Source organism: Canis lupus, chromosome 6 (genome assembly GCF_011100685.1).
Source record: "Canis lupus familiaris isolate Mischka breed German Shepherd chromosome 6, alternate assembly UU_Cfam_GSD_1.0, whole genome shotgun sequence".
Taxonomy (NCBI): Eukaryota; Metazoa; Chordata; class Mammalia; order Carnivora; family Canidae; genus Canis; species Canis lupus.
In genome coordinates this window covers 4,387,808-4,459,896 of record NC_049227.1, presented here as the reverse complement: position 1 = coordinate 4,459,896, position 72,089 = coordinate 4,387,808, and the positions used below count along the sequence as shown (strand labels likewise).

At 45.4% G+C, this 72,089-nt stretch overlaps 1 long non-coding RNA gene across 3 annotated transcripts; it reads left to right on the top strand.

Moving 5' to 3' along the window:
* The first annotated feature begins 20,862 nt into the window (after positions 1-20,862).
* On the top strand, positions 20,863-45,593 carry LOC102155199. 3 transcript variants are annotated; one of them, XR_005360310.1, is made up of 6 exons: positions 20,863-21,184; positions 37,824-37,995; positions 39,592-39,749; positions 41,016-41,340; positions 42,107-42,347; positions 45,326-45,593. It is a non-coding gene; the product is annotated as an uncharacterized LOC102155199 (long non-coding RNA). The 3 variants fall into 3 exon arrangements; XR_005360309.1 differs by lacking the exon at positions 39,592-39,749; XR_005360311.1 differs by lacking the exons at positions 39,592-39,749; positions 41,016-41,340; positions 42,107-42,347; positions 45,326-45,593 and adding an exon at positions 38,896-39,464.
* The last annotated feature ends 26,496 nt before the right edge of the window (positions 45,594-72,089 follow it).

The window sequence follows — 72,089 nt, the reverse complement described above, 5'->3', positions numbered from 1 at the left end:
AAAGAAGGCACACTGCTATCCAAGCCATACACATTATTTTTCTTCTTAGAACAACATAAAATTGCTATTTCCATGACAGTGTCGGTAATTATTTAATGCATGTAGAATGCATCACTCTCACAGAGAAGCCAGCAGTGAGCAGTCCCTGGCCACAACAGACAACACAAGCCTCACAGGTGCAGAAGCGCAGCTGATTGCACTGCGGATACAGACCACACACCACTCACCAGAGGCAGGCAAGTAGGATAAAGTGGAATTTAATGGCAGTCACTGGCACTGTGCATCTGCAAATACAGCTTTGATGGGGATCAATTAAAAGGAGGAAAACTCAAAAAGAGGAGGGGGCGGGTGCTGTCGAGAGGAAGAAAAGATGGAAGCATTTATGGAGAAGTCATTTGCTTTTTATCTCATAAAAAACAGAAATTCTCTTTGGCAGATGGATATATCTTACAGGAGTAAAAATGAGAAAATAAATTACTTAATAAATTACATAAATGCGCTGCACTTAGTAGATAACATTTTTCAAGACATGATTTCCACAGCAGAAAATCACAGAACAGCATTCTTGATGGCATATAGAAAAGGGAGCACTGGTACAGATCTCTGTGCTCACATTTAATACCAGGACAATGAATCTGAAAACTCATTTTTTCAAAGAAAAAGTTTCCCATATCCTTATCTTGCTCCTTTAGGGTTCCATTCTTCCTGTTCATCCCTAACTTATTTCCAAGTGACCAATATGGCCAGGTTATGTCCAATGGTCACAGGGACCTCTCGCAGTATGCCCCCACCTGATTGTTGCCCCTTTTGCAGAGATTTTTCTCTTCATTACTTACCATTCTAGAGTGTCAGATCCTTAGAGTCCTGTGCTCTGCCAGTTATTCTCATAAATGAAATGAAGATATCTGGAGAATTCAATAAGATCCAACCAATCTCTCAGATCAGATGTCCCTCCTAAACTATTCTTATTCAAGCTATGCCAAGGGCCATGGAAAACCCCCAAAAAAAAGAAATGAAGAGATCATCTCATGAGGAAGGCACAGGATAAATGTTCAGGATGTAAGTACTATTATTAACCCTGAGAACAGGCTATGTTCCGGGATGATGATGGGTGCCTTTTCATCTAACCTCTCCTGTGATACTGTGAAAGATGCTCATTTAGCTGGGGATGAAACTGAGACTCTTTAAGATTAAGCAGATTTGGACAAGATTAGACAGAAGAAATTGGGAGGATTAAGATTCAGTTTCAGTTTGCTACTTTCAAATCATGTGTTCTTGCACTACACTTTCTCACATCTGAGTCACCTTTCTTTCAATGGGTGAATATTAGTTGCAGGAAACTATAATAACTAAATGGTGGCTTGTTTAGGACCTGGAGAGGCAGGGGCATGAATTCAAATCATAGATGGAAGTCATGATCTTTCCTGACAGGTATTTTCTTCAAAATATGTTTGTTTACATTTGGATCCAAGAGCATGATTATCACCATTTTAACATCTAACCCTTCCTAATTAATAATAGTGGCAGCAACAGTGCCTTACAAGGGCACATTTTTGTAATATTTTCAAAATTTACATATGACATCATTTTTAACACCTACAATTCTTTTAAGGCAACAAGGGAAAATATTATTATGCCTGTGTTGCTGATAAATCAACTAGTGCCCCAGGCACAAATGAATTCAAGAGACAGAATTTAAAGCAGGTTTTCCATCTGGTGGTATAATACTTTGAAAAAAAAAAAAAAGCTGAACCACGTGCACCTTGAGGAAAGGAAATGTTTAATGAAAACTTAATGTTAAATGGAAGACAGATGCTGTTAGAAGTGGAGCAGGACATAGTGGTGTCATTTATTCCATCTCTAACTTTCACACAGTCCCTCTCTATCTTTAAATAATTTACATTAAACATTAAACAAAAAAAATCTCCAACTTGGGTAAAAATAAAATTTATGCAAGTTATAAGAGATGTTTCTCCTAAAAAGTGATTAAAATAAGAAATTTAAAAACATATTTTATTCATTCACTTATTTAACAAATTTTCAGTAACTAGATCAAAGGTTGCACACTGTGGGGGAAATAGATCTCACTGAAATAGTCCAGTCTTGTCACAAAAGCAAATAAACACACAAAGAACAAAAGTAACCAACTATGAAGAGGAGGTGGGGATATTTGTATCTAGAGTTGCCATAACATATTATCAACAAACTATGAGACTTGCAAAGAAAAAGTAAAGTGTGACCCATACACTGGGGGTGGGGAAAGCAGATAAAGAATTAGTCTTTGAGAAGTCCCAGATGTTGGGTTAGCAAAGACTTAAAGCAGCTGTTGTAAACATGGTCAAAGAACTAAAGGAAACCATGCTTAAGTGAGTAAAGGAAGGCATGATGACAATGGCTCATTGAATAGAAATATCAATGAGGAAATAGAAAAAAAGATTTACAGAAGTAATGGATGAAACTCCCAACACCAAAGGAAGCCATTATTCCACACATTTAAAAAGCTCAATGAACTCCAAGTAGGATAATGCCAAAATTATCTACACTCAGATATACCATAGTAAAAATGTTGAAAGACAAACACAAAGAGAAAATCTTGACTTTGCACTATAACAGTACAAAAACAGAAGAGCAGTTAGAGCTATATGTGACTAACATTTCTACATAGCACTGAAATTGTTAGTATGAATATGAAATACATTATGGTCAGTTAAAATGTATACTGGTGGACTTAGAGCAGCCACAAAAAATGTCATTTAAAAATTACTGAAGGAGGGGCACCTGGATGGCTCAGTGGTTGAGCATCTCCTTTGGCTCAGGTCATGATCCCAGGGTCCTGGGATCAAGTCCCAAATCAGGCATGATTAGATATCAAGATACATCTATCAGAATAGCTAAAATAAAATAAAAAATAGTGACAATACCAAATGCTGGTGAGGATGCAGACAAATGAGATCACTCACACATTGTTATGGAAATGTAAAATAGTACAGCTACTCTTGACTGTGTGTGGATACACGGACCTGCACATGTCTCAAATTGCACAGAACTAAGCACACACACACACACACACACACACACACACACAGCTACAAGCAAAACTTAAAACATCTGAATAAAGGCAATAGATTGTATCTATGTAGATATGTTTGTTGTGGTATTATACTATAGTTCAGCATGACTTTACCATTGGGGAAAACTGGGTAAAGGGTACACAGAGTCTATTATGTGAATCAGCAATTACTTTGAAGTTAAAAGGGTAAAAAAAAAAATCTACCATGTGTCAACAATGGGTCAGGCTCTGGAGATACACCAGAAAAAAAAAAAATAAGGAAAGGTCCCTACTCTTTTGAAACTTACACTCTTATAGAGGAGATAGGCATCATTCAATCAACCAATAAACAAACAATTTCATAATAATAAATTCCATAGGGACAATTAAATGGAGTAAAACAATGGTCAATGGACTAAAATTAAGATAAGACAGGTTTGTCAGAGAAGAAGCCAGCCCTGTGAGGATCCAGACTCCGAATTTATTTTGAAGGAAAAGCCAAAAAAAAAAAAAAAAAAAAAAAGATGGTTTGGGAGTTATGCATGCGAGCGTATTTGTTTTGTTTTAGTTGAGTAACTGAGTGGCACCATTTCATAAATTAAGGAACACTAAAGCAGAGGCACATCCAGGGATGGGGCAAATCTAGAGTACAGATTGGGTGTGCTGGGTTGTAGTGGCCTTTGATATCTCTTTTTAAAGATTTTTATTTATTTATTCATGAGAGACACACAGAGAGAGGCAGAAACATAGGCAGAGGGAAAGCAGACTCCCTGAGGGAAGCCCGGCACGGAACTTGATCCTGGGATCATGACCTGAGCCAAAGGCAGATGCCCAACTGCCCAACCACTGAGCCACCTAGGTACCTCCTTATTTGATATCTCAATGAATATGTGAGACAGTTGGACAACTGAAGTTCGTTGCAGAACTCGAGAGTGAACAAATTAATATGGGATACTGTCATGCACCAGGAGATAATATGTATATCTATGGAATTGGATGAGATGATAAGAGAAATAAGTATAGATTAACAGGTCATGGGGCAAAACCTTGGGCAATTGAAGATTTAGGAGAGTGAGAATAATGGCCCAAGAAATAGGAGAAATACCAATAGAATTATGCCAGCCAAGAAAGAAGATATATCAAGGAGGATGAAAGGCCTCAGCAGCAAAGGCTTCTGAGGAATTAAGTGTATGAGGCCAAGAAAAGTAGCCACTGGACCTGGCAATACAGTGTCAGTGGAAACATTGACAATGGTGGTTTGGGTGGAGTGAATGAGGATAGTTAAGGAGATGATATACAACACAGATAATATTTTATTAAGTTTCACTGTATAGGAGAGCAAAAATAATAGTCTGAGAGCTGGAGAGTGATTCCCCCCACCCCCGCCTCAGGGCTCAGGAGCAAAGAGAAGGACGTAGATCATTGGGCTTCACCAAGTATGGAGTTCAATGAGTTAAGTTCAACCAAGAGAGAAAGCCAGGTGAGAAGTGTAAGGGTACTTGCCAGATTATAGAATGTAGGGTTGGTTGGTAGAGAAGTGAAGATTCCAGGGAGCAAGAGAGTTAGGGTAAAGAAGGAGTTTTAGAATTCATGAATTGGCATTCTCAATGCAATAGTTACTGGAATGAGTAAAGCAAATAAAGTGGAAGATAGGAAGTGGTGATCAGAGGGAAGGATGCTTGAAATTGAGATTTTGGAGGTGGTGTGTTGTTACTGAAAAAGAAGTAAACATGACAGGAGAGGCAGCCCCAGCATGGTGAGGAAAGAGTCATTGTAGGTGAGAAAACCAGATCCCAAGATTCCAAGTAGTTAGGCCACCTTTCATCCAGAGGCATATGGTGGCCCCAATTATGAGGACAATGATGGGGACGAGAGGAACATCGTGAATCAGATCCTCAGGAATCACTGAGCAAGAGGGATTGGGGGTGGAGGCAGTGAATAGAGCTCGACTGGAAGGAGTCTGATTAGATTTCAGGGTCATCCCAGCAGAAACGGAGGAGAGGTGGCAATTCAAGGAAAGAGAGACACAGTCTCCCCTCCAAGAGAGAGGACAGCATAGCCTCTGCTTGAATGTGGTTCCAGAGAATTCTTCACAAAGGTTTGGGAAACCTGAGGAAATGAGTGAAATTGAGTAGCACAAGGTAACTGGGAAATAAAATAAGAGCCAAGAGCTGACGGATGTCAGGGAAACTTGGATTTCCAGAGACTGCATGGATGAGAGTGGTCCCCAGGGCTCCTTAAAGCTGGAAGGAACCAGTACAGACCAGAGTCCAGAGTTTTGAGGGCCATCTTCTGTGAAGAGTCAAGCTTGCTACCATGCTGCTATAAGAAACGATCTCGTTTTCCCACAAGTGACCATGGTAATAACCTTTCAGAGGGAAAAATGGAGCCAATGGGGCAGTTGGACCCTGGGCAGAGCCAAGAACACCCTCTATGAGGAAAGGTTTCTAGTAAATGGTTGACAAAGACAAATGAAGTCCCTCAATAGAGCACCAGTGTCTAGAAAAGAGTCTGGCACATATTATAGGCTCAGGAATGAACAGATTAACTAATGAAAAAGATTGCAGGGGCCCTGGAAGGTGCAAGGACTTTGCTTTGAGAGAGGTTGGAGCAGTAAAACTCTTGTCACAGAGTCACCCAGCAGGAAAGAGCCACCAAGTGTACCGTGCAGCTACCATGGATGCTTTTCCAGCCTGAGGGGCTAGCGTGGTTCTCTAGCAGTGAAAGTGTTGGAATTACTGTTGATTCATTGTGTGTTATTTTGAGTCTTCGACCCTTTCAAAAACAAAACCCAAAGCACTTCCAGCATTCCAAAGTGTGGCCCAAAGACAGAAAGCTTGAGATTTCAATACATCATGCGGCTTGCAATTAGAATAATCCTCCATTGATAATTCATCTATTCAGCATAAGGTCCACAAAGGGCCATCCGCTTTCCACATGCCAAGTATTTCTTTTCTAGGAAAAATAGAATTTGCAAGCCTAAATTGATCCCACTCCCAGTTATCTCCTATCAGTTTAGTTACATGGCCTTGAGCTCTCCAAACAAACTTAATTTTCATCACATCGAATAAAAAAGTGCCAGCCATGCTTGATCTATTAGGAAGAAGGTAGGGTGCACAAAATCAAACGGCAATATATTGCTGCTGCTCTAAAAAAGAATTGCTACTCTAGAGAATACTCCTTTCCTAAATGGCTATAAAGACCCCACGCTCCAGAAAAGTCAGAAGAAAAATTACCTCCCAGCTTGTGCATTTATTTTTATGGTTGCAGTTGATTGTTCCCTCCCACTCCAGCCTACAACATACCCCAGTGCCTATCAATTCCCAGACCTAATCCTACACCAGTTTCCAGAGTCCCAACTGGGCCAGTTTGCTGAAATGACATGATACGGTCGGCTTTTGCCAGGCATCCAAGTCAAGAATTATAAAGTGAATGAGTCTATCTGTCTTTATAAGTGCATTGTGAACTTTATAGTTTAATATTAAACTTGCATCATAAAAAATGGCTCATAAATGGCTAATAAAAGCCTAGTTTACAGCTTATAAAGTGCATCAGTACTTTACACGGGTTTGCTTAGGAAGATTTATGTGCCAGCTCTTTGTCTCCCGGTTAAAGATTATTTCCCCCCAAAAAAACCATTAAAAATAACTATTGAAAAATGGCCCTTGGGTTGAACTCCGTGGGGCACCCAATTTGAGGCATTCAAGAGGAGCAAGGCCAGTGTTGCTGGTGCTTCTAAATGTCACAGGAAATGCCTGGGGTTCCAGGCAGGCCCCAGGGCAGGTGGCACCACCAGGTCTACCTGCCTGGGAGGTGCAGCGAGCCCAGCAGACTCATTAGCAGGACTCTTGACATCGAGTGTCTACATAACCCTCATTATGGAATCGGGTGTTAGTGGTTCTGGGTCTGAGGGCAGGACGAGCTATGTGAGAACAGCAGGAAGGCCCCCATACCAAGCCTCGAACCAGAGTTTGGTTGTTTCCCACCAAGGGCACTTGGAAGTTCCTTTCATGAATTCTGCAAGACGGTCCCGCTTATTCCTCACTGTCTCCTCCACTCAACGCACCAGTGACAGATGTGGCTGCAATCAACTCACCCCCTCCGTCCGATTTCACTTTTTATTACCCATTGCACTGCTTTACCCAGGTTTATGTATTTCATTATGTTCTCTGCTGTCACTTCTCCTATTTCATTTTTGAGTCTTATTCTAATTCAGCGGCTGGCAGCTGTGTTGCCATCTTCCCGCCTCCCAGCTCCTGCAGTCCCTCTGTGCTACTGGAGCCAGGGGGTCTTTTACTGACTTCCAATTCTCAAGACGTTGGCAAGGAGGTGGTGCTCTGTGATGCAATGCCATCATTGGGGGTGGGGGGGAGCAGGAATCTGGTTCCTGCACTGATTTTGCCAGTCAGTACCTGTGACATTTGGGAGCATTCAGTTAGCTTTTGAGCTAATTTTGAGTCAAATGAAAAAATGGAAGTGATGGAACCAATGATCTCCAAGGTGACAAACAATCCTGATACCACCTTATCTACAGAATGTGGACACAAGCTCCTCCACTTCCTACCTCAGGCGGTTCTAGGACCAAATGAGATTATGGCTTTCAAAGATCTCCAAGCACTATGATGTTCTTTCCAAACCCAAAGGTCATATTAGATATTGAAGGGTGGTTTCAGCACCTCCTCATCGGCATACTATTTTTTTTTTATAGCTCAAGATGAAGTAATCAAGAATTATGCCCCCCTCCATCTTCCATGTTTTTCTCAAGACAGGCACTCAGTCATCCTTGCATTTACAAAACTAGATGCCAGACAGAGGAGACCAAAGAAGTAAAGAAACACATTCTACCCTTCACTCATCTTGCTAAGAAGACAAAGATGCCAGGCTATTACATAAGAAATAGCATGCATGGAGGCAGGGAGGGGGCATACAGGAGAGTTGCTCTGGGACCTGGTTAAAAAAGAAAAGACCACAGCTATACTCTGGAGGCAAAATTCTTCATAATTCTATAGCATCATGGACTGGGTTTTAATTTCAGTGATTTGGAAAGTGAAGAGCTTCCCTTCAATGAATTGCTTCATCACTGCCAAAGACTGACATCTAGAGCTGTTTGGGGCCCACCAGGGAGCCATAAGGACTCAAGACCTTCTGCATCTTCATTTCCAAACATTGAGAGGAAAGACAAATCTTTTAACCAATTGTGGCAAATGCAAGATCAGGGTGCTATATAGGGTGCATTCTTTGTCCATTTGGATTTAAGGAACTTCTTCCTCCAACGAAATGCAGTGCTCAGATAAAAGTTCCATGGCCCCAGTCCCCTGGTGATGGCCAAACAGAGTAGTCCAAGGTAATTTGGATTCATGTACCTGAGTTTGAGAAGAACCAGTGCTTTAATCTAAGTGATAATAAAGCTGGGAGATTTAGCCAGGTGAACTGTGCTTCTAGCACATGTGATCGGAGGTATCCTCATTCATATGCCCTGGTGGCATGATTCTTCAGAAACTGGCCTCGATCTAGTCTTCCCAACTCATTTCAGACCAGAGCTCACCTGCCACCTAGACTCTCATCATGGAGAAGCACTGTGGGTCTACCAACCCCACTTAGCCTATTCACAACTCCACATGTTTGTACATTCTTTTTTCCTCTGTCTGGAATGTTCTCCCCTGATGTACCCATTTGGAAGCCTCCAACTGTTCCCTCGAGGCTTTGCCCAAACTCTGTGATCACACTGAAACCCCCCTTTATGCTATCAACCATAGATTTACTTGCACTCAGGACACAATTGTCCAAGAGTCCAGTGAACACTGCCAAAGTGATGGACACTGAGTTTCATCCAGAGGGGAATGCAAAAATCCACAGGACTAGCAGACATCAAGGAGTTAATCGTTGAGTTGAGGAGTAAGATTAATTCCATGAAACAATATGAGAGAATGTACAATCAAGCCCCAATTTGGGCAGTACAGATTTTAAATGCCAAAGGAGTTGAGAGAAGGAGAAAATCCAGCACAGCTGAATCTGCAAACACTCCAACTCATGGCTCACATGTACTTAGCAGCTGAAAATAGTACGCTCTCACCAATTGTACTGTCACCAGCAAATTATTGAAATTTTCTCCCCAGCAAGGGTAAGGGAGAAGAAAAGCAGGGAGGCAGAAGAAAGTACTGGATTATAAACATGCTCACCTAGGAGGGGAAACAGAGTCGAAATGCAAACGACATTGTCAAAATTGGCTTCCCCTCTTTCACCAAGCAATTCCACTTGTGGGTGTTTGTCCTGGAGAAATATTCTGAATGCATAAAGAGGCGGCGTTGTTATAATGGAGAAAAATTGAAAACAAGTCCATCAGTAGGAAACTGGTTGAGCACGTTTTGTTGTAGCCGTCCTCCTATCGCAGCCATTAAGAGAGAATGGTGTGTTTTTTCTTTATGTACTGTCATGGAAAGACCAACACGGTCTATTATTAAATGGAAAACAATAGCCAAGTGTAGAAACATCGCTATAATATGAATGAGTTCACATAAAATATGGAGGCAGAAAATATCATTTCCCTCTATATTCATTCATTCATTCATTCATTCATTCATTCAACAATGATCTTTTGGGCTTCTATTATGTGCCAGGCAATGTTCTGACAGTTAAAGAATCCATGATGAAAAAAACAGCAAAATTCCTCGTGTTTTTGGAAGTTTCCATTATGGTGGGACAAGACAGACATGAAGCAAGTAAGCAAGTATACTATGGCATGTATCAGATGACAGTGAGTGGCAGGGAGGAAAATAAGGCAGCGTAAGACAAGGAAGGCCTAAGGAGGGGGCATTGCTATCTGGGTATAGGTAACAGGGAGAGCAAAGATCTGAAGGAAGTAAGTGTGGCGTGAACATCTGGGGACAGAGCATTCCAGGCAAAGGGATTAGCCAGTGTGAGAGTCCTGTACCCAGGATGGAGCAGAATGAATAAAGGAAGAGGGGTGGGGTGACAAAAGAAGGGATTACCAGACAGAGAAGTAGTGAGGGATACTTTATAGAGAGCTCCAAGCCCATCCTAAAGGCTCCAGCTTTAACCCTGAATGAGACAACAGGTCACTGGTGTCTTGGGCAGAGACCTGACATGATCTAAGTGCTATTTCACCTGGGTCACCCTGGCTGCTGTGTTGCTGGGGGCCAGAAGTGGAGGCAGGGAGGACATTTAGGAGGCTAATAAGAGGAGGAAACACTAGTGACTAGGACCAGGATGACAATGGGGAACTGGTAAAGTGAGTTCCCATTGCATTCTGAAGGTGGAGCTAACAGGATTTATTAAGCAATGGAGTGAACATGCAACATGACAAAAGAAGTTGTTTTCTTTTTTCCAAAGCAAATGAAATAATGAAGAGGCCATTAACAGAGATGGGGAGAACTATGGGAGGAAAAGGCTTAGGGGAGAATACAGGTATATACAATGAGAACATAAGTGTGTGGATAATTCAGATGCATTTCCCCTATATGCCCTCATCTCTTCCCTTCACATCCCAAACTGGTAGCTATACTCTGGTTTCTCTTCAGATCACATAAATCTTTCACCTTTTACCAAACTGGTAGCTAAACTCTGTTGTTCCCAGAGCCAGGGATTTGAGTAGGGCAGAAGCAGAAGCAACCTGCAAGCCCAAGAATTCTTACAGTATAAAAGACTCATCAAACCTCACTGAGGGAATGAGGTGGGATCTTTGAGCAGGGGCACAAGAAAAGTCACTTGAGGATAAAGAGCTGGAGAAAGGACACCTTCCCCCTGAGCAGGAAGGGAGCATTCTGAAGTCTCCAGATTGGAATCAGGTGCCACTCTTGTCCTGCTGGGAAGCAGCAGAAACTTAGAGAAGCAGCAGGGGACAGGTCTGCAGACTGTGGGGGAAACTTCCTGCCCTGAGCAGAGCTCGGGGAAGCAGAGAGCCTTAATTTAGGAAGACCATAAGGATGGGGACAAGGGACATCTGATGAATAACCTCGAGGACCAATGATCAAAACCCCACGGGAACCTGCCATGCTTTAGCCCTGCTAAAGACCCGCCACTGGGCCCAATGCAATGGCGGATCTCCAAAATGTCTGCAATTAAGTTTTCTGCCAGCTTGACAGCGTGAGGGGTTGCAATCAGATAGCATACTGAGTTGTGGAAAATGAAAAACATGAGGTTTCTTGAACATCTGAATTTGTGTGGCTAGATTTATGCTCAAAAGACAGGAAAATGCATATCAATGCTCTAAGAAAATAGAGTCCAGACTGCTTCACTATGCGAGTTCTGTGTATTTTGACTATTTTTCACAGAAATCTATCTGTGGCATACTTGTATGAGTACTATTTTTTAAAGATTTTATTTATTTATTTTGAGAGAGAGAGAGAATGCATGAGTGTGGGGGGAGAGGGACAAGCAGACTCCACACTGAGCACAGAGCCCTATGTGAGGCTTGATCCCAGGAAATCATGAGCTGAGCCAAAACCAAGAGTCAAGTGCTCAGTCAACTGATCCACCCAGGTGCCCCTATTATTTTTTATCCTTACCTCATTTTGAAGCCCAGTTGTTAAGAAACATTGGTAAAAACTGCTTTTGTCATTGCATTTTGCTGTACACAGCTTTTATCCCATGCAGTAACAAAAGCTTTCTCAAGGAAGGGAACATAAATTCATCTTTCTTGCAAATGAAACTACATTTTAAATATGCCAGGTAAAATAACTCAATAAAGAAATTTCACAGAAGCCACATGTCAAGTGAATGTCATCCTGCATGCACACACCCCCAACAAATCTGATTTGAGAGATCCATCTGCTTGGCATAGCTGATTGCACTTAAGTACACCATGCTTTCAGACATGTAGATGTATCTCTACAATACCTCTCTTGTATCATCATCTTGTTCCAGAGCCTAAGAATCCTGAACTGGAGGAAAAGATGGATAGTTTGACTGCAGACAGTTACTGCAGGAGTGAGATCAATGATGTACAAATCACTTTGAAGAAGGAACTGCTTCCCAGTAGCTGTCTTGTTGAGTAAGGCAGGAGCCCGTGGTCTCCTTAGACCATTCCAATAGGGAGTACTCAATGAAGTCAGGCTCTCGGAATCCTCAGAGATGACTTGCTGGTCCTTGATGGGCCCAAAGGGCTCAGGCAGTCCTCCCAAGCTCACAGAGACCCATGTGCAATGGTAATGTAGAGTATGAAGGGACACAGCGTGCTGAGACTCCTAGGGCCCCATGAGCATCAGTGAGTCTACCTCCTATTCAAATGGCCAAGTTCCCTTGGCTTCTATGATAAGCGTTAGCTCTGCAACCTGTCCACTCAACAAACTGTGCACCCTAACTCAAGAAGCTCTCTGTGGCTGAACTGACCTCACTCAAGTCTTCCCAAGGGAGATCTTTCAGGCTGCTCCAAAGAACACAGGATTGGGTGTTGTGAAGACCTGACTGTCCTGGTGGTCGAGGAATCTGCCTCCTTCCCTGTTTTCCACAAGCCTTTCCAAAAGGAATTCTGATCTCATGAGTCTCTGCTCTACGTTAGTGCTCCAGACTATGGCTACCAAGGGGCACTCTCTCCGATGGGTTCCAAAGCATCCTTGCTCTCAATGCTGGGCACCTGTGTCAACAATCCCTCCCCCATGCGTAGGTCATTCAGCCAGGGAGTGATCAGTAAATTCAGCTTCATCACACCTTCCCTCAGGATCGGCCTTGTGCATGATGAAAATGTAGGACCCCTTGTTTGAAAGCTATTAAGAATTTAATACAAGTTAAAAATTGTTATGAATTTCAAGACCACATCAGCAGGGCATTAAACCAAGGAGGAGCCCTTTCTAGGCTCTGTGAAATTGCATGTGTTACACATTCCGCCAACCCCTTCTACCCAAGTTTCATGGCCAAATTCATTCAGTAACGGGACAGCAATGTTTTCTGTGGCCCTCTCCCAAAAGACAGTGTGTCCTGGACCAGACCAGAGGAGAACCACCCACGCATATCTAGCAAAGGGCTGGACACATTTCAAATCCAGAAATAGCTGTCTCCACGATCACTAACCACTCTGCTCTCCTACTTTCTTAACCATGAAGCAAACATTTCCAGCACCAGATAAAGACTTGAAAGAAGGTACGTGGAGATGCAGAGGAGCCTTCTTTAACACCATGCCTCTAAAAGGTATGCCAAGTTCTTCTGCTTACAACACAAGAGTTACTAAATATAGTCCTGCACACATACAGAGCTTCTTTTTTTTAAGATTTTATTTATTTATTCATGAGACACACACAGAGAGAGAAAGAGAGAGAGAGAGGCAGAGACACAGGCAGAGGGAGAAGCAGGCTCCATGCAGGGAGCCTGGTGTGGGACTTGATCCTGGGTCTCCAGGATGCACCCTGGGCTGAAAGCAGGTGCTAAACTGCTGAGCCACCAGGGCTGCCCATGTACAGAGCTTCTAATCGGTATTCCCAGTGAGAGTTTGAATTGCTTTTAAAACAGACATTATTAAAATGTAGAGATGGGAAGGGTTAAACTTTGTTAAGAGAGCAGCTTTGTGCACAATAGCCAAACTATGGGAAGGGCGCAGATATCCATTAACAGATGAATGGATAAAGAAGATGTGGTATATATAGGCAATGGAATATTACTCAGGCCATAAAAAAGAATGAAATCTTGCTATTTACAACGACCTGGATGGAACTAGAGGGTATCATGCTAAACGAAATAAGCCAATCTGAGAAAGACAATTATCACATTTCACTTGTATTTTAAGAAAAAAAATTAAGAATTCTTTAAGAATTTAAGAAACAAAACAGAGAATCAGAGAGGAAGGGAGGAAAAAATAAAATAAGATGAAATCAGAGAAGGAGACAAGCCATAGGAGACTCTTGACCATAGATAACAAACTGAGGGTTACTGGAGGGGAGGTGGGTAGGGGAATGAGGTAACGGGGTGATGGGCATTGAGGAGGGCACCTGCTGTGATGAGCACTGGGCATTATATGCAACTGATGAATCACTAAGTTCTACCCTGAAACTAATAATATATGTTACTTAATTGAATTTAAATACGATAAAATTTTTTAAAAACACAACACTTTGTTAAGAGAGACGACAATAAAGAAATCCACATTAGGTAGGAGAGTTGGTCTTGGGTCCAGGAAGTATCACCGATTGGCTTGTGTCACTGGGTCTCTGGGGCTTGTTATGCGCATGGGTTGAAATGAGCTTAATTGGAGGAAGTAATTTCTGAAGGCCTAATTAAGCTCTACAATCCTTAGAATTTCTATTACTTACAGAAGTCTCACAAAACTTGCAATATTACTTGTTCCTTTCTCTGTGGGTTTGTTTGTTCATTTCCTTGGTTGGTTGGATCCAAAGGCTTCTGGGCTTACCTTCCTGGGACATTTCTATGATCAACTTCTAAGAGCAATTGTAAACATCAACCAAATGAAATACTGGAGAACAGCAATGTCTAATGTATTCCATGACTGCTCCTAAACTCGAAGGGCCTGCAGATCCCGTTTCTATCATAAATGCCATATAATGGTGATGCCACCCCATCTAGTAAAAAGCATTTAAAACAGGCAGCCCCATCAATAGGGCCAGGACTCACACTCTCCCATAAGTCTACCCAACATCTGCCTCCAGACAGCAACATTCTTCCCTTGCTCCTTGTAATCCTTCTCCTTCCTGGACTGTTTCTGTCGACTGGAACATCCTGGCTCAGTAATCCCCCACCAGGTCCTTCCTTGCCATTGATCCTGAGCATATGTTACGTTCTATAGTTCTACTTTTTCCTCTTGGTTTCATTTGCTTCCGGCCACTCCATGGAGCCACCCACTTACCCCCCAAGATGCCAAGTGGCATCTGACCTGGCCCGTTAGAAGACATGTGTGGAATTACTTGACATCAAGAGGCTTTGTCTCATTTGGTAACTTTGCTTCCATCCCTTCATTAAAAAAAGCAGAGGTTACAATACACCATGTTTGTTTGGTTTCATGATTAAATCTCTAAGATTTACAACTTAGGACTCAAATGCCAGTAATTCAGAGTGATGAAGAAGAGGAAGCAAGGTGAGGATTCCAGAATTAGCACGTCCAGAAAGTTACTCTTTGCCATGGGTACCAAATGAGGTAGCTAAGATCGGCTATATTCACTAAAATCCAAGATCAGTCATTTTTACAGAAAATGATTTTGATGAAGTGAATTCAATCTGCAATTCTGGGTTTGAAGTGGCAATAATGATCCCCTTGGCTAAAATCTTGAGCCTTTCAAAGGGGAGGGGAACTTTATCATTACCAAATGGGGTATCCCCTAAGAGCTCTGACTCAGATCTGTAGCTGAGCCAAGACATCTGGAGATTTCAAAAATTGAACTTGATCTTTAACAAATATAGACACAAATGTGAAGCACATAAAAATCACTCTTCAGAATGAGTCTTAATGGGCTGCATTGCCTTTCAGGAACATTTCTAATGATCCTTCGGACATGAAGTGATTCCAATTTGTGATGCATTTGAGGCAAAACCAAGGAGAGAAATTACATTTACTTTTCCCCACTGGGTTGTTAAGGGCCCCAGATAGACAAGCCTCAAACACTCAATTGTGGGCAATGCCCTTTGTGTTCAATTCTTTCATTTGCTGGGGCTGGCACTAGGAAGGCCCAGGCACAGTGGGGTCCTTCAGAACTGCTACAGACCAGCAATGCACAGACGGCCCGGGTGGCAAAGAGCGAAAGAGGCCTGTGCCTATCTGTGCCAGGCAGCATGCTAACCACTGGCTGGAGAAAGAAGAGGAGAAAAGGACACAGAAATAGAAGAGGGGCACCCGGGTGGCTCAGTTGGTTGAGCATCCAACTCTAAGTTTCAGCTCAGGTCATGATCTCTGGGTCCTGGGATCGAGCCCTGTGTTGGGCTCTGGACTCAGCAGGGAGTCTGCTTGGGATTCTCTCTCCTCTGCCCCCTCTCCCTTCTCATTCTCTCTCTCTGAAAGAAAGAAAGAAAGAAAGAAAGAAAGAAAGAAAGAAAGAAAGAAAGAAAGAAAGAAAGAAAGAAAGAAATGAAAGCGATCCAGAACTCACAGGCCAGGAGTGGGTAGTACCCCTAGCCTTCTAAAACCTGGGTTTCCATTCTCCCAAGTTCTTTGGAGGCTTGACCTTTGACAAGCAGGACTCTGACCTTGGAAGCCTTGTTCTCCTTCCTATACCCCCGCAGATGCCCTGACTAGCAGTAGGTACCCTAAGTATTTCCAGAGCTTCTCAGGGACACCTGTTCCTTGACGTGTGACAGCCCATACATGTGATTCATATTTTGCTGATGTCCAAAGTTGGTGCTAGTGTCTTCATGGTTACCTCCTTCCACATCTTGGCATCAACTGAACCTGGGCATAGTAGACTCTAAGCTTGCTATGTGGGCTTTTCTGCAGGTCATCGAAATTTAGAGAGGCTCAACATATGCTAGAGAGATTTTAAAATTCCAGGCAAAGTTAAAGTCTCTTTTCCTTTACTTCTCCCATTATTTCAACAACTGTAGTTAGGAGTCCCAGACCAGCCACTTAAGCCACCAATAGAGGTGGGCTGAGCCAAAGAGCTGAGATCAACGAAAGAGAATTCCTAGGTCTTGGACATCTTAGTAGGTTCCAGGGGAACACCTTCACTCTGTTGGTACATCTGGGCTGAGGGCTAGCCTGGAAAATTCCACTATATAAATTGGATCATTGCCTCTTGGGGCACACAGAGCTCCAAAGGTCCACAGTTTGGGCACCTCTGGTTCTTTGGACTTCCTTAGAATAGACCCACAAGAACACATCTTGGAAAGCAGAGCCTGGACTGACTCCAGCCTCACTCACCCCTCAGTTAAATGTCTTTGTATGGGTCACAACCTCTTCAGCTATAAACTGTGGTCCTGTTTCAGGGAATGGCTACCCTTCTTGGCTCCTTCCTAAAAATCCTTTCTTCGGGCTTTCCCCTGCGAAGTCCACTGACTAGATGCCTATGGCCTCCAAAATGACCTGGGCCTCTACTGATTGCCCATTGCCTTCCCTGTGGTATGCCTATCTGGACTTCCCTGAGAACATCATTACCCAGGAGCAAGCCTACCACACTGCCTTGCTTCCAGTCTCCTGAGCCAATATTCAGGCTCCTGAAAAGAATGTTAATAGTTGTTCAGAACCAAAACAGTGCAGTGGTCAAGAACCTTGCTCTGCAACCAGGCTGTCTACATTGCAATACAAGCCCCTTCCTTTCTTAGTTGCATAAACTTGGGTCAGTTCCTTTTTTTTTTTTTTTTTTTCTTTTTTCTTATTTTAGTTTCGGAGGTAGAGTTTCGTGATTCATCAATTGAATATAACATCCAGTGCTCATTACATCCTATGCCCTCCTTAATGCCCATCACCCAGCTACTCCGTTCCCCACCCATCTCCCCTCCAGCAGCCCTGTTTGTTTGCTGGAGTTAAGAGTCTCTACAGGTTGTCTCCCTCTCTGATTTCATCTTATTTTATTTTTCCCCTCCCTTCCCTAGTGTTTATCTGTTTCTTAAATTCCACATATGAATGAAATCATATATTTGTCTTTCTGATTGACTTATTTCACTTAGCATAATACTTCTAGTTCCATCCACATCATTGCAAATGGTAGATTTCATTCTTTTTGATGGCTGTGTAATATTCCAATATTACATCTAATATTCCAATATAAACATCTTCTTTATCCATTCATCTGTTGATGAACATCTAGACTCTTTTGATAGTTTGGCTTTTGTGGACATTGCTGCTGTAAACATTGAGGTGCATGGGCCCCTTCAAATCACTATGCTAAACAGCAACCTACAGAATGGGAGAAAATATTTGCCAATGTCTTCTCAGATAAAGGGCTAATATCCAAGATCTGTAAAGAACTTATCAAACTCAACACCCATAAAACAAATAATCTAGTCAAGAAATGAGCAGAAGACATGAATAGACATTTCTCCAAAGAAGGCATACAAATGGCCAACAGACACATGAAAAAACGCTCAACATCACTGGACATCAGGGAAATGCAAATCAAAACCACAATGAGATACCACCTCACACCAGTGAGAATGGCTAAAATTAACAAGTCAGGGGATCCCTGGGTGGCGCAGCGGTTTGGCGCCTGCCTTTGGCCCAGGGCGCGATCCTGGAGACCCGGGATTGAATCCCACGTCGGGCTCCCGGTGCATGGAGCCTGCTTCTCCCTCTGCCTATGTCTCTGCCTCTCTCTCTCTCTCTCTCTCTCTGTGACTATCATAAATAAATAAAAATTAAAAAAATTAAAAATAAAATAAAATAAAATAAACAAGTCAGGAAATAACAGATGCTGGTGAGGATGTGGAAAGGGGAACCCTCTTGCACTGTTGATAGGAATGCAAACTGGTGCAGCCACTCTGGAAAACCGTGTGGAGATTCCTCAGAAAGTTAAAAATAGAGTTACCCTGAGACCCAGCAATTGCACTCCTGGGGATTTATCCAAAGGATACAAACATGGTGATTTGAACCGGTTTCTTAAGCATTTTGTGCCTCAGTGTCCTCCCCTAAAAAGTGAGGATGGTGATAGTAGCAGTAATAATGATAACATCACGGCATCTGGGGGAGGATTAATTGAGGTAGCGCATGAAAAGCCCTTATGGTGGTACCTGTTCCATGTAATATTCAACACTGGCTGTGTTCTGCAACATGCCCTCAATATTCCTGTGTGGTTGGAAATCGTTCAAAATAAGGTTTTGGGAAACCACAGAATAATTCTAGTGAGGGATAAGGGTCAGCCCTTTCTACTTGGGAGCAAAGCCATGCATAAACTAGACCCTGTCATCCATGCGTATTGTGAGCACATACATGGCACCATATTTCCCATGCTCTGGAAAGCTTCTTTCAAGCTCTTTGAGACTGATGCTCAGTATTTGTACAATGAGTAATAATTACAGGCGACGATCATTTCGTGAGTCCACCATTTCTTCCACCTTTCTACGTCTTTACACAAACTCCCGTTGTTCGGTCCCCTTCACCATCTTACTTCCCTTCCCTCTGCCCATCCCTCTCCAGAGCATCAGAACCAAAGCAGAACAAGAGAAAAATTCACCATGATCTGCCTCCCAGAGAGGGCTGGAAAAAATCTTCTGGTTGAGCAAAGTAGAGCCGTCTGGACTCTGTTTTTGTCCCCCGTGTAACAGATACTGAGAAGAACGTCAACACCAGCCTGGAAAGGGTCTCATGAGTTTTAAATGAGATTATGCAGATTTAAGTACCTGGCACTGCATTGAATAAGCATTGGTTCTTCTTCCTAGCCATGGCACTGCTTAAAAGCTTGATCCAAATCAGTCGTATTTTTTCTAAAATTCAGCACACGTCGGCCTGTGTATCAACCTTCTCTGATCGGTGAGATTTTTCTGCCTGGAGTCTCTCTTCTGCTCCTCCCTAACCACCCCGTGTTCTGCTGATGGCAAATCAATGGCACATTTTTCTTAAACAGCCAGCACTTGGTATTTTACTACCAACCACGAGGGCCCCCGCCTTTTAATTACTCCTGCTGAGCCTAGCACTATATATAACACTAATGTTTCTGGGACTGCCAGCAATTAAAACCAAAAATAAATAACACATTACAAGCTGCAGACCCAGCTAGGCTCGGGTAACGCTATGGATGGATAGAAGGCTTTTGTTTTTAATTGCTCCTGTTTCTCCTCGCCCTGCAGAATGTAAACACCTGACAAGCAGCTGTTTGCTGGGAGATGGAGCAGAAGAGGCCTTGACTTCAATCTTGCCCGATGTTCTCTGCCTCGCCCGGGGCCCCAGGGAATAGGCTGACATCCTCGTGCCTCAGTATTTCACTCTGCAAAAGGGAGAGGTCCGAGCACAAAGCCGACTGTGTGCGCACACGCTGATGGACGCGCTGTTTGGGGTCATGTATCGAATCGGAACGAGCCATATTGATTTTTGCTTGTTAGGTTTGTTTTTCGAGCTCCAACAGAATCTGGGGGGGGGGGGAGAGGCAGTTTTGATGAATACTTATCTTATTTCATCTGTTGAATGTGTGAGTTTCACACCAGCGAGTGTCCCTAAGCAGGACAGGACAGTTATAAAATTGAATTGTTAGAGTCCTCTGTGAAGCCCACCGTGAGCAATTGTTTTTCTTTTTTGCAAAGGGAAGTCTTTGCGCAGTGCCCATATCGAGCGCTGGGCGGAGCTGCCAGCAGCTGCCAGTTGTGAGATGCAAGAGTACAGATTTGCCAAGAAGGACTCTGAGGCTCCTCCGGCCTCTGCCCGCCCCCCGACCACACCTTCAAGGGAGCTCTGTCTTTATCCCACCTCCCGGACATAAGATTTAAGGATCCAGGTGTCCTGACGCTTGTAAGCGCATCTGATAGCTCTTGCAAAAGCGATCTTGGAAAGACCGCACCAATAAAAACTCCTGTACACCGTCACGAAAGGTTCTCCCCGTGGGTGCTGCGGGCTGGTTCCTTAGCGGCTCCCCTTGGCACCCCAAGCTCTGCGGACTCCAGGCCTAGTCTCTTCTCTGCCCCAGTTCTGAGCGGGCCCTGGGTGTGCCTGAGAGAAAGCGGGAAGGCAGGCCCGGCACCTGCCCTGCCAGCAGATGGCTGCTTTGTGGTGGAGTCCTCGCGGTCTGATGGCCCGGACTGCCAAGAAACGCAACATGTACAATTCAAACACACCAGGGCAGATCCACATGCGTTTCCCTTTCCCCGTGGGTGTTGGTGGCTTAGCTGCAGGCAAAAAGCCTCCCTCTTAAAAGCAACAAATAATGAGCCTTGACAGGAGCAGGACTGACCTAATGCTGACTCATGAATGTCACCATTGTTCCATCCTGCCATGGGCATTAGCCCACAGTCAGCACTCAGCCAGAATGTCTGCATAGAGAACAAAGCGGATTGCCTCGACAATGGCTGTATTCTGGGCACGTTGCTAATGCAGGTAAACACGGCAGGGCCGGGCCTCACTTCTCTGGGGCAAGAAACACCCCAGGACTGGAAGCCACGAGGGCCTCTGATTGCGTCGTCCACCCGTGCCCTCTTCTGGACGGTTCCCTTCACAAAGAGGAAGCCCATGAATGGCCTTTGGTGACCTGAGAAGTGTCAGCCTGCCTTCTTCACGGAGCTCGAGAATTAGCACGTGCTGAAGGCCAGCAAGCCGAATCAAAGGTACGCACTCTCCCTCCTTCGGCTCCAGCCATCGCTTAACCATCCCCTGCACCTGTCTGAGCTCCGGACACCAATCTCCCTGCCCCGGTGGAGGGCTGGGGGGAGAGGGCAGCCAGCGGGTGTGCTGTCAGCGGCCCAGCTGTCTGGCACGGCCCAGCTGGACGCTCAGGCTCATTGCCTCTCCTCTCTTTTCACATCACATCCATCAACACCCCTTTTTCACCCTGTCAGGTTCCTGGCCCCCACGTCCCCCCACCCCAGCCCACCCCCGGATTGGCCTGCCTTCCTCCAACAAAGGTTTTCTGTCTCGCATGGATGGATGTCTTGGCACTGCAGCCCCTGTCACACGCGGGGCTGAGCGCCACCCCGCAGAACCCGAGGGGGGAGTCATTTTCCTCTTGCAGATCTGGAGTGGAGATGGGTAGGGTTCCTGCCCACTGCTCGTGGCGCTGTTGGCCAGTGGGGCCCCTGAGAGAGAAGCGTGAGAAGGGCACAGATAGAGGACAGGAGTCCTTCGAAGGTGGCACAGGAGGTGTGCGACTAGGCCAGGGAAAATGAGGTGGCTCCGTGCCTTTTTCCGTGGGAGATGCAAGCTCAGACGCCTTCAGGGCCCGACAGGTAGGTCAGAGGTGGAAAATGAGTCTCAGTAAAATAACCTTTTATGAAGGCATTGAGCTGTTGAAGAAGGAAATCGGGGAGCCTCTGGTCAGTGAAGGAGCCTCACTGGTGTCTAATAATCCTCAGTGAAAATTTTTTCTTTCTGGAATGAGAGATCTTGGGAATAGAGACGGGCTCAGCTGCATCACTCACGCATTCATTCACAAACCCTGTTGATCACCTCCCAGGTGCGAGTCCTAGGACTTCTGGTGTGTTCCTTTCGGGCCCTTTCGCTTGCAGCCCCGGAGCTGATCACGGGCAGCCCGGATCGGTGCTCAGCCCTCACTCAGGTCACCCAAGTGCAATAAGTATCTTTTCTTTATCCAGCCATAAATATTGATCGGGCGGCTTTTTAAATCATCTAATTGCTAACGGCGCATCTGCTTAGAAGTGTCCTTTGTCCAATATTCTTTCAAAGCAGCTGCACAGGAACCTGAGCTGTAATTTCCCTAACCCATCCGTCAACATTCACGCCCAGCTCCCCACCACCTACAGAAACGCACGAGGCACTTACAACCGCAGCTGGTTCTCAGCACTTACACTGTAATTCGCCAATTACCAAGGCTTCAAAAATCATTCCAGGGTGGACCAGGAATTATGTAAGCCGCGGATATAACAGTGATTATACCTGGCCCTTCTGGGTGGCTCTCACCTCAGCCACGGGAATCACTTTGCAAACACTAATTAGTTGGATGCGTTCGGGGATGCCTTGTGCGGAGGGTGGCAGGCATTGCAACCAGGGAGAGAGGCCCCGAGTCACTCTTGCGATCCAAGGGGCCCGGGGGCGGGTGGTCGGTGGCTCAGAGCCCCGCTTTTTTCTAGGCAGTGTCCCAGAGAACACAATGAGTCAACAGAGGTGGCTCTGGCAAAGGTTGCAGAAACCAAGGAGGAAAGAACAGAGTAATGATGGCCTGGGGGCTCCCACAATTTATAGCAAGGAGGGGAAATTGGAACCATCTCCATGGGAGTGAATGATGCACGTGATGAGAAACCAAGTCAATGGCTCTCCCAACGTGACTGCCTACACCTGGTCTAGGTTGGCCAGACCTCTTGATCTGCATGTGAGGACAGTTGTTCAGCTGACTTCCCCTGGCCTTTCCCTTCTCCAAATAAATGTGCTCATGGCTATGGATCTCCCTATAGCAAGTATACTTTCAATCAGGTAATTATCTGTTGGGAGTCTCTAAAGCCCCCTGACACCACCACCACCACCACCCCAACCACCACCACTGCCATTACCTTTCATAAGGGTTGGGGAATGTTGAGCCTGCTGCCCGTTTTTGTTTTTGTTTTTAAGATTTTATTTATTTATTCATGAGACACATGCAGAGAGAGAGAGAGAGAGAGAGAGAATGAGAGGCAGAAGCAGGCTCCACTCCACACAGGGACCCCAATGCAGGACTCAATCCTGGAACTTCGGGATCAAGCCTGGAGCTGAAGGCAGACGCTCAACCACTGAGCCACCCAGGCATCCCTATGACAGTGCTTTTAATGACTTTTCTCTAAAGTGCTTTGAAAAGAAAAAGGGATCCATGGTCTTCTTACAAGTGCAAAAAGACTGAATTTTTCTGGTTTAATCTTAAAATCACGTCACTTTTCCACTACCATGTATCCGTTGTGTATTATTACAACATCACAGCTATTTTGTTTGTCCTGCATCTACAGATAAAATTAATGACCCAAGAAAACGTACAGTGATTATTTTGTGTTACAAAATGAGAAGGACAGGGATCCCTGGGTGGCGCAGCAGTTTGGCGCCTGCCTTTGGCCCAGGGCGTGATCCTGGAGACCCGGGATCGAATCCCACATCAGGCTCCCAGTGCATGGAGCCTGCTTCTCCCTCTGTCTGTGTCTCTGCCTCTCTCTCTCTCTCTCTCTGTGTCTATCATAAATAAATAAAAAAAAAAATTAAAAAAAAAAATAAAAAAAACAAAATGAGAAGGACAGACTCCCAGGTTCAGTTCCAAACTTCTCAGGCTACCATCTAAGGGTCCGCGGTGGCAACGACCTGGAAGCTAAATGCACAGGGAAACAGAAGCCACTCCTGATAATCTAAAAAGAGGGAATTTTAGGGGCACCTGGGTGGCTCAGTGGTTGAGCATCTGCCTTCAGCTCAGGTTGTGATCCTGGGTTCTTGCATTGGGCTCCCCACAGGGAGCCTGCTTCTCCCTCTGCCTGTGTCTCTGCCTCTCTGTGTGTGTGTCTCTCACGAATAACTAAATAAAATCTTTTAAAAAATAAAAAAAAATTAAAAAGTGAATTTTATAGAGGGGGCCAATTACAAAGACAACAGAAGAACTAAAACATCAAAGAGGGAACAGCAGAAAGCTGCCACCCTCCCCATCAACGCCTCCCAAGGCTGCAGACAAAGGAAGAGGCAGGGTTGCTGGAACCAGGTGCTGAGGTCCATTCCCCAGAAACTGGAAGCACAGTGGGCCTGTGAGGCGGATGGATGAACTGGGCTGATGAGGGAGCAGCTGCAGCTTCTCTGTCCTCTGCCCTCCAGTCTCCTACTGGCAGAGCACTGCCATAAGCCAGGTGGCAAAGGAGCCTGGGAACTGTAGTTTTGTTGTGCATTTACAGAGTAAGACCTGGTGATGGGTCTGAGGGCAAATAAGCACATGACTGGCACAGATGGCCATGACGGGATGTGGCTGCCACTAGAAAGAGTCCATCTAGTCCATCTAGGTGGCCACCGAAAGGCCAAAGAGACCGACAGTGCCTTAGTGAATGCATTAGAGTGCAGGATCTGGTCCTCAGGGTTATGACCCAGAGTCATTGCCTGACTACAAATTATTGACTCGTGGAAACATTTACATGGACGAAATGCATCAAGAAAAGTGATGCAGGGCAGCCCCAGTGGTGCAGTGGTTTAGCACCACCTGCAGCCCAGGGTGTGATCCTGGAGACCGGGGATCAAGTCCCATGTCAGGCTCCTTGCATGGAGCCTGCTTCTCCCTCTGCCTGTGTCTCTGCCTCTCTCTCTCTCTCTCTCTCTCTGCATCTCTATTAATAAATAAACAAAATCTTTAAAAGAAAGAAAGAAAGAAAGAAAGAAAGAAAGAAAGAAAGAAAGAAAGAAAGAAAGAAAGAAAGAAAGGTGATGCAGTAAAAAACAGATTAACTGTCTAGCTGATGAGACATTCGAGAGGCCCGAACATGATTTTCCTGTAGGAAAACTGCAAGGAAACCTGAATCATCTGCACTCTTTGGAGCAGGGAGGCAGAGCCAGGGGACACTTGTCTTAGGCTCAGTATGTTTTTCGGGCATCAGGTTCCCATGCGGTCTCTCGCAAGGCTGTGCATGCCTTCAGAAACAGATCCACCTCACCTTTGGGTCAAGGCCCCTCTCCACGGGACTGTACCTGCGGGATTGCAGCAGGCGTTTCCTCAGTGACTTTATCTGTCATGCTTTCATAGCTGGCTAATGGGAAACTCTTTAGATAGGCTAACACAATCCATCACATCTTAATCTGGCCTGTGAGACAGTCTGCTTCTTCGAGAAGACATGTTGCCATGATGACTCAGCTGCCAGAGGCAGCCATTTACAGAAGGCTGGCCTGGCAGGACGTGGGGATAGAGTGAGGGTCACCCCACCTCACTCTATCCCCACGCGCCACGTGCAGGCTCGCTCCATACTGCCTTCTGGGGTTTCTCTGGTCCTTGGCGGTAGGAGATGGCTTGCAGTGTGCTGACCACATCCTGAACTCCCTCAACAAAAAATGCCCACTCCCACACTCCCTCTGGTGCTCAAGAGTCAAATTGGTGCCCATCTTTCATGGGTCTGTCACCATCCACAACTCAAGCTCACACAATTGCCCCTCCTCCAAGACCACAGAGCATCTTGTTTGATTCCTTTTTTGTGTGTAAAATACTTTCATCATGGATTTAGGTCTTGCTTGACTTCCAACATTACATAATAAAGGACAAGAACCATGGTTCCCTGACCTCTAGCCCCAACAGCACTTGGTATACAGTAGGAGCCCGTATACTTTCCCCTACATCATCCTATTGTTAGGTAGCTTTAAGTTTTATAGAGTTCTTCTTTCTTTTGACTCAAAATCTTATCATTTCATCCAATTGTCTTAGGGCTTTCTTTCAAGTCACACAGAATAATTATATCCCTTCTTCTACATGGCAACCCTTCAGATATTTGAATAGAGGTATTAGATTGGGTCTGCATCTCCTTTTCACAAGGTCATTCCTTCTACATGTTGGGCTGTCTGTAACACCCATCATGCCGTTCATGGAGTGTCCATGGCAAAAATCTACCCTTCCATGTCTCCTGGATTTTCCATTCAAATCATGCCTGATACTGAACATGATTCCTAGGTAGTGGTTAATGTCCAACTGTTGTCATGTGCTCTTATAAAGCACTTTAGATATCTTCATTTTCCCATGACCCCCACACCCACTTGAAGTTTTCAGCTCTTCAGAACAAGGTAGGCCCCCAGACTACTTCCTTGTGGACCACCTCTACATCATCGCCTTCCTGGGCTCGAGCTACAGATGTGAGAGCCCCTCTGTTGGAGACTGAGCTGTCCATGCCTGGCCACCCTCTCACTTGCCACAGAGGTCTTGGTTAAAATTCAAAGCGCAATGATATAAACGTGTTCAATCTCATAATGTTCTTCTACAATGCAAGCTTCAGACAATCCATCACTGAGAGAGAGAGAGTGAGTGAAAGAGAGAGACTAGTATCTTTTAGGCACCCAGCTGCCTGCACAGTTGGGACCAAGAGCTCGTCTACACCGTCCTGAACTCCCAGCAGACCACTGCAATGGCTTGCCTCCAACCTATTCTCCACACAGTCTCTGCTGAGAGCTTTGGGATGCAAATCTGATTCTAACACTCTCCTAGTTAAAACATTCCACTGGCCCCCCTTTGTTCTTGGGACAAAGACCAAAATTCCTAACATGGTCTCCGTGGCCTTCCATAGATACTTTGGAAACCACTTAACAGTCCCTTACTTCCCCGCTTCAGATTAGATCAAGCAAATCCCTCTATGACACAGTCTCATAGCCCCATGTACCATAACGATGGTCGCATAATTTTACATGTATGTGTGCAACTCTGATTGAAGTCCGTCTTCCCTGTAGAGTGTAAACTCATATGCCAGGGGGCATGCCTGTTCGTGGTCACCAGAGCCCCAACATCAGGCCCAGGACCCCACCCACTGAAAGTCCTCAGTAAGCATTTGTGAATGAAATGAAAGAAGGACACTGTAGTGAGGTAGATGATGTCCCCCACCCCATATTATCCACATCTTCAGAACTTGTGAATGCTACCTTACATGGCAAAGGGGACTTGCAGATGGGATAAGCTAAGGATCTTGAGATGAGGGGATTCTCCTGGATTACCCAGGTGAGTCCAATGTGATCATGGTCCTTATAAAAGGGGCAGGCAAGGAGGTCAAAGGACAAAGTAGGAGGTAGGAGGATAGAAGTAGGAGACTGGAGTGGTTCCAGGAAGGAGTCAGGAGCCATGGGATGCAGTCAGCATCCAGCAGCAGAAGAGGCCAAGGACACAGATCCTCCCCTACAGACTGCAGAATGAACCTTGACGTCAGCCCTGTGTGGTAGGTTTTGGACTTCTGGCCTCTACAACTGTAGGATACTGAATCTGCATTGTTTTCAGCCGATGAGTTTGTTAGGGCGGCCATGGGAAACTAATGCAGGTGGGAAGAAGACAGAGGAAGGGAAAGACCAAAATTGCTGTCTTCGTTGAACATTTGGGAAAAGGTAAGAAATACCTAACTTAAAAATACCTGGGAGAAAAGGTCATGCAGATCAGTCAAAATCTCGTCTAGCCGGGTAAGGATCACTGTCCTTGGAAAAGGGCCTCTGTACATGAGAATGTAGTGTGCCTGCTTGGTTTCATTATTCTATCAAGGACCCCCCACCCCACCCCCCACCCTCCGGCACTTATACTTTTCAGGGCAGGCTCCCCTGCTCTATCATACCTGGAATCGCAGCTTACTCTGCTTCGGGGGCCTCTCTGCACCCAGGCAAAGGACCCTCCCCAGACTCCCATCTGTACCCCCAACGACTCCTGGTAATGCAAAGGGCTTAAGCAGGCTGTGATGCCTGAGCTGCTAGTTAGAGTGGCAGGTGGGGCAGAGCCAGGGTCTGCATCTTCTGGGCCTTTGTCCAGTGCCCTGTCCACCACACATGATGCCTCCCTATCTACGGGTTAGAAAGATCAGGATGTCTTGGGCTCTATCTAGGGATCAAAAACGATGACCCTTACTAACACCTTGCCTACCAGAGAGACCCCACTGTATTTCCATCTGCAAATCTCACTCAAAATGTATTCCAGAGCATGTCTTTTCTCCTCATTGCTGGCCAAGGCTTGCCTGGCATGTGTCCTAATTTTTCTCTGCCTCAAAGAAGCCCCTTGACCGAAGGGGGCTGGTTCTCCTATTCAGAGGAGTACAACCTCCCTGCCTCAGCAAATGACATGACATTTGCATAAAGCCTGAATTGAGATGCTCTGGAGCAGGTGATGCATTCAGAAAGCCCCTTGCTCTGTTCCCGTCCATCAGCCTCGCTGGAGATCATCTGCCCCACGCCTCTGTTTCCGCATAGCCAGCCTCAGAGGCAGCGCGGGGAGGCAGGAATTGGGCCAGCTGCCTGAAGACTTTAATGTTAAAATGTGTTGAACATTCACAGGCCACAGAACTCTGCTAAGTGAACCAAATGGGCCTCCCTAAAGCCATATGCTCACTCCATCACATCCCAGCTGCAGCCTCCTACAATCGGGGAGTAGACTTGCTGGGGAAGCTTTGGGGTTGGGGTTTTTTTCCCTTCCTGTTGAACTGCTAATACCAGATGCTGATGTCACAATCCAAGAACTGGCAGTGAAAAGTCAACAGCAAGCAGAGCATCCCCAGAGAGGAAGGACTTACCCTTTCTTAATGAGCCCTTTTTAGAGGCATCTTTAGACTTTGGCACCCCTCCATGCATATTTGAAGGGTGAGACCATCACTGACTGGTCAGGAGCTGTGGCAGAGATGAGCTAGCTCCTCACCAAACACGTTTCTCTCTCCTTTGGGCACACAGCTAGACCACATTTGTCAGCTTCCGTTGGAGTAAGGTGTGGCCAAGGGCTAAGTTTTAGCCAATGGCATGGACCGTGTGCCGTGCCACTTTACAAAAAAAATGGAATCTTCCTTGATCTGGGTGGACCAGCCACCCCAATTTGGCCAGGACAGCCCTGGTTTTAGCACTGTGTCCTGGGGAATCTTTCAGTCTCCGACAAACTGGAATGGTTAATCATCCTAGTGACCCCCATGGCTGTCTGCCAGCTATAGACAGAGTTTTGGGGCCCTAGGCCATGGTTCTCAGACTTCAGCCTGCATCACCTGCTGGGATTATTAAATCACAGATTGCTTCTGTTTCTGATTCAGCAGGTCTGGGGTGGGGCTCAGGAATTTACATTTCTAACAAGTTCCCCAGAGACACCTGTGCTCCTGGCCCAGGGACCACACTTAGAGAACCCTGCTCTAGGTCATTGATTCTCAAACTTTGCTATATATTAGAGTTCCCTGGAGGAGGGGTAGGGGATGAGGGAGGGGGTGGTGGAAGGTGCTTAAAAACATCCCATTACCTAGGCTGTTTCTCAGATCAGTGCACCAGACTCTGGGAGGGAGTCCCAGCTGGATTTTCCAGCTCTAGGGGTAATTCCAAGGTTCAGCCAAGTTTGAAAACCAGTGCCCAAGATCAGTGTCTTCCAATGTTAATGTCCCCATGAATCACTTGGAATTAAAATGCAGACTTTTTCGGTCAGTCTGGGAAAGAGCCTGGGATTTTGCATTTTTAACAAGTTTCTAGGTCATGATGGAGGAGCCACCACAGTGGGAGTAACACGGCCTCAGTTCAGTGGTTGTAAGACAGCAACGTGCATCAGAATTACCTAGAAAACTTTGTCAGAACATGGAGATTGCAGGGCCCTAGCCCCAGGATTTCTGACACAATGGAGCTATGGTGGGGTCTGAAAATTAGCATTTTTAACAAGTTCCCAAAGAAAATTCTGACTACTCTTGCCAAAAGAAAATAAAAGATTGGATTATCAGGGGCAAATAGCAACTAACTATTCACCTCCTTGATACAGTTCCTGACCCATTTCAGGGAATCACTCATTGGGGCGCACGGGGGCGCAGTCATTTAAGGGTCCGACTCTTGGTTTTGGCTCAGGTCGTGATTTCAGGGTCATGAGATCAAACCCTGCGTCAGGCTTCATGCTCAGTGTTCAAAATCTGCTTGAGATTCTCTCTCCCTCTCTGCCCCTCCCCACCATTCTCTCTCTCTCTCTCTCTCTCTCTAAAATAAATAAACAAATCTTCAAGGAAGCACTCATGCTCCTGAAATGAAGAGCAAATACTGCAGATGCCCAAAGTTCTCCCTCTGATGTTGGCAAGTGGTCAAAATGACAAGAATTCATTTTAATCTCAGTATGAACCACAAAGCTACTAGTTGAGGCCGAAGCAGGCGGAATTAGAAATATCACATCGTCAATGCTGTTATTACCACAAAAACAACCGTGGCTGCACCTGCTACCACGAAGTGCCACCATCACTACTCCTGGTTGGCATTTCCGGATGGCCTTCTGTGCACCTGGTGCTGTTATAAACACTTACAACTTTGTCCTCACAACAACCCTTGCATTTGAGGAAACTGAGCCACAGAGAAGGTAAGGGACTTATCCAAGGCCACAAAAGAGAACCAGGATTTGAAACCAGAGAGTCAAAAACAATTTTAAAAAAAGAAAGAAAATAAACCAGAGAGTCCAACTCCAGTCTCCCATGTCTCCCTGTCATAAGTATTGCCCTGTCCTGTCTCCTTCAGGCACCAGAACAAAACAATGACTTGAAAAGAAACATCCAGGTGTTATTGTTATTGAAGACAATTATCACTACTATTCTTGTCTCCTTTCCAAGTCTTTTTTTTTTTAAGGTTTTATGTATTTATTCAAGAGAGACAGAGAGAGAGGCAGAGGCACAGGCTGAGGGAGAAGCAGGCTCCCTGCCAGGACCCTGATGTGGGACGTGATCCCAGGACCCCAGGATCACCACCTGGGCCAAAGGCAGATGCTTAACTGCTGACCCACCCAGGTGCCCTTCTCTTTTCCAAGTCTTAAACTTCTGGTATTCACCAATGCTTTCACTGTCTCTAGAGAAAATATCAAATCATAGGAAAAAAGGACGTGAACCAGTCCATCAAAACATTACGCTGAGTGTTCACCCACTCATTCACAATCATTCACAATCATTATCAAGACGGGGTCCCATTCTGCGTACCTTTTGAAGGTGGTGAATAGATGGAGGGATCAGATATGGGGTGTGGGAGAAAGAGAAGTCACAGAGGATCAGGAGCACATGGTCTTGTTCACTGCTGTGGATGCCCATTGAGCAAGGAGAGAAAAAGGATGTGAGGCTGGAGACACAGAGTATGGAACAGGAAGAAACCTGCACGTGCAAAATCAGGTTTTTCACTCTGAGGGCCATGGGGAGCCACTGAAGAGCTAAGAGCAAGGGAGGGCTTACCTGAACAGGAGTCTGATTCTCACATCCTACAGTGGAAACATAATGGGGCCTGAGCTAAGGGAAGGAGAGCAGGAAGGTATAGCAGGGGAGGGACACCCATGAGTGACATGTTGGCATGTTGGTGGGAATTCTTGGGTGACAAGGTTGAGGGAGGAGTCCAGATGAAGTCCCTGGTCCCTGACGTGGTAACCCTGGTGAAGACTGCCTATTACCAATCCACCGGCCCTTCTTCATGTGCTTCAGAAACCCAGCTACTTTGTGCTCACCTTTTGGGGCACCAGGGTGGCTCAGCTGGTTGAGCGTCTGACTCTTGATTTTGGCTCAGGTCATGACCTCAGTGCCATGAATTTGAGCCCTGCATCAGGCTCTGCACTGAGCTTGGAGCATGCTTGGGATTCTCTCTCTCCCTCTCCCTCTGCCCCTTTTCCCGCTCGTGCTGATGGTTTTTTTTTTTTTAATTTTTTAATGTATTTTTAAAAAACACACTTCCCAGACTCTCTTGCAGATAAAAGTAACCATGTGACACCATTCTGGCTAACAAGATATAACTGCTGAGTAGAACTCTCTCGAAAGCTCCTTACAGGTGTTCACTCAGTTGGAACACAGCATCTCATCTCACCCTTCTTTCTTCTTCCTGCATGGAACATGGTCAGGAAAGTAGGTCAGGAGGGGACATGCAGGGGCTGTATCACACCATAGAGGGGATCACATATGAAAGATAGCTAAGCAAAAATACTTGGTTCTTGACAATCCCAAGCAACCATGGTGCCAGCCTGGGACAGAGGATGTGGCTGCTGAACAAGAAGATGGCTGTGGGAAAAGCTAACAGTATAATTTCCGTAACAGAAAGAACCATTTTATTCTGGTCTAGTGTACAGCAATGTGTATTAGTATTTATTATTGTTTTTGTTTGGCTTTTCACCATTTGACACAGAATAGAACCGCAGAATCATAGAATTTAAGGTTTGGCAGTTTTCACTTTTCAATTTCTCTTGTCTGTTGGGGGGAAGTTAAATGATGTAGAACTGCCTCTAGTAACTGACCCGTCAGTCCAGGATGAAAATTCTTTCTGTGGTTGCAGCCTAGACCTTGTGTCCAGGGTCTGCCCTCATCTACCCCCAGACTGCACCGAGCAGGCTTAACTCATGTCTACACATTGATTTGTGTTCTTTAGTATTTTTTTTAAAAAGATTTTATTTATTTTACAGAGAGTAAGGAGGATGAAAGAAAGAGGGAGAAAGAGAGTGAGAGAGAGAGATAAAGAGAGTCTTCAAGCAGACTCCTCGCTGAACATAGACACCCCCTACATGGGGCCCCTTCCCAGGACCCTGAGATCACCACCTGAGCCAAAATCAAGAGTCAGATGCTCATCTGAGCCACCCAGGGTCAGGACCCAGGGTCCTCGTTCTTTAGCCTCAAGCTGACCCTTCGAGGATCTATGGGCCTATTTCTATCAGGCCATATTTTAGAAAGGAAAACAATGTTTTGCTCTTGGCCTCGATGGAGCAAAGTTGGAATACATTCCACCCTATAGAAGCCAGGATGGTTCTCCTCGATGTGTTCTCAGGATGGGGCCCCATCCTGCCCTTAAGTAACATACCACCACCCATGACTTTGCCTTTGCCGTCCCTCGCTGCTGCCCAGAAATGCGATATTACCAACTCACATAAAGCAGATTCCTCTCCCGCGGTGAGGCTCACGTTAACCAGGCCTGATGTCTAAAACCAGATGTCACAGTTTCCCAATTTACAGTGAGAAAATGTATAGTCCGCCACGTAAAAGAAAAGAGTGTCGGAGAAGCACATCATCAGAATGAATACGTGTTAGCTGGACTGACGTTTGAGAGCCTGAAAAGCAAGCAAAGTTGACCTCAGCCATGGGATCAGCGTGATTGGAGCTGGTTAGCCACAAACTCCACGACCACCCCCAGCAGTTGGTTGCAGGTGCCTCCAGCCCCAGAAACACTTAGAGACCTTTGCTAAGGTTCCCTCTCCCAGCTGGCACCTTACGTTTCCCGCCGGGGCACTCCTGATTGCCAAGGTCTTTCTCTGAATACACGAACAGCTGTAATAAGGTGGCTGTCTCTTCTTCCTGTTTCTTTAAGGTGACTCTGCAGCGTTCTGCTCTGATCTATTATGTATCCCTATTAAAGTTTAACACTCAGAAGGCATCCTTATTTCTCTCATTTCTCAGTTTTTAAGCAATGACTCACTTTAGACCCCAAGGACCAACAAGAGGAATGAAAGCAGACTGATTTCTGCCTGTGGCGTAGGAGCGCTTCTCATAACTTCAGAGTCTAATGTTATGTTCGGTACCAGTGAGCCTTTAAATTCTGGGCCGCAGGGAAATTTTTCAGGAAGGCCCCACATAGCCCTTCCTGCTTAGAAACTAAGCTGCGATTTCCCTAGGAAAGGGCTTTGGATCAAGATCGCTGCAGAATTCCGAGGCCAGCTGGGCATAATCGTGCCCCCGTCAGTGGGGGCCTGCGCGCGGCTTCATTCACATCTGAATCTTGGGGGGTGATTACTGGCATGGTTAAGATAACAGTCCTGCTGACTGTTGTCACGTCCCATGCTTCAAACCCTTTTTCTTCTCCCTGGCAGCCCAGATTAATCATCCTGTATTTAGACAGCTAAATGGTGAGCCCACATATAAAAAGGGTTTTCTGGCACCAGAGCCAGGTTCCGAACACATTACTGATGACAGAGTCAATTTCCCTGGCACCTAGCATGACAGAGACAACTTGGTATGGACACACAAGTCGCCACGTGCAAAACTATGCCATTCCAAGGGACAATTTGCATGGGTAGCTACAGTACTGAAAACCAGTAGGAGGAAAGGAGTCTATTGGCAACTGCCTCCCCCCAGCTGGCACCCATTTCCAAACACATAGGACCAGCTCCATCATTGGCTCCTCTGTCCGGGCTGTCCAAGCCAAGAGAGTCAAGGGGATGAGAGGTGACACACTGCTGCTTGCTCCCAGCAGGTGTGGGGGCACACTCTCTGAGCCTCAACCATGACATAAGGGTGAACTAGCTGGGTTCTAAAGGCCCTTCCAAGTCCCACGTTCTATTTTAATTGATGCTTTATTGACAACAAAGTCACAGCTTTTTGGGCACAGAGGGATCAATTCACTTCACAATGAAAAAAAAAAAAAAACAGCAGTCATTCATTGGCACATATTTATGAGCATCTTCCACATATAAGTCAGGCTGCATCTACCCTGAGAGCCTCAGTTACTATGGAGGCACTACTGTGATTCTCCATTGTGTCCTGGTGACTCTTTGATGCAGTTGGAACAAGAAGTCCCTTACACTGCGGGGTTTTTATGATTCATTTTGTTCCTGTGTTCTGTGCATGTCAGTCTCTCTGGCTGTATGCCTCGATTCTATCCCAGCTTTATCGATCTTACCAGCAACCCCACCCAGGGCTGTGCCAGACACTGAGATATGGTGGGGTCACAGAGAAGGACGAGGGTCAGGTGGGAGTCAAGAACAGGGACAATCGAGGGTGGTGGTGGTGGTGGTGGTGGTGGTGGTAAGCGAGAGATGGAGTTATGGCCCAGCTTCATGGGGAGATCTGAGTTCAAGTCTAGACTGCCACTTACTGACCTTGTGCCCTTGAGCCCAGCTTCCCTTCTATAAATGTAGTTAAAGGCCCAGTGTAAGATCAGGAGCAATAAATGAGATACTATACATCGGGTGCTTAGGCTAGTGCTTAGAGCAAAGTAAGTGCCCATTTGAAATAAAGCAGTGATAATCATCAGGGATGTGTGAGATTTAGAAATGTCACTCTTACTGGGGATGTCTAGGCCCAATTACTAAGAGCGATGAGAAGAGCCATACAGGCCAAGACAGCTACAGCAAATCACCTACAGCAAAGCCTTCCTTTATATAAATGCCATCTGTGCCCTCACAAGGCTGGGGACAGTAAATGTGCATGATTGGAGATAATGGGAAAATATCAAGGCGAAGGTGAAGAGCCCATAACCAAGGTTTAGAAGAGGCAGCAGGTGCTTTCACTCTGGAGGGTATCACAGAGCACTTTACGGAGGTGATGACATCCAAAGGCAAGTCACAGTTACCCTGCAGATGTTGGGGTAGGGCATCCAGGCCGACAAATAGCATGAGTACCGACAGGAAGTTAGACATCTCAGGATAGGTCCAAGGCAGTAAGGAAATGATTCACACTCTGCACTGTGTCTGCCCACTGCCCCCCAACCCTGGGAGGAGGTGGGGAAGGAGCAAGGGAGCCCAGGGCTTCCTTGTACCATATGAGTTCTTACGTTTCACCATTATAAGTGTGGGGACTTAATACTTGCGGTGTAGCAGAGAAGGCCCTGGTGTGTAAATCTTGGCCATGTCCCTTGCCAGCTGTGTAACCCCAGGCAAATTATTTAACCTCTTGGGCCTCAGTTTTCTAGAGTACAAGATGAGGTTAAGTACTGATGGTGCTGTAGGCCTTGAATGAGACAATGCAAGCATAGCACGTTGCATGCACTCGCTAAATGTGAGCCACAATAACCCCGTATAATGATACAATAATAAAACATGACACAGTAGCACGTAATAATGTAACAAAATATCCCCCAGGCTAGAAATGCATGGGATATTCTCTGAGCACTGCTTGTCATCCCATCAGGAAATTCTGAGCCAACACCAGGCCTCTAGAATAAACTAGAGGTTCAGATGTGTTCAAATTAGATTTCCTTTTCAGTGACAAATAAAATTATAATTTTAAAGAATAATATTACTAAAATAATGCACCCTCTTGGTGGTCAACTCCATAGAAGCAACGATTTTTTTTTAGAGCGAGAGAGAGAGTGGGGGTGGATGGGAAGGGACAGAGAGAGAACACTCAAGCAGGCTCCACACTCAACACAGAGCCCAATGCAGGCTCGATCTCACACCCCTGTCATTACGACCTGAGCCAAAATCAAGAGTCAGATGTTCAACCAACTGACCCACCCAGGTGCCCCCAGTAGAGACAACAACTATGGTAGCAACTGAGGTTTGTTGAGCTCTTACTATGTGCTATAAGAGCTTCAGATATGTTCACTGGTTCACCTCATTAGGTGGGTTTGATTTTTAGGTGAATTTCAGAAAAGAGAAGCAGAGGGTTTCCTCAATAGAACTTGTTGCCTCCAACCTGGGCTGGCCCAACATGAAATAGCTCATTTCTGAAGGCAAAGAGGCTTTCAGAGTATCCATCCTGATTTTTACTTCAAATAATAGATATGCAATGTGCAGGAATGGCTGGCTGTCCCAATACCTCCAATGCCAAGGGAAAACACCACCAGGCTAGGGTGTCTCCCTAGGCCAATGCTACCAGAACAATATGCCCAGCAGGTGCCACTTCCCAGACTCTGATTGCCTTTCCCAGAAAGAAATGGGAAGTCTGTATCTCCCAAAGGGTCAGGATCAGACTATCTTCCTCAATTGCAGGGTTATTGCCCCAGATGGCCATCATCATCACATGTCCCATGAAGGATCAGGTTCAGAAGCATCCTCACAGGGCTCCCTGAAAGACAGCAGGAGGCTCAGATTCTTCCAAGAGCTGTCACTAGCAGAAGCTCTTCCCCATTCTGCCTTCAGCTCTGTCACTTGGTTTTGTTCAGTATACCCGCATGGGCTACAAGCACCAGTTTCCTTTCCAGAGAGAGACAGAAAGACTTGGGCACAGAGAACAATGATGGGCTGGCAATTTTTCAAGAAAAGGCTTTGGTCTGGAAAAAAAAAAAAATAGAGGCTATCCAAGTATTTATCCATCTTTCCTTCAGACTTCCTAAAAAATACTACTTTTATCACTTCTGTACTTAAAATGTTTAGTGTCTTACCATCCATAAGATAAGCTCAAATTTAGGGACCTTAGAAACAGCCCTAAACTATCTATTCAAATATATTTCCAGAGATCCCCATGAAAAGCTAATCTGCTCAGAGCTCATCATCCTTCACACTTGGCACATGGGCCTCCTCCTCCTCCTGGGATGACCTTGTCCTTCCTGGCTTCTCCTCCTCCTTCAGGGACATGCTTGGGTCTCTCCCTTTCTTCCAGAAGATGTTGCCACATGCCGCCCTGGCGCCAGCCATGGACATGCTTCCCTTTCGTTCCTGGCTGGGACATGAAATTGTTTATATGAACATCCACTAAGGACAAGATACCATGCTATCTTTACCTAGCAGAGGCCTAAAGCAATAGCCTTCCCTTCAAGAGGCTTATAATGTGATGACCAAACTCAGCAGCTAACCTTGAAATCAACATCTGTAGATATATGAACAATGCATGCACAGATAGAGGACACCCCTCCTATGAGGCCTGAAACTCCTACTAATCAACTTAATGAGACGCTGGACACAAATCTACAGGGTGTCCCCAAGGCCACCGTAGAATCATCCTGAGGTCTATTCTATCAGCAAAGACAGTTTTTGTCTTTCTTTAGAAATTGTCCACTTGGAAGGCACAGGTGCATTTTCCCAAGGAGGCGTGGTACAGAATGGTTCCATCCCTATGGAGAGAGAAGGGTCAAGAAGATGGAACATGACATCCAGAAGCAGGTGGCTAGAGGAGCTCTACAAGGCACCATCCAGGAAAGGAACAAGGCAAAGATTGAGGTAAGTTCCACTCCTCCCTACCCATTTCATAAACTGGCCTGGCCTTGAGCAATCTGGTATTTGAAGGTCAAGGCAGCAGGGTCCTAAGTAGAGTAGCTGGTGACAGTCAGCACATGGGCATAGGGAGAAGCCCACTCATCTGCAGGCAGAGCCCACCCTCTGCCTTCTGGGGCTTCCTGCTGGGGCTAGTTCCCTCTAAGTGTGATGACACATTCCTGCAGCCAACAGAGCCTTACAGTCCTTCCTTCTCGGGACCTGAGACCCAAGGGCAAGGATTCCCACAGAAATCCCCACAATGCTGTTCCCTTCCTTTCACAGACACCAAGCAATACCCAACTTTAAAAGAAAATCACATGTCCTTACTCAGATGTCTTCAGCCCCCAACACACAGAGGTCAGAGTGGAGTACTTGGCAGCCACGATTTAGTAGATCAGCTGTAGGGCCTCCCACATGTCTTCCAAAATCAATTTCTATCTGGACCTGGCCTCCAAACCCAGGCAACCCTAGCCAATATGGTAAACTTGGGGAAATTAGCTCATGGTGGCCCTCATAATCACTTTCCTATGGGACTCAGGGACTCTGCCCCAGCCCGACACACATGGAGATGTCCTTCATGTCTCTGCTTAAGCACGTGCCTATAAAGAGCAAGAGATAGACCCAACTGACCCTCCCAGGAATGACGAGAGGTAGTACGGCACTGTGGTTATGGCATTATTTGCTGTGTGACTTTGCACAAGTTACTTTACTTCTCTGTGCATTTTTTTCCCATCAGTAAAATAGTAATGATAATGAGTACCCATCTCAGAAGTTTGCTGTAAAGATTAGATTGAATATATGTGAGATTCTTCTGCCATATGTGTCAGATAAATTTAGGTATTACTATTTGTTTTTGTTTTTAAGTGGCAACACTTATTCATGGAAGGAAGTTTTCCAGAGCTGAATTCCATGTACTGAAGCAACGAGTAGCTGATGGGACTGGGCAATCTCCAATCTCTGCGTCTACCATGTAGAAATCCCCACCACCACATCCGCTAGTGGGACTGGCCTTACCCCCCGGTGTAACTTTGTCAGTTCTATAACCCAGCCCGCCTTCTTCATGATTGTGGTTTTCTGTGGTCATGTGACATCTTTATCCCTTTTCTCTGTATAAATATCATTTCTATTTTCTGTATTTACTACTCAAATTGATGCATTATACCACGAGCTGTACATCTGTCTTCATTCTGAAGGAGTAATAGATCTCTCTCTCTTTTTTTTTCTGTAATTCAATAATTTGGTTTTCTGTACAAAGCAATTCAAGTTTCTATTCCTGAGGGAAGAGGGGAAAACAAAACAAGCAAAAGGCACCACCACTTCAGTATGGAGAGAGAGAAAAAATTTTTTTTGTTTTGAGAGACACCATTTGAGGCAGAAACCCTGAGGGCGAGAGAAAGTGCAATTTCCCTGGAAACAGATTATCCTCTCCAACAACCAGGTCTTTCACACCATTTGAATCCCTTACAACTATTATTGGCAGAGGCCAGTTAGGGCTAGAAGACAGCTAACGGGTCTGCACCGGGTGCTTGCTGAAAACCAGCCAAGAGTCTTCTTTTCCAGATGCTCATAGAAGCCAGAAAAGAAATCTGCCTGAAATTCATATCAGGAGTTGGAGGGCACCCAACGGTGACAGGGACAACTGCACACAGGGGACCAGGAGGAAATCATCACTCTCCTGGCGGATGGATGTGGTGCATCTTAACTTTTCCCCACTCGTGGTTAGTGAAGTGGAATTGCGGTGTGAACCAAACAAGTATCACTGGAGTCGAATAGGCCACTGGGTGGAGAAGATCATAGTGAGCTACCAGGCTGTGTTATTGGGCAGATAACCTCTCCAAGCCCCCATTCCTCCGAGTATAAAGCAGAAGGAGCAGGGGCCCCTGGCTCCCAGCAACGCAGTGGTGTGGCAGTGAAGTTCAGGGATACGTATCTAATCCTTAGCCTAGGCCCTGGCATATGGAAAGCACTTAGTATGTATTAGCTTATATATATATATATATGTTTCATAGAAGAAAACTTGATTCTCACCCCTTCACTGTGAGCTACCAATACAATGATCTTGGAAACTCCATCCTTCCCATGAATCCGAGTCCAGTTGACTCCAAGCGACACAAGCTACATCCATACTTATTTGGCATTACAGCTTGCTCACCTTCAGGCGACAGGTGGGGCTGCTTTAAGGACATGCCCTTAAGAGGCCCGGAAGCCCCCCTTTCAGACCAAAAGGTTCTTGTAGGAACCACCTTAAATCTGAACTCTTAATTGAGGCTCTTACAGCCACTCCATTGGAAATTTCTTTTTTTTTTAATATTTTATTTGTTCATAAGAGACACACAGAGAGAGAAGCAGAGACATAGACAGAGGGAGAAGCAGGGGGTCCCACAGGGAGCTTGATGCGGGACTCAATCCCAAGACCCCAGGATCACAACCTGAGCAGAAGGCAGATGCTTCAACCACTGAGCCACCCAGGTGTCCCTCCCTTGGACATTTCTTATTTGGAGAATCTTTTGCTGTAACACACTGGAGATGAAAATAATTTTCTTTTTCAACCCAGCACATTCTGGGCCTTCTAGATTTTCTCTGAATTCTTTGCAAAAAATATAAAATAAAAATAAAACAGTTCCTTCTGTAATTCCTCTCTCTTCCTATCTCTTATTAGATCCAGATCAAATAAACTACTTTATGAAAGTAATATGACCCCTTCCATATTGCTGTTGGAAATTTCCTTCACCAGGATCTCAGGTTCATGAGGTGCAATTTCTGTCTCCCTAAATCCCTCAGAGTTCAATCTTGCTGGGTGCCGGGGATTGCCCTCTCTCCAGCCTAACAGCCTCCTCCGCACACTCCAGCTTTCAGACACCAGCTGGTCCCCAGGTCAATCCCACATATTTTGGGTTCCTGTTATGGCCACGTTCCATCTCTGTTTCAGTTCTGATTTCCCAAATTTAGCGGCTTAAGACACCAACCAATATATTCTTTCTCAGAACTTCACAGAATCACAGCAAGTTTGATGGTGCTGTCCGTTGGCTGTTTTCTCCCAGAGTCACTCACTCCTACATCTGCATTCAGCGGAGGGTTGGCTGGCTGGAAAATCCAAGATGACCTCACTCACACATCTGGCAGTTACTGCTGGCTGTTAGCTGGGCTTCTTCTGTTCGTCTCCTCCTGGTTTCTCACCCTCCAGTAGGCCTTGGTCTTTCTCAGAGCATGGCGATCTCGGGATTCCAAAGCATGAAAGTAGAAGCTTCAAAGCCCTATTAAGATCTGGCCATTGATGTCACCCAATGCCATTTCCATCCTATGGTCAATGTAAGTCAAAGGGCCAGCCCAGATTCAAGGGGAAAGAAATAGAGTCCACTTCTCTTTTCTTTTTTTAAAAGATTTATTTATTTATTTTAGGGAGACAAAGAGTACGAGCAGGGAGAGGGGCAGAGAAAGAGAATCCCAAGCAGACTCCCCACAGAATGCAGAGCCTAACATAGGGCTCCATCCCATGACCCTGAGATCACAACCTGAGCTGAAATCGAGAGTCAGATGCCCAATCAACTGAGCTACCAAGGTGCCCCTAGACTCTACCTCTTCATGGAAAGAGGCAAAGTAACATTGCAAAAAACATTGTGAGATAGAATTAATTGCACATAATCTGCCACAAGCCTTATCACTACTTTGGGTCCAGATATATTCCCGTGTAGAATGAAAATTATTGGCAGAATTTGGCATCATTCTCTCAATGATGAAATTAAATGATGATAAATAAGGGCCATAATTGGGACACCTGGGTGGCTCAGTGGTTGAGCATCTGCCTTCAGCTCAGGTCGTGATCTCGGGGTCCTGGGATTGAAAACCACATCGAGCTCCCCACAGGGAGCCTGTTTCTCCCTCTGCCTGTGTCTCTGCTTCTCTCTCTATGTCACTCATGAATAAACAAATGAAATATTTTAAAAAAAATAGGGGCCATAATTAGTCCACTCTTGCTCTCAACAGAAGTAGGGTTCTATTTCCTCCCTCCAGGTACCTCCCTCTTTTTCTTCTTTAGAAAACCCAGTAAGAGGTCTTACCTGATGACTTTTCTCAGGTCTTCTAAACCCTTCGTGGTTATCATGCCGGGTTGTCCACACAAGGCCTCAGCTCCATGGAAAAGGAACCCACTAAGCTATTTTTAGGTGCAGGAGCATCTTGAGGAGGCCATGGGCTGGATTCCACCCTCTGCTGCTCCCCAGCTCAATGACATCAGCCCAGCAACTCTGTAGGCCACGGTTTTCTTGGGATGATGAAACACCACTCTCAGGATTCAGGAGTGACTTAAATGAGTTCAGGTAAAGAGAAGTATTGTATCATTCAACTCTATTATTATAATTTTATTATTATTAGCATGGAATCATCCTTTGCCAATCATTACTTTTAATCCAAGTACTCAAATTCACGCTACTCGTTTTTTGTTGTGTTTGTTTGTTTTGCCACAACCTTAAGAGACCAACATTCATCCTCAAATAAAGCCAGATATTTCTGACTTGGTCTGATCATCATAGTTTGGGATATTTGGGTAATATTTGTGCAGATTATCACCTGGGCCTTTGCTCTCTCTGGGAAACAATCCCAAAGCTTTTGCACAAAGTGAGAATCAGATGCCCTGGCAGCTCCTGTTGAGGAAAAGGCTGTTTGAGCTCAGATCTGGGCAGGGCCTGAGGGCAGCTACCAGGTGACCAGGTATAGGGATGAAGGAAGAAAAAGGGAGACAGGCAGGGAATGGGGGCATGAGCCACACAGGATGAGCAGCTCTGGGCAAGAAATCTCAGTTAGCACTTCCCAGACGACCACAGGGCCTTGGCAAGACCCAGAGGTGGTATTAAACTTTGGGAGCGGGACTCCTAGAGAAGCAGCCTCAGGGAGAGTGGGGCAGGGATATAGGGAGTGAGGATGGGGGTGTGTGCAGGGCAGTGTTGGGGGCAGGGGAGGGTTTGGGGAGAGAGGGCCAAAGAGGGCAGTTGAGGGAGGAATGGTGTTGGGGAGGCAGTGTCAGGGAGGCAGTGTTGATGAGGTCAGTGCCAAGGAGGTGGTGTCAGGAGGGACAGTGCCAAGATGGGCACTGAGATCCTACTCATCCAGAGGCAAAGATATGTCTGGTAGAATTGAGAGCCTGGTGTTTGCACAGCTTTGCCCTCACCCCACTCCTGGGCCTCAAGGGAAGGGACCTCATCACCAAAACTGGAAAAGCAAGGGGACCAAATATCTTTATATCATTAAAAAATCTTCATGAGGATGTGGTTTATGTGTCTATGCTGGACACCGGGTAGGTGTGTGGACAAGAGTAAGTTAAATAATACGACACAGGCTCGGTGCACTTGAGAAATATACAGTGTAGTTTTCTCTCCTGCTTCATAGCTGTAAATTCCACCTCATTCATCCATTCATTCATTCATGCAAATAATGTTTATTGAGAGTACGCAAGCCCTGTGCTCAGCAGCCCAGGCCGGCCCTGCCCCTGCCTCTCGGTGCTTCCACCCCCAGGGACAGAGACGACAAACAGCTGATGGACAAGCCTGGTGGGGTGGATATGTCCCTGCGAATAGTGCTAAGTGCTTTGCAGGAAATAAACCGCATAGTGACAAACAGGGTGAGCAGGGAGAGACTGGGCAGGCTCTGAGGAGCTCGGCAGGAGCAGGGAGGAGACCTGAAGCTGCAGATGGGTGCCCGCAGAAGGTGAGGAAGAGCAAGAGGAGCAGGTGCTAACGGCCATCACGTGGGAGAGACGGGTGGGGCCAGAGCCAGGTGAGCACAGGGGAATGGCTCCCCTGCCATCAGATCCAGGCCCTGTAACATCCAGGGCCCCCACTCCTGCTGGGCCTGCCCTCCAGCCCCCAGGCGCCCTGAGATCCTCTATGCTGGGCTCCTCCCTGCTCCTGGCCAGGAACCCTGCTTCACCCTGCAGGCATCATCCCAGGCTCCTACGTCTCCAAATCCAACACTCAGGCCTCTTTCAAAGCCCACGTGATAGAGAAAGACCTCAAGTCTTATCTGCACATCTAGCTGAAAGTAATCTAGCCTCTACTATGTCCATTTTATTTTATTTTTTAAAGATTTTATTTATTTATTCATGAGAGACACAGAGAGAGGCAGGCAGAGACACAGGCAGAGGGAGAAGCAGGCTCCCTGCAGGGAGCCCGATGCGGGACTCGATCCCAGGACCCTGGGATCATGCCCTGAGCCAAAGGCAGACACTCAACCACTGAGCCACCCAGGCGCCCCTACTATGTCCGTTTTAAATGTGCGTATATTTCTGGAGAGCCTGGTTGGCTCCATGGGCTGGGTGTCTGACTCCTGGTTTTGGCTCAGGTTAAGATCTCAGGGTCCTGGGATGGAGTCCTGTTTGGGGTTCCCTGCTCAGTGGGGAGTTAGCTTGTTTCCCTCTCCTTCTGCCCCTTCCCTGGCTCATGAGCTCTCTCTTTCTCTCTCTCTTTCTGGAATAAATAAATAGATCTCAAAAATAAAATAAAATAAATTGAAAAATATGTATTTGTATATATGTGTATGCAAATGTGCACATTCTATCATATGTGTACCTTCTGTCTTGAACATGTGTCTGGGGTGTATTTTTATCTCTATATTGTTTTGAGCTGAAAAAAAAACTTTAGGAACTATCTGTGTCCATCACCCTCTTTTACAAATAAGGGGATTAAGTCCAAAGCCTTAGGAAACTTGCTTAAGGTCACATAGCTGGGATTTGAACCCAACAAGACACATAGAATCTGATCCCTCAAGGTGCCCCTAGAGGACCTGGAAGACGTATTTTTACAAGATAAGCATGTTGATCACAGGCTCTCGAGACCCCACATACTCACTCCAAAGAGGGACCCCCACTTGAAACCCTCTTGTGCGTGTCCACGTTCACACCTGCTGCCCAAACACTTAGGTCCCCACTTGGCTTTATACATCTTTGTATCCCCCACAGTATTTAGAAATGGAAGTTGCTCGATAAATGTTTGTAAATGAATGAACGGTTGAGTGGGACACGAATAATGGGTCTTTGCAGGGAGGTCTGGGGGGAATAAAGATTTACCTAACAATTTATGTTGCTCTTGACACGCCATGCTTTTTTCCTTGCCCAAGAGGCCAATAGCACAAATACGTGCCTTGCCATGAAAAATTCACAACCGTGCATTAGTCAGATACCCTGGTGACATTACTCGCAAACTGGGAAGCCAAGGTCACAGCAGAAGCTGTCGTAAATCAAATGTGTTTCAAACACAGCATCTTCCTGTTGGGAAATCTGACCCATTTAGTGTGTTTTCTCCAGGAAAAAGCTACTTAGCACACCTCCTGCTTCAAGAGAGAGAACGCCTGACGCTCCAACATATCCGGTGCCAACCAACAGGCAGCGTTGGCCACCGGCTCCGACGCATCAATCCCCTCTCCTCACAATCGCTCAAAGAAAAGCTTGTCTTCTGCACGGTACATTAGGCAACTGCAGAAGAAGATACGAGAAGCTTTGAAATGCATTTCCCAAACCGTTCCACATGATGTTCCTGGATGTTTGGTTAATAAAATATTCCATGGTCAAATAATTGGGGGAGGCTGTGTCTACTGTATCCTATTCTTGAGAAGCTTGCAACGTACCTGCAGAAAAACCCCGCAAGGATGAGAACTGTTTATCCTGGAGTTCCCAGGATTTCACCCAGGAGTTCCCAGGCGTTGCAACAACAAATCCTTTTGCACCCTTTATGCCATAGAGTGGCAGCTCTGTGGAACTTCCAGCAGTACAGTTAGAGCCACTGGTAACTATAGAGGCTCTTTCCAGGTCCTCGAGCTGACTTCCCCTCCTCCTTCTATGAGTCTCCCACAAAGGACAACAGATGCACAGAACACAAGCTGCATGGGAGAGCAGGGATTCAGCTTGACTTGGCGATAGCCCCCAGTCTTCTCATTCACAAATGTCCTGGTCACCTGTCCAGTATCCCAATACTTAGGCTGTCAGATAAAATCAAATCTGGACTTAGTAAAGAGAGACTGTCATTCACAAGGATTATTGCAAAGCGTGGGGGTTAAAGAGAGACTATTGCAATGGGGGGGGGGGGCACTTTGATCACAAAATCTGGAAGCCACTCAGAGTTAGGCAAAAAGGGGTTTTCTTCTTAGAGAGGGATAGTAGTCAACATGGGCAAGGGGAGCTGCTCTCTGGCTTGGGGATCCCTCCTCCACCCTTCGCCGGGCGCAGTCATGCACCTGCTGGAGGAGCCCCTGGCGGGTGGAGCCGCTAAAGACCCCAGCAGGTGACATCAGTGACTCCCCAAGGTGAACCCTATCTATACTGTGGTTCCTCCTAAGCATACATACCTGTGATAAAGTTTAATTTACACAGTAGGCACAGCAAGAGAGGAGAGAGGGATAAGCAAGGCAAGAAAGAAGCAGATGTGGGGAAGTGGGATGAAGAGGTGGCCTGATTGGGTAGTGAATCCAAGAATGTTGTACCTGGAGGTGAGCCTATTCTCAGGAGGGCCTGTCTGCTGGCTCTGGTGGAGGGTGGGCCAAAGGTCAGGGCCCTGGGGGAGAAAAGAGAAACTTTACCAAAGTTTGGGTAACAAGCATTTTGTCTCAATTGACCTGTGGGAACTAAATAGTTCAGTTAATCATTTACGAGGTAAAGAATGGGAGTTTGGAGGGTCTGTGTCTGGCTCTGTCATGGGTAAACAATGGGAGCATCTGTGAGTCTTCTCTAAGGCCTATGGACAAGGGTGGTTCTTTGCAGTAAGCCATTTTCCAGAACACAAAAGAGTGAAGAGAATGCCTTTAACCTTCGCTCTTTTCCAGGAGAGCAGGAATTGGGTACAATTTGACATTGTCAGGGCCAGTCACGGCTACATTAATCCAGCACCAACAAAATCTGACTAACTTTCTCCACCCTACTCATCCCTGGGGTGCTGGCATGATATGAGGTGGCTGTTAAACCCTGAGGCCTTGTAGTGGAAAAGGGTTAGGATCCCTATTCTCAGGGAGTTTGGGCTCAAAACCACAGGGGACGGATGCAGGCACCAAAGGTGTGACACTCTTGGTGGCCTAGCCCATATGGAGTCTTCTCTTCTGCTCAGTGACAGAACCCCAATATTCCAGCTTTGCTTGCAGCGAGATGCAGCTCTGTGACTAAGCTCTGATCCTGAGAAGTACCTAGAAATTACCGAGCAGAACATCCAGGAGTGTTCCTTAGGTCAGGATGGGCAGCTGGGGCACACGTTTGTTCATCTGCTTTAATGCCTGCCTCGGCCTAGGGGTGTCTGGCTCTCCCAGCTGCTCCGCTGGATCACGACATGATTTTGAAGATGGAAACCATGTGCTAAAGATGATAGGAAGAGAAACTAGAAGGAACCTAGCTCCCTAAAGATGAGGTAAGCTGCCAGCCACCCCAGGACTATCTACTTCCATATTCATTTTTCTTGGGAAAAAACAAACAAAAGAATAACCAAACCAAACAAAACAAAACAAATTTCTTTGTTATTAAGCCATTGTAACTCCCAGTCTCTACTGGATTTGCCCAATGAAGCTTCGGATGCACAGGGATAGGGAAACAGAAAAGGTTCAGATCAGTCATACTAAGGACACTTTCACTTCTATCCTCTGAAAAATCTCTCTGCACCTGCAGGCCATGCATACTGAGCATAAAATACCTGATAGGATTATAGGCATCAGCAGCAAACTTGGGTTTTTTGCTGATGTTGGCATTAACCCATTGTTTGATGTTCAGCAACCCAACTATTCTTGAACTCATGGTTTTCAAGTGTGTATAAGCACTCCGTTGCCACTGTAACAAGTTATCATGAACATACTGGCTTAAACAATACAAAGGTGTTCTCTTAGAGAGATAGGGTGGATCGGTAAGGCAGCGTTTCTCTTGGAGACAATCTGTTTCCTTCCCTTTCTAGTTTCCGGAGGCTGCCTGCATTCCTTGGCCCATGGTCCCTTCCTCCGTCTTCAAAGACAACAGCACAGCATCTTTACATCGCTCTCGGATTCGGACTCTCTGCCTCCCTCTTATAAGGATCCTCGTGATTACATCAGAGCCTCCCAAGTAAGCCAGGACAATCTCCCATCTCAAAATTACTAACTTACTCATACTGGCAAAATTCTTTTTGCCATGTAAAGAAACATATTCTGAGGATCCCTGGGTGGCTCAGCGGTTTAGCGCCTGCCTTCAGCCCAGGGCGTGACCCTGGAGTCCCGGGATCGAGTCCCACATCAGGCTCCTTGCATGGAGCCTGCTTCTCCCTCTGCCTGTGTCTCTGCTTCTCTCTCCCTCTCTCTCTGTGTCTCTCATGAATAAATAAATAAATAAAATCTTTTATAAAAGAAACATATTCAGAGGTTCCAGGGATTAGGATGTGCACATTCTAGGTTACTAACCGTCGTTTTGCCTAACACAAGGTAAATTCTTTTTTAAGAATTTGACACACATGAGAGACACACAGAGAGAGGCAGAGGGAGGAGGGTCCCTCTGGGCACCCCAATGTGGGACTTGATTCTCAGACCTTCGGGATCATGCCCTGAGCCAAAGGCAGACGCTCAACCACTGAGCCACCCAGGCATCCCACAAGGTAAATTCTGAAGATTATGAGGGAGACACTGCAAAGCCCCTTTCAACCATTTGTACCTTATTCACTATTGTTATTTCTCCTCTGTGGGTTCAGATGCATCTGATCTTTAAAAACTCTTCTAGTATTATGGATGGTGGGATCGAGCCCCACAGGGGGCTCCACACTCAGTGACAAGTCTACTTGAGGATTCTCTCTCTCTCCCTCCCTCTATTCTCTCTCTCTCTCTCTCAAATAAAACCTTTAAAAAATAAATAAAAATAAATAAAATGGGAAAAATATTCTAGTACTACAGTAGTGGCCCAATCGACTGAACAAACAGGAGATGCCTTGATGAAAGTATTTATCTATTCAACACTTTGGGGAATACTTACAGAGTACCTCCTGAATGCCAGACACTCCACCGAGCCCTGTGGATATACAAAGTTACATAAGGCATGGGCTCAGCCCTCCAGTAGATTTCAGAAGAGAAACTGCAAAAAATTAGGAGTGCCGCCTTCGGAATATCTGTCCACAACTTTATAGGTTCATCCGACAAGCATGGCTGGGCGATGTACTTTATGCCAGTGCTATACCTGCAACTTGGAATTGGGTCTGGTGTTCTCAATAGGATAGCATTTTAAACAAAACAATTCTTCGTTTTCCTGGATTATACAGAGAATCGCAAACTACTTAGAATTTGTGGCCTCACCTAAGAAATGTCAGTAATGCTCCCTAGTCATTGTGAGTCTCTCTCTCTCTCTCTCTCTCTCTGTCACACAAACTCACACACACACACACACACACCTGCACAGACGAGTGTTGCCAAAGCCCACTACGGGTGGGAGGGCTCCTGGTTGAGAGGTACTGGGAGAACAGTCATGGAAAAAACAGAAAAGCCTTTCTTAGACTTTCCATCGAATTCTTAGATTTTAGCCTACTTCTAGCAATCCCTGCATTTTCCAGTATTCTAAGATGCCTGACAAGCACATTGAAGTTATTCCTTTTATGATTAAATATTAACTGTTTAGCCCATGATGGCAATAACAGCCATCTTATCCTTTTTCTGTGGTCTTAGAATAGGAGCTAATTATGTCCTTCTAAATTCCACTCATGGCTAGAGACTGAGACCACACGGATCTCTCAGTACCTGGATACACCACAAAGTCTTACTGGTGACAGATAACCAAGGAGAGAGAACACTGCTATATTTTGCTTGGTAGAAAGTAGAAATTAAATGTTTGACAGGACAAGCTCTACTTTTCAACAATATGGGTTCAATCCAATTGGGGGGGAAGCATATGTAAATGTTACATCCAAAGATTCTGGGGGTGCTTTGTTTGTGTTACTATCCCTCCTTTAAATGGTCCCCAGGGCTGAAGTCTAATACTGAGAACCTGAGTTGATTCCTTCCTTACGGCCTGATACAGTCACGAGCAATGTCACCATATCACCTGCAAGGCTTCCTCATTTCCTCCACCCCATCCCTTAGCAACTTCTATCTTCCTCCCTTTCTTCAAAAGCTTCAGCCTATCTTTACTGGGCATATTTCAATTTCATGCCCTAGGACATATCCTTAAGGTACTGGGTATCTGCAAAGAGAAAATCATGAGCCTGCTCTTCATCTAATCACATTTCTTTCTTCCTGATACCTGCACCATGACCCACCCAAAGGTATAGCTCTCACCTCCTCCTGCCCCGTCTCCTTCTCTGGCTCTTATGGCAGGTGCCCATGATCCGTACTGGGTTTCAGGCACCATCCAGAAATAACACAGAAACAGAAACTGGAGCTCACAGTCCTGCCCCTGGATTAGCCAGGACTTGCCTCCTGCTGACTTGCTCAGCCACTGCTCAAAGCCTTCATCTTTGGACTCTGCTCCCTGTCACTCAATTCTGATATAACATATTCACATCTGGCTTTCCCCCTGCTGTTTTCAAGTGCCCAGTGGGACTCCATTCAGAGCAAACAACTCACCTCTCTGTCTGCCTGACTTTTGGATGTTGCTCTGCTTTTCTGGTGTACGTGTAAACATATGTATACATTTCTATTGGGTGTAAGTCTAGACATGGAGGGTCTGAATGATGAAGTGTGCATACATCCGGTATCATATTAGTAGATACTGCCAAGCAGACACCCAAACTGGTCAAAACAATTTATATTCCCACCAGCAATGCATGTTACTTTTTAGTTGCTCCAAATCCTTGGTCTTTACATTTTAGCCATTCTGGTTGATGTGTAGTAACATCACATGACGGTTTTAATTTGCATTTCTCAGCTTACTAATAAGCATGAGCACCTTTTCATCTGTCTGTAGGCCACTTGGATTTCTCCTTTTACAAAGCTAGGTCTCTTTGCCTCTTTTTCTTTTGAATTGCCTTTTTCTTATGATTTTGTGGGAGTTTGTGTGACCTGGTGCTAATTTTATCTCAGTATCACTGTGGCCTTGGGGTGAGAGTCACTCTCTGCACCTAGACTTTGGCCATTCCCGCTGGCAGGGGAGGATGTATTAAAGCTTTGGGTAGACAAGTTCCCCTGGATCTGGGCTTCATACACTTTAGAAGCCGTGTCCCAAGACTACTCTTTGCTGCTGTGAGCTGACATGCCAGAAAGGCCCAATGTCACAGTTGAGCATGAGCCCGTGTGTTTCACCTCTCACCCTTCTGCTTCTGACCTGTATGACTGATTTAATGCTCTATGCATGTGTCTTAGGTCTGCAAGATGAAGATGAGAGTGGCACTACCTCATAGTGTGAAGAAATGAGTTATTTAATGTAAGACCTTGAGAACGGTGCCTAACACATAGGACCCCCTCAATACCCACTGTCTGTTACTGTCCAAGGACGCAGCTTACTGGCCTCTTTTGCTGATGGCAGACTTGTAACATAGTTACTTCCTGTGATTAAAAGAATTGTACAGAAGTCAAAGGCACTAGGTTCTAGGTCCATCCTTGCTGCCATCTCTCTAGCTAAGTTACGTAGAGGTGAGGCTGCGGGCTCTGGTTTTCTTACCAGTGAAGCAAAAGCATTGACCTAGATCATCATCACAAAAACCTTTGTGACTTCACACTTCCCCCGGCCGCTCCACTTTATCACAGCCAGGGATGGAAGAAAAAAAGCCAGTGTCCACACAAATGCTCCACCTGGCTCCCTTCACAACAGATCTTGTACCTGCTGTGTTCTCTCAGGTACACAGGGAAAAGGTAGGTCACAGGGAAGAGAACTGAATGTGCCAGAAGAATCAGGTCATCACACACACACACACACACACACACACACAGCCATGTGAGCTCTGCCTCTTCCATGTTAGCTCCATAAATGGAGGAACTGGGTCTGGTTTGTGAGCTCTGCTAGCCCAGGGGTATGGCATGGGGCCTGGCATCACGTAGATGCAGGAGAAGCAGGGGGCAGGGGACACCTGGGCTTCACAGCACTTATGCAAAGCTCTATCACCCTGCAGGCCCTGTACCTTCCAGAGCATTTGTGGGCTTCCTCATTGAAATGCCCTTTCCAGGCCCACCCTGAAGGTCCTAAGGCCTATTTCCTCAGGGGACAGTCTTCATGAGGCTCTATGCAGCATGCACCAGACGAGGCCCCAAAAGACCCAATTTCTAGCCCCCGTCCCACAATTTTCTCTTTGAGTGTCCTTGCCCTTCTAGATCTCATGCAAGCCCTCTGTAAAATGGTGAGCCTGCCTCCCAAAATGTGAGGAGTTGATAATAGAAGTATACTCAAGTAGTAACAGTGTTTATCTCTCAGTGATAAAATTCCAGGGGACATTTAATTGCTCCTTTATCTTCAAAATGTCAAACAATGGAGAAAGGTTTTTATAATAAAAAAAAAAAAAAAACAAGGCATGCTATTAGGATGTAAGCTAATTCTAGGTCCCATGATTTTCAGATTTAGAATAAGAATAACAGCTTTCATTTGGAAGCACTTTCTGCCTTTTATTTCTAGACGCAACCACACGTTCTCATCTCAGATAGAGGGATCTTCTGTAATGTCACCAACAACTGTGCGGCATTAGCTAGCTTAGCTGTTCGACTCTCTGAGTACTTCATCACCACCTTTATAAAGTGAAGAGACTAGATGAACATTCCCTCAGCTCTAAAATTTCATGTTTCTCCACACAGTCAGCCCCACCTCCTTGGAAGGCGCCTCCAGAACACTGAGATGTATCTTATTGGCACAAGAGAGGGATGCCACGGAGCTCCTTTTGTAATTTCTGCTGGAGAAACCACCCTGTCTTGCAAAGCATCCAATCCACTGGACAGTGAGCACACTAGAGGCCTTTGAAGCACACCAGTTTTAAGAGAGGATCTGTAGCATGCACTCCACTCCAGTGCTCGTCAGACTGCCGTGGCTGGAGCAAGGACAGAATTTCTCAAATTCAATCTGTAGCCGATTTTCTGGAGTCAGGACTTAGAATTATTCCAAGGTTAACGGTAAGTCATGCAGCAAAAGAAAGTGTATCCAGAGCTGTCCCAGCTGCTGGATGCACATTCCCTGCCTTACAGGGGAGAAAACCCTTTCTGAGGGTCCCTCTTTGGCTCTCTTGTCTGTCCCTCCCACTGGCAGTTACAAAGTGAGAGTTGGCTTTGCATCATGATGTCTGATAACGAACAGTCGGTCCTTGTTGGCCATCACCAAGCTGGCGTCTTAGTGGGGGACTTCACAAATAGCCAGCAACAGCAAACAGTTCTGTTCTGCTTGAAGCCCCTGGTTATCCAGACTCCAGAAGTAGGTAAACACCAGCCATTTGGATCCTTTCTTCACTAAGGACAGAATATTCTTCAAAAGAAAAAATTAACCTGATGTGATTTTCGGGTTTTCCCTTTCTAGTCCTGTTTTTTGATATTACGGATGTTGGTGTTATTTATGTATCATCGATGCCAACCACAGCTCAGCATTAAAAGATTCAAGAAGCCCAAGAAGGGTGAGAACTTTCTCATCTCAAAATAGTTAAGCAGTACCTCTTTGCAAGGAACTCTGGGTGGCTCCTCCTTACCACTCCTGCTATAAAGTCCTAAACCAAAAGGTCATTAATCAAGACTCACAACGGAACCTGGATGAGACTGAGTATCAAAGAGAAGTTTTCCTACATCATCATCTAAGGCTGAGCGAGCCCCATGTCTCCCTCCCTCAACCTCAGAGCAGGTCAACTTCTGCTTCATTGCATCGAATCTCTCAGGGAACTGACTCACCACGAACCAGACACTGAGCAGGGCCTAGAGGAATGAACCACAAAAGATTGTTTATGCTCTGAGCAAAAAGCAAGTCACAAAGAGATGCAGACAGCTGTACTCTCCCTCCCATCATATGGACAGAGGCAGAGCGACGGCCAGGAAGCATGACTGCGGAGTCAAAACTAGAAACATAAATGTCACCAGGTGTAATGGGGGCTCATTTGGAGGCCGAGTACAAGGGACCCTGAAGACCCAAGAGAAAACGTGGTCAGCTCAACCTGAGAAGGTCGTTCGCAGTAATGTCACCATAGCAGAATGGTGGGGGTGCAGGTGGCTATTAATGGACAGGGATGAACATATTTTTTTGTCTGTGTTAGGATTGCTTAGTGACGGGGATGCCAGAGTGGCTTAGCAGTGCAGTGTCTGCCTTTGGCTCAGGTCATGATTTCAGGGTCTTGGGATTGAGTCCTACATTGGGCTTCCCCCAGGGAACCTGCTTCACAATCTGCCCTTGTCTCTGTCTCTCTGTCTCTTTCATGAATAAATAAATAAAATCTTAAAAAGAAGGATTGCTTGGGGACGGTTCACAGATGGAGCCAGCGGGATAAAGAAGGGTTAAGGCCAACCCCAAGTTAATGGCTTTCCTCGCTGAATGATAGCACTTACCAACAAGCGAAGGACCATGTTTATGCGGCACTGCCTGTAAGCCCCGACGCCTGCCGGTTGACCCCAGGATCCCAGAGGCATGTGGGGCCCATAAGAAGTGTTTGTTGGCAAAAGTACCAGAGGAATTCCAGTAGCTGGCGCTATGCTCTTGAGCAGAAAGGCTCCTTCTCAAAGTTCATATATTGATGTCAACTCTCAGTAGGGTTCCCCCAGGCTCCAGTAGAGCCCCAGGAGGGTACTACTTCCTTAGTAATTCCTTAGAAAGGCATGTTACTGACAGGAACAAGGGGGAAGCAAGGAGAAGCAAGCAGATCTCATGGCTTCTTGGGCAGGTAGGTGTCCAAGCTCCCCTCCCCACAGCGCCCCCTGCTGGCAGAGCCCAGCATGGTGCTGGCAGCAAGGGAACAGGGTACCGCCGGGTACTGGTGCCAGGGGATTTGGTGCTGAGTAACAAGGACTTAATTATCACCACAACATTCAGGATCTCCACTCATTCACTGATACCCCAACCGTCAGAGTCGCAGATATTTAGGGCTATGAGGTGTAGACAGACAAATATGAGTCAAGTTGGCAATGAAGTTGATGCTTCCTCAGAAGAGTGAACCTGAGTGCTGAGTGATACCCACCCAATAAAAAAAACAGCCTCTATCCCACAAGAACTAGCTGACTCTGCACAAACAACCATATATTCTTCTTTTTTTTTTTTTGAAGTAGGCTCCACTTAAGAAAATGAGCCCAATGAGGGACCTGAGCTTGAACTCATGACCCTGAGATCAAGCCTGGAACTGAGATCAAGACTCAGACACTCAAGTGACTGAGCCCCCCAGGTGCCCCAACAATCATATATTTGTGTCATGAGACACCAAAAGCACTCATCCTCCACTTCTCAATGTTTGGTCCTGTCCTCTCCCTGACCCACAGTTCTTGGTGATCCCTCCTTGTCACTGTGCTTTCCCTTCTGGCAATCACCCTGAATATTATTCCTGATTCTGTACTCAGACTGTGCTTGAGTGGACAGATCCCAAATCCTGATCCCATGGGCTTCTGACTTGCAACTCTTCCCGATGCCAAAACCATGTTGAATCTCCAGAGATTCCAAAGAGGACAAGAACTGGTGCAGATGCATAGCTTCGACTAGGGCCAAGCAGAGATGGTAAGACTGGTAAGCCTAACGGCAAGGCCACACCAACCGTACCCACTGCTCTCTCTGGGAAACAACAGGGCCCATTAAAAAAAAGTCATACACCATTGTCTGGAATTCGCCCAAGAGTATAGGCCAAATTCATAAGGGCCAATAGGGAAAAATACCAGTACTCAAAGACCTGTGAACTGAATAATGCATAATATCAATGGAAAGCTTGCTTGTTCCATTCCTGCACTTGATCTAAGGCCATTTCCAGGTTTATAGAGATGACAGGAAGGGGAAAACCTTGGAAGCAAATAAGCTTGGCCTCTTTTTTTCTTAATCACTGCATTTCACCAGCAACTTCTACTGTCCTCCTGCAGAACAAACCTCATTCCAGCTCAGAAGGCAGCAGGTGAACACGGTTGTGCATGTGTTCCAGAAGCAATCAAGCTGATTTCAAAATACCCTTAGAACTGGCCCCATTTTAACCAAATGAATAATAAGAGTTTCCCTTCTGTAAGCAAAACCATGATATATGGGCAAACTCTGTGTTAATTGGATAAACCAGTGGTAAAACCCCAAAAGAACAATTAACTTTCATGTGAAATACTCCCAGCTGAAATCTTGGGAAACTTGCATGTAATTAGTACTCTCTTCCAGCTCTCCGAAGTATAAAATACAATACATTAGGGCTTGTAACACTAATATCGCCAAGAACACAGCTAACGTGGGGAGTCTAATTTGCCACTAATATGCGGATGGCAGGCTAGTTGGTGCTTTCACCTGTTCTGGCTAATTGTCTTCAGTGTGATTTAGAAACTCCATGCCCTTGATGCTATATGCATGATGTATCAAATCCCCAGTGCTGGGCTGTGGTAAGTCATGAAATTCAGATTTCAAATTCAGAGGTGACCTTAGAGGTCATTTGGTCCAGTTCCCAAGCAATGACTTATGGACCTACTGCATCCAAATCAGCTCAGGACAATTTATAAATGATGGCTTCCTGGGCTGCACAGGTCTTGGCTGGACCTCAATAATCTCAATTAAAAATTAATAAATGAACACCTTTCTGTAAGGCCACCAGAAGATTCTGTGGTACAACCATGCCTGAGAACCACTGTTCCTGAGCTCCTGATTCAATGCACAAAAGGCCTCCTATGACATTAAGTGACTAGTGGACATCAGTCTCTGCTTGAACACTTTCAGGAATAAGCTCAGGGACTCAGCTCCAGTTAGTGGTGGCTGCCCAGACCACCATACTAAGAGGGCAGCATGGAAACATGTATTTGCCATTCCTGATGAGAGCTATCTGCTCTGGACCCCATTCAATAGCTTTTAGTTTATGAAGATTGAAAACAGAGATCTGGTTCATGAGTTAACCTTGTATCAGAGGAGGGCAAAGAAAGGCCAGAGGAGGGCAAGAGTCTGGAAGCTTGGATTTGAACTGTGACTCCACCACTTCCCTAAGAGCACTACCTTGAGACATTTGCTTCCGCCTTGAGTGTCAGTTGCCTGTTTACCATATAAAGGACATGATATCTCTGTGGGGGTGTTCTGAGAATCAAAGAGGCTTTGAAAATGCTGATTAATAAAAAAGGACTCTTATTGTCAGGATGCTATCAAGCATCAGTGGCATATTCCCGGGAGGACAGGGGCTTGAGCAGGTAGCCAAATACATACAGAATTCAATCCACTGAGCCTTTCTTCCCATAATGATATCAAGACTTCTTTTGTTATCAGAACAAAGGCTCGTTCAAACCCAGAGCAAATCAAAAAGCAAGTTTGCCTGCTTGTCGGAGCGCTTTTGTAAACATTTCATAAACATCTACCCCTCCGCCTTTCCCTCTCCCTATTCAACTGCAACCACCCAACCTGATCACTGATTAGAGTTTAACTGGCCGGCCATTTGCTTAAACTCATTCGCTAGAATTACATCACTCAAATGGTGACTTGACCTAAGGGGCATGTCTCCTGCCATTTTGAACTGAAAAGACTTAATTTGTTAAATGCTAGATGAGACAGACACTTATCAGGCTGAGAGAAAGATATCAAAATGTAAAACTGATCAAATGATTTATTAGTTTGTTGTTAACCTTCCGAAGAGCAAGGAATAGCTCTTACCTACCCCTGTGCCTTATGGTACTTAGCATCATATGTTGTACACAGGATGAACACAGGACCTGCTTGTTGGAAGAATGCATGACAGGTAGGATAAGTGGTTCACACACAACCCCCAGATGAACCAGGGCTGTATGACAATAAAGATGTGTGTGTGTGTGTGTGTGTGTGTGTGTGATTGTGTGCTCCAAGACAAAGGTATCACTCGCTTTAGAATAAAAAGAACTACCCATCTCCAATAGAATCAGATGATTTAGTGAGGTTGTTTAAAAAAAAATTATTTGACCGTTCAGGCCAGTGGTTTGACTTTAATTTCTGCAACATACCTCTAGTGGTATCTCTGCTCATCAAAGGCTGGAGAGGATAGTGGTTAGCAGGGAGAGTCCCAGCACCGGGTGGCCCAGCGTAAATCCCATCTGTACCTCTGGTAGCAATTAAAGATATTATCTGTGTTCCAATTCCTTCTTTTGTAAAATGGAAATCATGGTAATTGCACCTATATCTCAAGCAAACAAGTGTGTTACCATTGTGAGGATTACATGGAAAGCACTAAGGTAAGGCCCAGCACCAGGCACATGCTCGCTAAGAGTGTATGTACTTCAAATGACATGCTTCCAGATAATACTAACACAAGCCATCAAATCAAGAAAAAGCACCAAAGTGATTGGTAGGATTTATATCCCATCCAAAGGGACCAAAATGATTTTCCAGGGAGACTCACTCAGGGTCAGCATCACAACCTGTCAATTCTGCTAAAACATTTCATTCCATAGGAACAGGGAAAGGGAGGGTGGAATGGAGTGAGGAGGATTTTGCAAACTGTCCTTTGTTGAAAGCTACCATGTGCTGGAGTCTTAGTCAAAATACCACAGACTGTGTGGCTTATAAACAACAGAAAGTTATTGCTCACAGTTCTGGAGGCTACAAGTCCAGGATCAAGGCACAGTATGGTTGGGTGAAGGCCCTCTTCCCGGTTCACAGCCAGCGCCTTCTTGCTGTCTCTTCACATGCAGGAAGGGGCTAAGAATCTCTCTGGAACCTTTTTTTTAAAGGGGATTCCTCCCATTCAGGAGGGCTTCACCCTTACCACCTAAGCACCCCCCAAAGGCCCACCTAATACCACCATTTTGGGGGCAGTTAGGATTTCAACTAAAGAATTTGGGGGGAACATAAACATTCAAACCATCACAGCAGGGCACTGTGCTTGGCAACAGAAGGGTAAGGAAGATTCTATTCATATGCACCACAGTCTTAAATTCTCCCCAGAGCCCTGAAAGAAAGGATTATTCATCTCAGGTTACTGGTCAACCAAGAAGCACATAACTAACTCCCATGTGTTTCACTGTTCTAGCTAGAAAGGAACATGCTTAGGATTCGAACCTAGGCTCTGTATGACTCCAAAGCTTTGCATTCACTCACTTTCTAGTTATTCCCTGAATGTTCCCCACCACCATGAATCTTAAGTTCCCTCCTGGCTTCTTCACTTCCATCAAAATCATTAAACTATAAAATAAAATCATATCGTAGTGCATTCGACATTGGCACAGAGTAACCTTTAAGAGTGTGATTAATTTATTTATTGGTTAAAAGGGGAAAAAAATCACTCAAATGGAGTCACACCTGCTGTATATGTAGTATCGGCCTGTGCTACAGGAGTAAGTAGTATCGAAGACTTCTGCTCTTGGAGCAATATCCTCAGATTTAAAAATAAATGACATTGATTTATCATTAGAGCCTTTTTATAGAAGAATTTATCTCAACAGAACTTTTAAAGATATAAAATATACGGTTTACGTAGCCTTAGGTTTCTTAACAGAACCAAATCAAACCGAATAATAAAGTGGAATAATAAAATGATCAAATAGTGTAAGATCAAGTCAGAACTGATTTGGAGGCACCTTTCATAATTACTAGGCTGGAAGCAGTCTCTGTAGGTTTGGCAGAACTGAATCATGAAATGAATTAAGACCATACCAAATTATTAATACTCTTCATATGCCGTAAAAAGTCTTCCTTCATGCCTCTCTGGGAACTGGAGCAAAATGTCTCAAATAGCAGGCAGGGAAAATTGAGGAAAATTAATAAATGGGATATTGCCTATTGTTCGTTAATATCCATTTGTCAAATCCTTTGAACATTTATGGACCTTTATTCTGTTCAAAGAAATTTCAAATGCCTCATCTCATTTAATCTCTGTGAGACCTCTGTAAGGTTTTTGAGAGAGGCCTCTGTGCGGGACAGGTGGTTAGGGATGTGGAGGGGGGTGTTTGGCCTTCCGGTTCTGTTACTCCCCATTGGGCCCTGCAGGCACATTCCTTAACTGGTCCCTGCTTCCTCGGCCTCACCTGGCAGACTCAGAGAACCAGCGCTGAGCACAGATGTGTAGCTGACACCTCCAGTTTTTAATCCTTTGGGGGTACACCTCAGTTTAGTGGGCTGTGGTCATACTATTCTCAAGGAATCTGCTGCTCAGGTGGTTGCATCAGGCAGTGGGACTCGGGCCAGGCCATTTCCACCCCACAAAGGATTCCCCAAATGGGACCCTGTGCTCTAGAACTCCCCACTGGACTGGCAGAGAGCCCGACAGCTCCCCCTGACCAATCCTGCTTCCTTTCATCTTAGATTCTTAGATGTTACTCCTAGTAAACTTTCCACATTCCTTCCTTCCTCTGAGCATCTGCTTCCAAAAGGTCTACCTGGGAGAACCATGGTAAGACAATATGGGTGGAGTCTGGAGCCCAGAGTCGGTACATGGTAAGTAACCCAATAAATATTAGCCACCGGTTTGCATTTCTACTCCTGCTTTGTGCTTAGAGGAGTGGAGGTGGTGGTGGTGTTAAGTGATCAACCAATGGAACTCGTTTCCATGGCCAGCCAGCAATTGTAAGAGATGCCATCTCAAAGGAGACTTCTTGACGTCATGTGATTGGAACCTTCTGCATCAGGCATAGCCAACAACTCATAGCTGGGTCACTTCCGAGGATGTGAAGCATTTAGTATCAAGATGGCACTCGGTGCTTGCAAAGCTTGGCTTCTTTGGGGCTGGTTCTCCAAATTATCTGCTCTGTGGTCCCCAAAGACACAGAAGTCCTGCTAGTTCTCTGTAGACTCTTTGTCACCGTGATAATCACCTGTTTGTTTGACCTTTTTTGTTATGTCTCAACCGACTTAGCTTTATCTTTTCTACAACTGTGTCTCAATCGATTGTCTTTATAGCATGGGCTTATATATAACCTCTGAACGGCACTTTGCGCTCCCCAAAACATCTTCTAAGTATGAAGACTTAGAAATGAAATGCTTTGTTCCTGCTTCCATGCGCCAATTTACTTCTGTATACCATCCACCATTGTGAGATTTTAATTCCTCCACACAGGACATAGTAATTATGCCATTCTCCCCCTTTCCCTACAATTTATTGAGTTTTTCAGGGTACAGCCAAGCTCTGTATCACAATATTTACATCTTAACTCATTTACGGTCCCCAAAACTCATGAGAAAAAAAAAACTGAGGCCAGGGGGGCACCTGGGTGGCTCAACCTGTTGAGCATCTGCCTTCATCTCAAGGTCCATGAGAGCCTGCTTCTCCCTCTTCTTCTGCTGCTCCCCCTTCTTGTGCTCTCTCTCTCAAATAAATTAATTAAATCTTAAAAAAGCAAAAACAAAAACCTGAGGGCAAAGAAGTTCAGTGTCTTGCTCAAGGACACACAGCTGGCAGATTTCTGTCATTTGGGGGCCATATCTATAAGCAACAAATGGCAACTGTGGGTTAGCAGGAAAGGGATTTCTTAAAAAGATATAAAAAAAACAGTTAATGAAAGATGAGTCTGATATTACTAAATACTGAAAAAATAATTTTGGGTGGGAGGGTTGCATCAGGAGACTCATAGAAATATTGAGAGGCAGAAGCACCAGTCTTGAGTTGATGCAGCCAGGAAAAGTTCCCCATCGTTGACTCAAAAGTTTTCTCCCTTGTTCTTAAGTGCCCTAAGTTCAAGCCCAATGTGGGCACCTCTGATCAACTGAACCTACATCACAAACCCAAGCCTGAAAAACTGAGTGTCCAGCACTGTCAGCCCTTGGAGTGGGAGGGGGTCTTTGTCCATAACCAGGTATCTGAAACGCAGGCAGGTGTGGAAAGCAGAATGTCTTCTGCCCCAAAGATGTCCACAGAAACTATGAATATATTAGGTTAAGGTTACAAGGCAAAGAGAAATTAAGGAAGCATATGGAGTCAAGGTTGCTAATCAATGTTCAAGGTTGACCTTGAAACAAGAAGATAACCCTGGATTATCCAAATGGATCCTGTGTAATCACAAAGGTCCTTATACGTGGAAGAGGCATATGGAAAGGTCAGTGTCAGAGTGATGGAGCGTGAAAAAGACTCAACCAGCCATTGCTGGCCTTGAACATGAAGGAACAGGTCACAGGCCAAGGTATGTAGGTGACCTCTGAAACCTGGAGAAGGCAAGAAACATATTTTCCCCCAGGGCCTGCAGGAAGGAACACAGCCCCTGCAAACATATTTCACCCAGGGAGAGAGACTTGGTTTGTACTCCTGAACTCCAGAATGAGGACATAATAAATTTGCATTGTTTTAAGCCATTAACTTTGTGCCAATTTGTTACAGCAACAGTTGGTAACTAATACAGCACATCAGATACTGGATGCTAAGACAAATGTCCATTGAAACACAGAGCCAGAATCCAAAACCAGGTCTGCCTGTTGCAAAGGCTCATGCTTGGGAACACTGTGCTGTCGTGTCTTGCACCAGGGGGGACTTTCAAAATGAGGGCATTGAAAGTCGAAACAAAACTGTGGTGAATAAGATGGTATGGAAGGTGTGGAGCACAAGCAATACTCGGAGTGAGACACACATAAAACAGAGAGGAAATAAGCCCAGGGTTCAGAAATGCTGTCTGGGGGCACCTGGGTGGCTCAGTGGTTGAGTGTCTGCCTTTGGTTCAGGGTGTGATCCCCGCGTCCTGGGATGGAGTCCTGCAACGGGCTCCTTGCAGGGAGCCTGCTTCTCCCTCTGCCTGTGTCTCTGCCTCTCTCTGCCTCTCTCTGTGTCTCTCATGAATAAATAAATAAAAAATCTTTAAAAAAATATTTTAAAAAAGTGCTGTCTGGTGGAGGGCAGTGAGCTGATGGGTGTGGAAGGTCTGCCAGCCTCTGTTTTGGCTCCAAATTACCATGCAAACCCACATATGAGAAGCAAAGTTTTGAGGAAAATGTATAAAGGTTTGCAAGGCTAACAAGGTTACACGGAATTTTGACTACCTCAAGCATCCAGGTCACTCAGGGACTCCAAGTGAGATCCAAGCAGAGAGAACTCACCACAGCAAAATCAGAAACACACCGAATTTGGATGCAGGATCCCACTTGCAGTAAGTGCCTTTAGCACGTACATTAACCGCAGCAGAGCAAAACAAATCCATTTAAGACTGCAAAGAAGGGGGGCTCTAAAAAGTTTCCAGGGCACGAAAGAATGATAAATGAAAATTGGTGCAATATTACTAAATGAAAGCATATAAAATTCAATTCATATTCTCTATATTTGGGTAAGCCATTTTTTCTTTTCTTTTTTTTTTAAAAGATTCTATTTTTATTTATGCAGAGGGGGTAAGCAGAGGGAGAGAGACAGGCAGACTCCACCCTGAGCACCAGAGTCTGATGTGGGGCTTGATCCCAGGACCCTGAGATCATGACCTGAACCAAAACCAAGAGTCGAACACCCAAACAACTGAGCAACCCAGGCACCCCTTCCTTTCTTCAGAAAATATTTATAGGGACTTTCAAATGTTCCCTACTGACTTTGTCCACCTAGTTATCCCCATGAGATTCTAGAACCCTGATTTACCCTTGTAAATCAGTCACAGTGAGGACTCAGGGGCCTGCGCAACAGAAACAAAACTCCTACAGTTTGAGAGGCTAGGAGAAGTGGCTTTGTACAGACTTCAGCTTTCATTTCTACCCTGCCAACCATTTGAGCTCGGACTGTGTGTTTCAATCTAGTAGTTTCTCTAAGTGTTCCTCAGCAACACAGAAATGGGCCACAGATTCTGATCATACATGGGTTCTGATTGGGCCTTTGTAGTGAATCTTGGTATATCCCTAACATCTAGAAGGTCACACTCTCTCCGATGAGCCCTTGGTTTTGTGATCTCTGATTTGCCCTGTGCTTCTCTCCCTGTTCTTTTTTTTTTTTTATAATAAATTTATTTTTTATTGGTGTTCACTTTGCCAACATACAGCATAACACCCAGTTCTTTATGTGGTTCTGCTGTACTTCCAGCCTGGGTGTGGCTCTAACTCCCCTCCCCAGTCCCTGGCTCCTGTCTGGCCCTGACTTGAAACCCTCAGACTGGAGCTAAGTGATACCTACGCCTCAATCCCACCTGAAGGACCAGGGGCCAGGCCCGGGGGCCAGGGGGAGGATTTGTCTCTCTCCTTGCCGGACCCTGGAAGCTCATACGGATTCCATGGCCGTCCACGTTCTGTTTGTCTTTAGAATTTCTAATTTCTTCATCATCTTTTTCCGATTTGGTCTTGATTTCTTTCTATAGTGTTTTCCCCCTTGGGGATGTGTGTTCAATCCAAGCATCTGCTTACAGCCTCCTTTTGAATACTTAGGCAAATATTCATTGAATTTCTGTTGCATTGTTTTCCTCCCCTCTCAATAAATTATCCTGTCTCCTCTTTGAGGCCACCATGTCTCCCTTACTCAACTCCAGGCTCTTCATGTGTGTGAAAAATCCCTCTGAATTTATCTTCATCTCCATTGCAACCTCGCTTTGATTATTTTCCACCGTCTGCATGTTCCTTCCACTGTCTGGTATTAATGCACTGTGTAGCCCCCAGAAAAGTTTGCTAACTTTGTTCCTTCCTTGTTTATGCTGGTCTGCCTCCTGCATGAATAAGCCTCTGCCCAAGCAAAGAAACCCTCAGCCAGTGGCTTCCCTGAAAGCCCAATGCCACACACGTAGTTACCAACCCCGAGCCCAACCTCACAAACTGTTCAGCTCAGTTCTGCCCTCATCAGGAATGGCTGATGTGACTTCAAATGGTGAGCAGAATGGTGGAATGGCTCCTCTGGCTCCCGGCTGCCATGTCTGGGCCAAGGCTACCCTAGAACTTTCCCATCCCAATGCGGGTCTCCTAAGCCTGAGGCAGATGGGGATGCCTATTTATACATTGAGCATTATTCTGTTTAAAAATCTGAGAGATAATATTGAGTATTTTGTGGTCTAGGGCACTTGGAAGAGAAAATACTAGCACTATAGAAATGCTGGATGTTATGTTACTCTGCTCCACCATTCACATTCCATGGGATCACATTCCTGTACATTCCAAAAGACACCAGAAGGAGGAATTTCAGTCTTGATAATCCAAATAGGGACTTAGGATAAGGAAAATTGTCCTTGCCCCTACATAAAATTGAAGAGCCTTCCCTTATGACATGGTTTCAGGGAAAAAAACCTCACCAGGGCAAGCTTAGGATGATAACCACAGTCCTTCCCTAGGAGGCCAATGGGCCAGGAAGACAGCATAGGCCGTGTGTTTGCAAAAGGCCCCACCTCTTCTAGCTGCATCATCTGGGACAGGTTATTCAATTTTCGCAAGCCTCCATGTCCTTATATATAAAATGAAGGCAATAATAGTCATGTAACAGGATTGCCTTACAAAGGAAATGAGGGGATGTGTTTGATTATGGTATTTGCCCTTCTCCAAAGGATTCTATGCTGGTGATGACCTTCTGGGTTTGCCAATGTGGTTGGCAATTTTATGGAACTTTCACCAGTATTGAGAATCCTCCAGGCATTGTGGATTTGGGTGAGGCCCATCTTCGCAGGACATGGATCCCCAGCACCGTGGTGAGACTCATGCCTCCAGAGTGCGACAGCCTATGCCCAGATCTCGCTCTTGTCCCTTGATTGCTGAGTGATCTTTGGCAGGCAATGAGCATAATCATCAAACTGATAGGATTTTGTAAGGATTAAAAGAGATAATCTATGTGAAATATTCAGCAAATACTTTTAATAAATATTTATTAATATCTAAGTCCTTGATTATTTTGACATGTCATTTTCCTAGTAGGACAGGGATGGGTAAGATGAAGTTATTTCCAGCTAAAAGGGAAGAATGCATTCATGTTTCTAACACCCCTCTGCGTTCAGAGTCTGGCGTGCTGATCCTCTAAACTGTGATATGGCAAGGCAGCCAGTATCATTCCCAGTTGACCAAGGAAGAAATTGAGATGTGGAGAAGTTCAATGGTTTTTCCCAAGTCACATGGCCAGTAAGAGAGAGCACCAGTCCTTCTGACTCTTAGCTCAATGATCCATGGCACGCTGGCTCTCGAAGTAAAAGTCAAGTCAATGGGAGCCAATCCTCCAGGCTGGAGTCAAGACAATTTTCTCTGAGACCTTTAATAAAACCATTTGTTTGTTTTAGTTCCACACAGAGGATCTCGTCTTCTCTGCCTGCTTCTTGCCTCCTAGCAAGAAAAGGACGTCAACTCACTTATTCAGCCAGTCTTTGAGATTCTGGGCGTTGAGTCGAAGCACTCTCTGAGGTCAATCCAGATGATTATTTGAGAGACTCAATTTCCTTTAGAGAAGGCACATTGTCAGTTCAATCTAGTGTGGAATTTGTAGTATTAATGAATTGAAGTATACTTTAGGGATTTCTCCCAGATGCTTATTTTAATTTAAGCTCTAGGGGTTTAACTTTCCAAAATACTCAATTTTGTTCATTATGAAAACTAATAACTGGCTTATTTCACTGCTAATTTGGGTACGAAGGTTAATTATCTATAGTGGAGTGGTCTCGAGCTAATCTAAAGTCTACCTGAACACGGCACTGTGGCTAATTGATTCCCCCATGCACTGAGAAATGAGCATTTCTTTGTGGGGATGAAAAAAAAAAAAAAAAGCTTTACTGACTTGGATTCCCTTTGCCTCTGTCGTTGTAAAAGGAGCAGAGTCTCTCCAAGATGGTGGACAATCTTTCCCTTTTTAGGGTCCATGGAATCCATTCAGTTATCCATTAGAATGCTCCACTGGATTCCATTTCAGCTCCTTTCCTCACAAAATGCCCAGTTGCTGTCCCCACGATTGCTCATTCAACAAAGTCTGAGGAATATAGATACATATTTGGCATGGTCCTGATCCAACCAGAATGCTTTGTCTTCTAAAATACACCAAAAATTATGGTAACAACATCAAAGCCAATATTAATATCTCACTCTCTTTATAGTTTCAAAAGGGCAAAGGGCTTCACACGCATTTCTGCATCTTTCTGAGTCTCGTGAAGCATGTAGGACACATGATTTATTCCTCCTCTTTAGACGATGAAGACACCGAGGCCCACAGAGACCCGAGGGTTCACACAGTAAGTCTGTGTGGGGCATGGAAATAGAACAAGGGTTTCCTGATTCCATATTCTGTGTTCTTTCCACTTAATTACACCACCTCTGTGATCTGTAATGTATTTTTAGCATCATGTACTATTTCAGATACCCTGCATATAATTTGGTCTTTTGCATTTCAAGAAACCTGATCTTGTCTCCAGGAAGTAGGATGGGGAATGCTGCCCAGAGGATCCTAGAGAACACTCAGTCACTTGGCGTTCACACCTCTGTCTGTAAGGTCAGCAGTCCCTTCCCTCTCTGCTGGCTCTGTTCTCAGGATAGAAGGCAAGGTCTGGGTCCAACTGAGGAACCCACTCCTGTCAAAGAGGAAAGCCAGATCTGGCCCTGAACTTCCTATGTATATGTTAGTCTTTGGAGCTCTCTCCCCCTGTGCCCAGCAACCGCCCCCCCCCCCCCCGCCCCTGCCCGTCTACCTCTGATTTATTTAAAAATTACTTTCTAAACCAACTTGAAGCAGCTCAAAATTAATTTAAACTCCCCCAAAACTGAATTTGTCAATGTCCACCATTGTAATTTGTTACATTGCATTATAACCTACTACAGAACCGTGGCAATGTCAGAACTCCGATGATGTAGTGTAGTCTCCACGTACAATATATCATAAGAGCAGTTTCAGCCCGGATGATAGATGGAACAAGCCTGGGAAGAATTTGAAAAGAGGACCTAAATTTCTAGAATTTTTTTATTCCCTTTAAGTGGCTGAAGGCTTCACCCCCAAGAGATTACTAAAAGTCTAAATCATTTTTTTTCTCTTTTTTGCTCTGCATCCAACAGAGGTCTGCAAAGGCAATTAACCCAGCATGTGGGCAGAATTGCTGAGGCATAATTCGCTTTTGCTACGGCCTTGTAGCTTTGGCCATGACATTGCCCCATCAGTTGGGGAAGGGAGGATGAATCTGCCTTTGTTTAAAGGCATTAGGATTATCTACAATCATGGCCTCACCATCCCTTTGGCAGGCTCCAGTGTGCTAGGTCCTTGGTAGGACTGATCCCCCCAAAAAGGGAAAGAATTCACCTACAGTCTGAACATCAGGCCAACACTTACCAGGGCACCTGCTGGCTTAAGTGCATCAATGCCAGGCTGATAATCTACAATGATGGAGAATAAACAGGATCCTCGACAGTGAGATATACCCTCTACAGCAAGCGGAAAATGGCAGTGCACGCATAGATGTGGATGACATACTGTCATTCTGGTCCTTATCAGAGTCCTAGACTCCTTTAGCTCAATGGTCCAACCATCTCATTTTACGGAAAAGGAACCTCAGGCCCAGCGACTCATGTCAAGTCAACAGCTAGAACAGAGAACTAGATCTTGGGACCTCAGATCCCTTAGGCTCTGTGCTCTAAACCAGCAGATCTCCATGGGAACTGTCTAACGTGCTGGTGTGTCCTGATGAACTGTGAGTTTGGCTGCAGATCATTGATTTGTAATAAATTTAAAACTTTTAGCTATCCTACGTGCTTTCTTGAGTGAAAGAAAAAGAGGGAGTTGTAATCATGGCTTTGGAAATTGTAGGTACCCCTTGGGACTGAAGTTCATACTGAAATTCAAATTAGTTCTTTGAAATTGTTCAGGAATCTCAAGTGGGGGGAGAGGTCTGCCCACAGCGTGGGAAGAATCAGCATATTGCTGGGACCACCGCGGACCATTGTTGCAATGCCACGAATTGCCATAAAGACTCTTCTTTCCTAACTGCATGGAATTAGTGACTCGATGTTGTACACCTGAAACTAATACAACGCTATATGTTAATTGTGCTTCAATTAAAAATAGTTTTTACAAAGACTGCTCTTTTTTTTGTTATATTCTTTGGTCCCATTGCTAGGATGGTGTTTCTCCAAATGATAACACACAGGCATACGTGCATGCATACGTACATACATATGCACATAAATCATGCGAGCATATGAACAGCTCAGAGTAAGCCCAATAATCTGATCACAGAGGTGTGCCAAGCACTGTCATGGGCAGAAAGGGGGACACGGATGAGTGCATCCTGACCACTTGCTGGTGTCAATAAGCTGTGGTTCCCACTCTCTCAGACAAGGGCAGCTTTCAAACAGACAGAATTATGCCCAAGGGTGGAGAGGGAGGTGGCTTCGAGGAGATACACAGAGGGCTGCCGCCAAACTCCCCCTGGACCTGTGATGGCCTTTATTTGGCTCCTAAGTTGCAATACCATGGGGATCAGCCGGTCAGTTATAGCCCAGAGCCACTCACATTATGGTCCTACTTTGATTTAGCAGCTCTTGTGGTTGCCCTGGAACCCGACCTCTGTTACACGGAGTGAGATGGCGTAGGAAGGCAGTGTATGATCATGTCCAGCACACAGCCTACGGGAATGACACTCGCATTGTGACCTCGGGATGGCACTCAACATCTTGAGTGTCAATGTTCTCATCGGCTGCTCCGAGTAGTATCTGACCCATATGACTGTATAATAAATACCAGCTCTGGCGTTTATCAAATCCAAAAGGTCCAGATACCTCAAATAGGGTATCCTGCTCCTCGACTCTATCTAAACTAGATTATAAAGGCTTGATTTATTCTTATCACTTCTAAATCACTGACAGCATCTTGGCTCCACCCAAGGAAAGAGGAGCTCATTTTATCCTTGCTGAAATATTTCTAAGAGATACACCAACTCCTGATGCAGATGATGAATATGCTGTACCTGAACAAACCAACTTGAATTAATCACAGCTGTTCGGTTTCTCAGCAACTATTATGCAATTTACCCTTGCTGCGGGCTCCCTTAAAAATGGAGATACTGAGCTTAAGCACTGGGGAAAATATCATTTAATGAAGAATCAACATTTGATCTAAAACATGGGAAAAAACTCCAAGCGCCCATGCTTCCGGAACTTCGTATTTCCTCAGGTTGAGAGAGGATTTGCTTTTGAATTGTGAAGTTCAAGATTCATCAGATGTCTAAGGTCCCTGCCAATCACACCAAATCATATTTTATCATGATCAGAGCTAACACGCAGTTAGCTGGATTCAGATGATATTCTAAAGCCGAATTAGAGTTCCAGGCGTTTCTCCCAAACCCAACCACTATGTATGTCAAAACAGCATCATGGTGCACCTGGGTATTCACTAAACTGGGGCCAAATTCCAGTGGTTTTACTTGTCAAAGTCACAGATGTGCTACAGGGGGAGTCACATGTGGGATGTGAGGAGCCAATTCAGCCCCCTTGTCTGGGAGCTGCTTTAACTCACTTAAGTTTCTGCTGCCCTAATGGAAAGATACAGGACACTGAACTCTGGGGGTGGCCTCCCCAGGGCGAGGCCAGGTCTGCCCTCTGAACAGAGGGATTTGGGGGTTTGGTTTGCTTTTTTTCTTGAGCACACAATGCCATTTGCTGATTTCCTGCTGTGAGCTTTTAAGAGAAGTTGTGTTCCTTACCATCATCCTCTTCAGGAAGACAAAGGAATGAGTGCAGTGGGTTTCAAAATGTATTCTGGAAAGCCTCAGGCATGGGAGGGGAGGTTCCAGGGATGACAGAGAGAAGAGAAACCCTGGTAGTGGATAATATTCTTTTCCTTCCAATCATCTTCCATAAATACTTTCTGCCCCGCATGATCCACCTGGAGCTCTCATGATGCCCAATGTTGGAGAGGCGATGAGAGAAAAGGGAGGACGGTAAAGAGAACACACTCCCTAATTCTCCTCCCCTTATCATCTCAGCCATTGATGCTCCTTGTTTTTAAAAAAAGAAGATGGGGATCCCTGGGTGGCTTAGCAATTTAGTGCCTGCCTTTGGCCCAGGGCATGACCCTGGAGTCCTGGGATTGAGTCCTGCATCAGGCTGCCTGCATGGAGCCTGCTTCTCCCTCTGTCTCTGTCTCTGTCTCTCTCTCTCATGAATAAATAAATAAAATCTTTAAAAGAAGAAGAAGAAGAAGAAGAAGAAGAAGAAGAAGAAGAAGAAGAAGAAGAAGAAGAAGAAAAAGAAGAAATCTCTATCCAGAGAAAAGAGAATATGGTTGAGAGACAGGAGGCCCCCTCAGATGTTGGTGGATCCCCAGAAGAAAGCTCTGCAACCTGCGCCCCTGACCACATCCCGGAAGCAGAAGAAGAGCAACCATGAAATCAGCAGGTTGGTTTGGATAATCAGATCAGGGGGTCCTGGGTTGCCTCATCCCATCGCAGTGGAGCTCAGGAGGGCAAGGAGCCTAGCCAACAATAGGCTGCACAACACATCTAGCCCCCGGCCCCAAGGGAGGTCTCACGGTTTTCCTTCTGCTCAGATCACCTCAGGCAAAGAGCAGGTTTGCTGAGTGTCCAAAAACAGCACAGACTTAGTACAAAGTGCCACAGAGATTGAGAGGCTATACAGGGCTTGAGATTGCTTTCTTTAGAAAGGCCTCCTTGCAAGGTCATCTGCTGACTGGCATCTGGGAGCCTCGAATCAGGAAGGATTCTCACCATTTTGTAACTGGTGAGGATGGCTCGCTGTGCCAAAACTATTCCTATCATGTGCTTTATGTTAAACCCCGGCTCTGTTGGGCACCTGGAATTTTGGTAGCTTCCACGCAGAGGGCATCCACATGGCCAGCTTCCAGCAAAAACCCTGATGCTTAGTCTACTGAGGTTCTCCATGGGAAGAACCTCATGTTCCATGCTCCCCATGGAGAGCATTCCACACGTGTTCTCACAACTCCTCCCTGGAGGAATTAAGCACGTCCTGTGTGGCTCCACTAGGAAAGGCCTCGGGAGAAGGAAGCATGCCCCACCATACAGAAATCCATAGATCAACAGATTTTTTATTGTTCTCAACTCTGACCCAATTTGAAATACTAAAACTTAAGAGCATCATAAGTCCTCTCCAATTTTTCCATAATCTGCATACTGTGCCTCCCATCCAGGTCTCCCTGTTTGACAGGGTCCCCCAGAGACGTACTATGGGAGGGCATGGGTGTTCTTGATGTCAACCTCAAAGATAGTCCTGTGAACATCTCTAACTTCTC